This window comes from Argiope bruennichi, chromosome 11 (assembly GCF_947563725.1).
Source record: "Argiope bruennichi chromosome 11, qqArgBrue1.1, whole genome shotgun sequence".
Taxonomy (NCBI): domain Eukaryota; kingdom Metazoa; phylum Arthropoda; class Arachnida; order Araneae; family Araneidae; genus Argiope; species Argiope bruennichi.
This window is the reverse complement of record NC_079161.1, coordinates 56,570,263-56,642,351: the sequence shown is the minus strand read 5'-3', so window position 1 is coordinate 56,642,351 and position 72,089 is coordinate 56,570,263. Positions and strand designations below refer to the sequence as shown.

The 72,089-nt window shown below is 32.3% G+C and overlaps 1 protein-coding gene and 1 long non-coding RNA gene across 2 annotated transcripts; one reads left to right on the top strand and one right to left on the bottom strand.

Moving 5' to 3' along the window:
* Positions 1 to 49,754: 49,754 nt before the first annotated feature.
* LOC129957673 (uncharacterized) lies at positions 49,755 to 51,282 on the bottom strand. Its single transcript, XR_008782806.1, has 3 exons — positions 51,125 to 51,282; positions 50,086 to 50,142; positions 49,755 to 49,981 (listed from the first exon to the last, which is right to left on the bottom strand). It is a non-coding gene; the product is annotated as an uncharacterized LOC129957673 (long non-coding RNA).
* Positions 51,283 to 54,211: 2,929 nt separating this feature from the next.
* Positions 54,212 to 55,960, top strand: LOC129956565 (uncharacterized). The gene has a single exon (XM_056068493.1). It carries the CDS (start codon positions 54,212 to 54,214, stop codon positions 55,958 to 55,960), a length of 1,749 nt encoding a protein of 582 aa, XP_055924468.1.
* The last annotated feature ends 16,129 nt before the right edge of the window (positions 55,961 to 72,089 follow it).

Sequence of the window (72,089 nt, the reverse complement as noted above, 5' to 3'; positions counted from 1 at the left end):
TATTTATCAAGGCACCTTGTGTGATGTCGAGCTGTCAAGTCATGCTAATCCATTGATTATCCAGCTTAGTGTCATGAAATATCAATAACACAGAAGAGCTTCTATTAATCTGAAGAATAATGAATATAAATATGAACATATTTTATTTTACTGAATTAGTTATATCTGGAATTTAAAATGGAAATTAATATTTTGAATTTTTAATTTAATTTGCATATATACATATGCAATGGTTAATTTGATTAGTCGATAATCATTTATAATAATCGCTGATGTGATGTATCGATTAATCGATTTTGCCGGTTATTGTAAATAAAAGCTAATTAATTCCTTTAATTCTAACATATTAATCTTTATTCTGGAGCATGAGAATCTTCAAAGATCTTATATAGAATAAAAAATATCTTCTAATATGTTAATTGCCTTTTTTTACGCCTATGATTCGGTCCATATATCTCATTAAATTACTTTTCCTTGCTCTCTCTTACTGGTAATCCGTGTCAGGACAATTAAATTTAGGTGTGAATCGCATATGAGTCACTCTCCACAAAGATTATTTATAAAAAAATATTAACCTCTATATGAGTTCTTACAAAATTTTATTCATTTTCCTTCTGAGATTTGATCCATATATCTCATTAAATTACTTTTCCTTACTCTCTCTTACTGGTAACACGCGTCAGGACAATTAAATATTAGGTATGAATCACATATGTTTCACTCTCCACAAAGATTTATAAGAAATATTAACCTCTATATGAATTCTTACAAGATTTTATTTATTTTCCTTCTGAGATTTGATCCATATATCACATTAAATTACTTTTCCTTACTCTCTTACTGGTAACCCATGTCAGGACAATTAAATTTAGGTATGAATCACATATGAGTCATTCTCCACAAAGATTATTAATAAAAATATTAAGCCCTATATGAATTCTTACAAAATTTTATCGACACATTTCATTATGCTTAATGCAAGGTATTTTTATAATTATTTTCTATACTGCGTGTACGAAAAAGTGAACATGGAATTTTCGAAATTAAGGAGGTTCGAAAACATGGACATTCGCCAAAATTTCGTGATAGAATATTTTTTTTCACAAATAAAATAACTAATTATAAACTAACGATAACAAAGAATACAATAACTTATTGTATATTTTGAGACAGTAGAAAAAGAAAGACCTTATCATAAAAGCGAAAAGTGATGATTTATTTTGATGACTGTAGAGCAATAAGAATTAATGGTTGAATGAAGAAACCAGCATTTCCAGAGCAATTATTAACATTAAAAGCACTAATGCATAACTAATATTTCAAATTCTCAACAAACAAAATTATCATTTGAGGAGTTATGAAAAGCTGAATTTTCCCCAGAATGCAAAAGAAAGGTTACAAAAGTTAATCAGCTGTTTCTTCGGTTTTATTGCATTGCTCGATAGCAAGTTTTGAAATTGGAAGTTTTGCTTGTGTTGAGTCCTGGTCAGGGGAATTTTCAAGAGGGAAATAAAATTTTTTAGGTCGGTTGCGCGAAGAACGACACAGCTCATAAATTTCTGCAGTTGGTACCAACGTTTGATATACTAGCTTTTCTCCACGATTCTCAAATACTGGAGAGGGAGAATCTCTTCTGCACATGTTATAAACATTCAAATATTTATCTTCCACAATTAGTTTGTAAGAATCATTTGAAGTATTAGTTGGCGTCCTCTGAGTATCGTTTTGCTCAGTTGGTGATAAACCATTGTCTGAAATGCTACTAGCGATATAAGGGGTTTCTTTTTCACCTTCATTTTCTAAAAATTCCCGATCATTACTAGAATGTACACTATCACATTCGCAGATTCGAGTTAAATTCACGGCGAATCCTTCTGCAATATTTTGCTCATCTTGTTCGTTTACAGACAAGTTGTGAAATACAGGTTCTGGGCTTGAATGGCTTCTGACAAGAGTTTTTGGTTTGGATCCTTGACTGCATTCCCCGGAAAATAACCTTCCAAGATCGGCTTTTTGATAACTATGATCTGTTTCTGTATATACAGTTTCATACATCAAGCTTTCATTATACAGGATTTTATTAATGTCTTTATCATCATTATCAGGTTGATTTGATATTTCAGATACTAAACGTTCTATTTCTTCTTCTATATTAGAAATTTCATGATTAACCAAATTAGAACTTTCTTCTTTACCTAAAAGACTACAGGACTTTTCATATTCTTCCAATTTGTCTTCCATTTCTTCAGCTTGCCTAATCTTGGAAACTGCGAGTTTTTTAGTCGAATATTCAAAGCTATAGTGCTTTTCTCAAGCAAAATTCAGTATGAAAACATGAAAGTCTGTAATTGTTTTGACTGGGTTGCCATTCCAGAATGGAAAAATAGAATCTCCATTTCATAAATGATCAGTCACTAATGAAGTAAAATGGTTCCAAGATATACATACCATTTGAATTGCTTTGTCCAGAAGATCAAATTCCACAAGTTTCGAATGTGATTAAATATAATGCTAGAACTACAGGATAATTATTTTTATTTTCTGATCATCCACAAGATTTTACCATCCGGTTTTATATGTATTGTTTCTGCTCGTTAATTTTTTCGTTATATAAATGTTTAAAACGTAGATACTGTAAAATGAATGACCTTTGGTACACATTCTTAAAAGTATCCGAGAACATAAATTGGGCCGAATGATTGTCCAGAACAAATGCTTTTTGATTGCATTGGCTAATATTTTGCTTGTTTGGTGAACCACAATTTTTGACGAATTACCACTCTTTGTATCCAAAACTATCTGCAAAGTTCTTAGATCCTATATGTAATTCAGGGAGAAAGACGAGTAAAGTAAGTCAGATCAAGTTAAAACAATACCTCTTCGAAAGTTTCCCTGATATTTTAGCTATTTCTATGATGATCACTCTTATAAGGGACATGAATGCTATCCATGTGAAGATTTCTATAACTGGCATTTGCCACTGGATAATGAAGACGACAAAGCACCATCAATTGTAACAGCAAATCTAGAAAAGCAGGAGACACCAAAGAAAATAATTCAATATGTCACGGATCATAAAAGTTTAACGAAGAAATATCAACTGGAAAATGTTGATAATAAAGCAAGTGTAACTGTCAGCCAGGAAAAAGTGACGACTCCTGTGAAAATTATTCGAAATATCATGGATCATAAAAGTTTAACAAAGAAACATCAATTGGAAAATGTTGATAATATAGCAAGTGCAACAGTCAGCCAGGAAAAAGTGGTGACTCCTGTGAAAATAATTCGAAATGTCATGGTTCAGGAAAGTTTCACGAAGAAACATTTTACACTGGAAAATGTTGATAATAAAGCAAGTGTAACTTCCAGCCAGGGAAAAGTAATGACTGCTGTGAAAATGATTGGAAATGTCACGGATCATGAAATTTTGACGAAGAAACATTTGTCTCCTGATAATGCCCAGGTTGAAGCATCAAAAGTTATCTCCCAAAACCAAAGAAAACAGTCTTGTCCAAGTAAAAGTATTCAAAAGACCACTCACCATGAGAATTTTCCATTGGATAACGTGATATCAACAAAATTTGGGGCTCGCACTCCTGTTCGACACCACACTGTGATTGTCAGTCCTAAGCAAGTAGGCAGAACAAGTTTAAATTTGACTGAAAACACCTATAAAGCTGATAAAAAATATATCAGTACTACTTCTGAAAGATATAAAATGGCAAGCAATTCTGATGATGAAAAGCAAAACTTCCTAACACCGAATAAAACAATTGCGATCACTTCTGATTTCACAATGAATACCAAAGAGAGCATATATATTGGAAAAGAAATCCAATATACTGTTGTTGATAATGATGCTGGAAGGAAAATAAGTCCTAAAGAAAGACGCGATAACCAAAAAGCCCTAAGAAGTGATGAATTCGTAAAAATTCCCCATCCAAAAGTTGGTGAAAAAAATGTCAGCCCTGCTAAAGCAGCCAAAATGTCTAGTAATCCATATGAAATGGATAAAACCATTGTCAGTTCAGCTGAAAGTAACAAAATGAATATCACTCCAGATCAATTGAATAGAAGCATTAAAGTAAGTGTAGAAAAAAGAAAATCCCCGAGTCCAAGGAGAGATACCATGTTGTTCAGATCTATGCCAAGAGCTATACAATCAACTGGAGAAATAGGAATAGGAATAGAAATTGACATCCCCTTTCCATCAAGAGAAAAGTTTAGCCCTACAACTTCTCCAATCTCATCAACGGTCTACAAAAGTGACAAAACTATAACAGCTAGCATTGACAAAAATGAATCGCCCAAAGAGATGCATTTTTCTGTAGATGTATCAAAAGCTGGGAGCTCTCGAGATTCGAGCCCTTCAACAATTATTAGTTCTCCTATGATTGTAGCAAGAAAGAACAGCCCAAATACTGACATTGCAATCCCCCTTGGAAAAGATCAACTGCCCTATAGATCCCCGAAGGGAAGCCCCTCAACAAGCCCATTGACTTTAACTTCCCCAAGAGCTAATAATGTATATCCAAATACAATGGTATATTATTTCATGCAAATGAATACTATAATCTCATTAAGGGATGTATATATGCGCAAAATTTTCAATTCCTTGTTAGCCTTCCAGAAGGATTTAGAATTTTTACTTTCTTATTTGGAAAATATAGATCATGTTCTACAGAACATTCCTGTAGTGAATAAAGATTACGTCACTGAAGAATTCAAAGAAAATATTGCTGGACTAATAACAATGGATTTAAAACTTTTAAACAAATTCTCTTCTTGGAAAATAGAAGTTGATTTAGATATTCTGTACTGGACTAAATGCTTCCAACAAATCCTCAGAATCAAATCACGAAATGAACCCCTCATATCTAATGGTAAACCTTTAACAACGTTCGAGTGTCTTCGAGTATATGAAGATGAGTTGAGAACAAAGTGGCAGCGGATGGATCAAATGATTGTCGCTGCCGATTCGAGAAGGGCGTTATTTTTGACTACAGCTCATGATCTGGTGAAACTAGTAAACCTCTTCATTAACTGCCTTGTCACGGTAGGCATACTAAAACTTTCTTCAGAATCTTTATTGTAAATCAATGAGGGCACTTATCATATTGGACTTAAAGTGGTTCCAAAATGGATTTGACATTTTGAGTTGGAATAAATATTTCTAACCAATTCACAGAACAAAAACCATAAAAAAATAACTTGCATCTAATTATAAATCTTTAATACCGAGATTTTCTGTTATCACATTAAGCATAATATGGAAGAAGGTATAATATGGCGATAATTATAAAATTTAAAAGGTTGTTAGTTTGGGCATTTGTCTATTGAAGTCTTTTAAAATATTTATTAACTAAACAAATACTTTAATGAAATCCATTAATTTAAATAATATAATCCTAAAACAATTATGATTTTATTTTGATATAAATGGCACTGCATTATTTTGCCCTTTGTTCTCGAGACGATTCAATTTACGGTAATCAATTTATTTATTTATTCATGTTTTAAATTAATGACAAAGACAAAGCTAAATTTATCTGCATATGAGTTTTATTGCTATTAAATTTGATAATTTATTTTTAAAATAAAGACTTCATAAGTTACTTTCATATGTCTTTAATGAATAACATCGGTGTAAATATTGACTGAATTCTTAGTCACAAATTGTTAATATTTGTTATAAAATTTCCAATATCACAAATTGTTAATATTTATCATAACATTTTCAATATCTTTTGTCACCAATTGTTAATATTTGTCTTAAAGTTATCAATAGCCTTTGTAGCGATTTTGTTAATTGTTCTTTGTTATACTGTAAATAAAACTGAACATATTTTTAAAGACACAAGTGTAATTTGAATTTCTTCAGCTAAAATGACTTTGGAAGCTGAGTTGATAGAACAAGGTCATTGTTATGGAGGAAGTTTTAAATAATTTAACAAAAGAATATTTTAGAGGATAAGAGGAGGATCTGGAGAGGATAAGACCGTAGGATCCCGTAACCTAGTTTATAAGATTTATCCGCTCTTTTAAGTGCTTTGTAGTTTTTCTATATTTGATAAATACTTACCTTAGGATTTTTAAAAATAATTACTATATTGAAGAGTTGTTTAAATTCGGCGAATATAATTTTCATATCTAAAATCAAAACGCTAAGTTCTCTACAGTATTTTGAATATGTTATACAATCCAAAATATTTTTTAAATTTAGCTTCGAATCTGCCCTTTCATGAAGAGGAAATTTCACCTACTGCAATATGACATCGAATTTTGTATTTCCTAAAGCACAGAGCTATTTAAAACGGCCGCTAAACAATGGTACGAACTCCAACTTTTGAAGCTTGATAGTTTATATAACCTTGGGTGATGGTACTTTTACCTATGAGCTTCTACAATCATGCATCGAATATTTGCGTTGGAATATGTTCAGATGGTTGTCTGACCTTTACACTAAATTAAAGAGAAATTCGAAAATTCGTAGTAAGCCGTTCGTTTGTGTAAGAGCAAAGCTATGTGGCATGAGTCAATATTCGTCTTTAATCATGTAAACTTTTTGTCTCATTTTGTGAATTTACAAATTGAAGCAAGGAATAAATTCTACCACTGGAATTGCTAACAGCTGAACCTTCTTCCGCTATAAGAGGGCTGCCGTGGCTTGGTGGTAAGGTCTTGGTTCGTGTGAGCCGTAGGGCTTCAGGGTCGAGACCCGATTCCACCGAAGAACCGTCGTGTAAGGGGGCCTGCTGCACGCTAAATCCGTTGGGGCCAAATGTCCTTCCGCTGGTGTGGTGTGGAGAGGGGGTGCCAGCTCAGGTGTCGTCCCAAAATAGCCCTAGTTTTGCTTTACAACGGGAAGTTAATATAACTAAATTAAACGAAAACTAATCAGTTGGATAAGCAAAGGAAAATAAGATGACAGGAAAAGAAGAGGAAAAAAGAAAGAAATGACAAACCAACTATGGAAACTCCACACAGATTCACATCGGTGTTATGTCCTGCAAAGCTAGCTATATTTAAGGTTTTGGCGAAGTAATAACTAAATGGAGTGAACACGAATACAACAATGGATCCCATAACAATGGATTGAACTTACAGGGAAATGAATTTATTAATTGAAAGGGAAAGGAAAAAAAAAACTGATAAATAGTATTGTGAATATCTATACGATATGTATAAACTTATAAACAAACATTGTAGAATCAGAAATCCATAGCATCCATCTGGGTAACGTGGTTTTGATTTCCTTCGTGAGAACGTGGTTCGTTGGTTCTGTGGGGTATTACACTTATGAGGGAATAATTTCGGCTGACTTTGACGAGTGGCATTTTGGTCTTAGCTATTGTGTGGCCTTGAAGAGGTCTTGATATTTCTGAATATGATTTTTCATAGCTTGGATCTTGCCGCGTGAAAGGGTATTCGCGGCAACTCTCCTGTACCATTCTTCCTCGAAATTTGTTTCTGGCTTTCTCATGTGTCATGAGAGAATCAGCAAGCAGTCGGTGGCAAAGTAAATTGTCCTATCCTATTCCCCCCACAGGTACAGAAAGGAGAGTTGGCCAGATGGAATCTGTGTAGGTATATCGGGAATAGGCCGTGTCCAGTGAAGATCAAGGCATCCGCTCTGTTCCAGTTGGCCGCGTGAGGAAAAACGGTATTATGTTGAATGCGAACCGACCAGTTTCGCTTTCTTCCCATTCTTTTTGCCATTCCAGTGGTATTGGACCGAGGACTTCAAAGTTTTAAATATTATAAATCAAGAAGAAGCGAATTCGTGTTATTTCTTCTTTTACATCTACTATAAAATTAAAATAATTTATGAAAGCAAGTACTAATCTCTTTATGCACAATTATTAGTCTAATTTTGTAACTTTTTAATCAATATGAAAGCCCCTAACTCTTATATGTCACCAAATGTTGCCTACCTTTCACTGTCTTGTAATTTCGAAAGAAACATCAAAAACACTATTTCATTTTAATTCTCTAAAACAGGTATTTTAGACATATTATTAAATATCTTAAATAATTAGTTTTTGACATATTAGTTTTTAATGTTTTTACTCAATTTATTCTAAAATTAATTTTTAAACTTATATATTTCAGTATAAATTCAAATAGTTAATTTTGTTTAGAGTACTTCGCGCTTGTCAAGAAAATTGAATTGTTCAATATTTGACTTAAAATTGTTCAAAATTCAAAGAAGTACACACGCAAAAAAATAAGTATTTAATTAAAACAAAAAAAATATTAGACTAAGTGTTGTGAAATTTCGCGAAACGATTCGTAATATAACCAGTTGATTACAAATTAATTTCTCATATTCGATAGCTAAATTTAAATTAAATACAAAAGCATGTCCCTCCAAATAGAAACATGAATATTCTGCATCAGTTTATTGAATAGAGACCTTCAAAATAGTTAATTTTTAATTATCAACCTGCCAGTTTGAAATTCCACAAGCATTAATAGCATAAATGGTAGTCCATAAAATTTGATTGCAATGTAATTGTTCCTTTTTGAGTTACGTGTAAAATTATATATTTAGTATCTTTTAAAAGCCTTAGTGATAAATATTCCAGAGGCTCTAAAATTTTCCGAAATTAAGTTTTTCTGTTAATTACATTAATCATTTTCAATTAAAATTTTGAGTTCAATTTTGTGTTTAAGCCCTTGACATACGAATTTACATAACTTTCTAATTAGATTGCATATTCTATTTAGGAAATTTATTATTGCTTTAATTCCTATGATAATATAAGGGCATTTGATATTTTGAAAGCTTTGTAAGTAGTTTTTCAAAATTAAAAAAAAAAAAAAAAAAAAAAAAAAAAAAAAAAAACTTTGAAATCTGCAATTAAGTGAAAGTACCAACTAAAAATTCGGTAATTCGATGCTCGTGTTAGACATGTTATTGTATGCGAATGTATTAAGAAGGGAAGTTCGAAATGAACACATATATTAAGCAAAACTATTAGTTTGAATTTGTTTCATTTAGTCATGTTAACGTCCCTTTTTAATGCAACGCTAGGGCTATTTCGGGACGGACCTCGTAATTTTGAACCGCGGTCAAAGGAAGAGGACAACGCCTGAGCTGCACCCCACCCCCTCTCTAAGTTTCTACACCACATCAGCGGGAGTATATTTTTCTCCGAAGGATTTGGCATGCACCAGATCCGCTTACACGACGGGTCTTCGGTGGAATCGGGTCTCGAACCTTTCGGTTCTGAAGGCAAGATCTCACCACCAGGTCACCCATTAATTTGAGGGGGAATATTCAAATTAATTTCAAAATAACTTTTATATGTATGAAAAAAAATATCTTCTAAAAGTTTTATATATAAGGGCATACTATTTCAGGAGAAAGAATGGAACACTTTGAGCGTCTAAAAGATTTTGAAGTTTAAAAATCTCCATTTTTTTTCCCCCTTGTTTTGAGATTTCTTTTTTTGTTCAGTATCTTTAATAAATAAATGCCTATAAATTTGAATTTAGAGAATAAATTATTTTATTTATGTATTTAAACTATTTACTTACATTTAAAGCATAATAAACAATTGTGCCGAGTAATCCAAAATATATATAAATTCAAATATGAAAGAAAAAATTGAAGTTTATCAATTTAACTATAAATCACAAAAATCTTTAAAAAATTTAAAAAATAAATTAATATGAATTTATTTCAAATTTAAATTCTTATATTAAAAATATTTTTTTAAATATTGAAACTTTGAAAAAAATGGCTTTTAGTTGTTACGAAGTGGGCGTAGTACCTTTTTTTTCTTCAAATTTTAAATGTCCATAGCTTCTCCAACAATTATTAAAAAAAATAAAAACTTTGTTATAGACATCCTCTAATGTCTGAAATAAAATTTTGTAAAAGTCGACATTTCATCCAAAATCTGGGAAACCTTTTATTTCTATTCAGTTCAAAAACTATTAATTTATGTTTATAAGTATATCCACTGTCAAAAATTCCTTAATATTCCAAAAATTTGATTAAAGTTAATGAATTAGTCTTTATTTAAAAATAATTTTTCCGACTATTATATCAAAATAATTTAGTTCTACAGACTTGAACCCACTTAATTTAGATGAAGTAATGGTTAGCGTAAAGTTTGAAGGCTGTAGCAAGATCATTTTTATTGTTAGATTAGCAGAAAAAGTCATCCATATTCTTGAGGTATAAATTAAAGTTTTACAAATGTATACAAAACTGAAAAATTTATCAAATGAGAAGGCAACGCTAGAAATTGTGAAAACAAGAAATACTGATTTTAAATACTTTATGAAGATGGTTAAAGTTCAAATATATTTAAATATTTATCAAAAATTGAAATATATTGAAATTTCTCACCTTTTTCCTTCAAATTCAAGTAACATTGTTTTTAAAAAGACATTTTAATCATTATGTTAACTTTCATACTGATTAAAACATATCTAATTAAAAGGCTGCTCAAGGAATTTAATTATTTTCCTTTTAATTTAAAATCTCACGACCTTCATTGCTAAAATTATTGAATTTTGTAATCAATTTCTCAAATTCATTACTGCAAAACATGTCAGCAAATGTTTGATAATTAAATTTAGAAATTATTAAAATATATTGTCATCGAGACCACACAACAATAAAATACTTCAAAATTCAAGGACGTCAAAAAATAGAAATTTATAAATGATTTTTTCGTTCACCTTCACAATTATGAAACAAACCATTGAAAGGGATTTATATCTCTAAAATCAAATTTTATTTGCAATATTTATAAATACATAAAGCATAATTCGATTCTTTATATAGAAATAAAAATGTTAAAATTAATTTTACTATAAAAAATATGAAGGTTTCTTACTGCACATATATAAAAATACGAAAGTGTTTAAAACTACAGACTTTTGTACATAGATATATCAAAGCATTGTAATACATACTTTGTCATTATTTAAAAATACAGTATATAAAAAAATTATTAAATTATAAAAGATCTTTCAAATGGAAAATTCAAGTATTGCATATAATGACTGTACTGCAAACGATAACATTTAATTTGAAGTCATAAAACATAAATTATCAAACTTATTTTTCTTGAACACCCTCAGAGGCGGAGATTAAGCTAGGTTTTAATATTTCAACCATGACAAGATATTTAACGTAATCCTCTGCTACTTTCGCGTAATCTGCTGACATTTCCAATAAAGATGATCTCAATCCGTTTTTGAGAAGTATCCTACTGTCCATCTGCTCCCATATTTTTCTCAAATCCGATTCATATCTCCGAAGTAATTCAACACTTTTCTCCGAATCGTTTTCTTTAGAAATGAGTGGTTCGTTTTTTGATGTCAGTTTTCGAATTTTTTTTAAACCATTAGACCAAAATGGAATGTCCGAATTTATAGCCTTCAACAATAAGCGCAATTTGTCAGTAAGTCTCTTAACGTTTTTAACTAGACCATCTGTCAAACTTTTAAGATTCTCAGTGAAATACTCCTTGTCTTCAATAGGCGTATTATTCACCATTAGGGAAGCTGTTTTGGCATAGTAATATAAAAATAATAGGTCTCCCTGAAATGCTTTCAAAGATTCATAAATTTGGACCATGTATTTATGTCTGTATTTCTGAACCAATGTAAACCTTACTTTCAGGTATTCCAATACATTAGGATGAGTTGATATAATATCGGGGTCATCAGATCCCAATATTTTTTCTGTATCCTTGCCTGGACTGTAGATTCTTCTTGATCTCCGTGTTGAACGATTAGAAATATTTTCCTTCAAAGGACTGATATTGTCTTTGGATCTTTCCAGGGAAGTATCAGCTTTTAATCTATCTTCAACAGCTTTCCTCACATTTTCGACTAGTGAAGGATCATCGTCTAAATCTTCTATTTCAGTTTCAGTTCTTTCAAGATTTTCATTCGACTTACTGGACATATCAATTTCTATTTCATCTTTTTCCATAACTGGTATTGTTTTCATAAGCAATCGAATTTTTTCTGGCAATTTGTTTTGATCTGGAGAATGAGTCATCACTTCACAACCTTCGCTTTGACTGTCATCCATTTTATGACTCTTAATAGGGGATATATCCATTTTGTTATCTTCAACAGAATGGATAAGCGTTTCGTTTTGTTTGGCAGGAGTATCAATATCTGCAGTATCATTTTCTGTCAGTTTGGGTATTTTGGCAAGAGTGGATTCCTCTGTTCCATCCTTAAGTGGGGTTACAGGTCTTTGGAATTCTACGTTTTGGATGACTTCGGTGGTATCCGAGTCCCCAGACATTTTAATTTTTGCACTTGAACTAGTCGATTCTTGGGTATCATCCATTTCCATTGTCTTAATAGAGCCTTCACTTTCCAGATTTTCGGTTTGTTTGCCAGGAATATCAGTATCGGCAGTATCAGTCAGTTTGGGTCTTTTGGCAAGACTGGATTCCTCTGTTCCATCCTTAACTGTGGGAGCAGGCCTTTTTAAATCTACATTTTGGATGACTTCTGTGGTATCTGGATTCTCAGAAAGTTTAGCTTTTGCATTAGGACTGGTCGATTCCTGGACATTATCTTTTTCCATTACCTTTATAGAGCCTTCACTTTCCAGGTTTGCAAACTTTGCTGAATCATCAAATGGCAATTTTTTCCTTTTCAAACTTGAAACATTTGCTTGCTTTCTTCGTGGACTGGAAGATTCCGAGCTAGAATTACTATCACTTTCAATCGCTTCAAAGAGGGATTCGTTATGTCGTGTCATCAAATATAAAATCTGCCTCGGTGACTCTGGATAAGATTCTTTAGCATATTTCTTAAATACATCAATGATTTGGTCGTTAACTGCTACCATTTGTCTTGAAGTTCGAGCGACGTAAAACATAGGATGGTTTTTATCAAATTTAGGAAAGTAATATCTTCTAGTTCCCATAATTTCAATGAATTTACGAATTGATTAAAAGGACAGACCCAGGATGATATTATTAAGTACTAAGACAAAATATTTACGAATCCTGCAATGCTATGCAAATAGACAGACTGAAATGATATTCAACATTTACATTCTTGTTTAGATAAGAATACATATATCGATTAAGATTAATCGGTATAATCGTTTAATCATTATGCACTTGATAGCAATGAAATATTTATAATATCTAATTATCCAATATATGTATTTATAATATCTAATTATCTAATATATGTATTTATAATATCTAATTATCTAATATAGATATTTATAATATCTAATTATCTAATATAGATATTTATAATATCTAATTATATAATGTAGGTATTTATAATATCTAATTATATAATGTAGGTATTTATAATATCTAATTATCTAATGTAGGTATTTATAATACCTAATTATCTAATGTAGGTATTTATAATATCTAATTAGCTAATATAGGTATTTATAATGTTTAATTATCTAATATAGGTATAAAATCTCAAATATAATTTAACATTAGGGCACTGACCGAGACCAATATTGAATAAAGGTTTCAAAAATATCGAATGTGAATTGTTTTTTTAATTAATTTCATGAAATTAATCATATTCTAAAAACATACTTTAAGTAATTTAATTTGTAACAGTACTAATGAGCAATAATATTTCAATTAAGAATGCTTTTTTTAATCAATATTCGGTTTTACTAAATATCAAATAATTCTTATAATGATTTCTAACCTGAAATCTATTCCTATCGAATATTTTTATAAAAACAAACATTTTCAAAAGAACAAAATTGTTCCAAATTTAATTTATTATTGACGACAAAACTAAAATAATACTTGGAGCTAGTATTTTTAAGATTTTTATCAAAGGATGCAACAATCGAATTAAAGAATTCTAAATTCCAATCTGTAGCAGATCTTTTTATACTCTTAAATGGATCCATTGAATGAACTCCAGGACAATCTCATATCCATCATACGTTCACTGCGTGATTCATGCCTGATATTTTAACCATCTATCTAATTAGATTACCCGTTCTTATCTATCTCTTAATTATAATAGTGAAGAAATAATCTAATTAGATAAATGGTCCAAACATCGTGCACTAATCACGGCAGTAAAAGTATAAATATATGGGATTGTCCTGAAATATATATTTAGGACAATGGATCCATCTGGAACTATCGAAAGATCTGTTACAAGTTTGAATTAAGAATCCTTAAATTCAATTTTAGCATCCTTTAATAAGTATTAAGAATACTAGCTGAAACTATTATTTTATTCTATCTAATTAGATTATGCCTTCTCACTTTATCTTAATTATAGAAGAGAAGTAGCTATCTAATTAGATAGATGATTCTGTACAGTTAGATAATAGCTGTGACCCATGGGTGAATCATGCAACAGACAATGTTTTAATACTTCTTTAATTCGTTCAAATGATGTCCCATTTCTGAAGTTATATTAGAGATATTTTGGTATGGTAATTTTGAATCACATTTGGATGGTTAGGAGGAAAAATTGTCAATTTATATTATTTTCTAAATTTCGGTTTTTTTAAACTATAAACAACATGGTAACATAAAAGGATGTTAGATTAGGAAATGATGTTTTTGTGACATTTATGATTTAATGCAATTTTATCCTCTAATATTAAAACCAATGAAAAGGAATTTAAAGTGAATAAAAATTCTTAATCTACAGTATCGAGAACTGAGAAAGATATTATGAAATTAAATTTCATTTCTGAAATAGATTTTACACATAATGGAAATTCTTTTCCAAAGTACCGATAGACTTTAGCACCGTAATTATATACCGTCAATAATTATACATCTTATATATCTTCAAACGAGCATCAAATTATCGATATTTCAACTTATAAGATGAAATTAAATTATTCAAAGATTTTATAATTCGATATAAAAATGCAAATAATTCACATAAACCTTAAATATATTATACATTCTTAATTAAATTTAGAGCAGCAGTGAGCAGGTGATAAGGTCTCAGTTTAGGAAGCGGAGAGGTTTAATGCTCGACCCGACTCCACCAAAACACCATCGTTTAAGCGTGTCTGGTACACATCAAATCATCATCCAAACATCCTCCCACTGGAGTGTTGTGAAAGTTAGTAAAGTTGATGCCACTTCAGGTGTCGTCCTCGCCATCTGACAGTGGCTCCAAAATAACCCTAATATTACTTTAACTTGTTATTTACCATCAATTTTACAAATTTATTTTTGAACCATTAGCTAAGTTTTGGTTCAGAATAAAACCAGGAAGTGGAAAAAACTTTTTTAATTAATTAAAATAATTTAATTAATTAAATTAATAATAAAAGATTTTCAATGATATTTTTAGTTGATATCTACTGCTTTCTATTGGAAATATGTTCTTCATGTTCGTTCAAATACTGTTAAAAAAATACTCATATTGTGAAGATATTGTGAAACGGTAAAGTATCGTCTATAAGTAAAGCGGGACGTTAATATAATTGAATTGAACTTAATTGAATCCATAAGATAATACATTTCAGAAATGATAGGTATTATCTAATTAGACTATGAAGCAAGTAAAATAATTAGAGTTTAAAGGATTGCTAGGCATTCCAATGAAAAAAAAATCGAATAAGTAGAGCCCGATTTAGCCTAATTGGGACATGGGCAAAAACTTCCCCTTCCTCTGCTTCAGTACTTTAGTAATGAAGAACCGTGCATAAAACTTGTTTATAGTATTTTTCGTTAATTAATTCAAAATGCTATTTAAACTTAAAACTAAAACCACTCTTAGTCTTAACTCTTATTATTACCCATAATTAAGTAAGCACATTCCATATTGCAACGCATATAAAATGACTCTTTTTGATGTTCTGAGAAACCTTAAAAATAGACAAAAGTATAGAATAACATTAATTCATTAGTCTGGAAGCTTTGGCCTATTTAAGTGAGCGCAATTTTAATCCCTTTCAGGGAAGGGATTAAAATCACTCTGCTTTAAACCTCGTTCTCGATGAACTCGATGAAGGACAAGAATGCAAGTTTGTCGCAATAGATCTTGTTCAACGATTTGATCATGCAGTTCGGAAAAAATACTTAATCAAATCGGCTTCGAAAGAACTACTGAGAATTTCATCCTCAGGTTCGAAAGAACTATTTGAGGATGCTGTCATCCCAGGTAACGAGCTGATCGACTAGAATGTAAAAATCTCGATTTTGAAAGCTGAATTTGACTCTAGGAATCCTATAACATATTTTTTTTTCTTTAACCACTTAATTGTTTTATTTACTTTACTATCTAATAAGATGACACCTTCTATTTTGAGAATAATTTCTTATTTTGATTCAAATGGAAAACCATTGAATACTTGACTTACCTATGTATTCGAAGTAATTTTAATATTGAATTACAATCTTTTTATTTTTAGCTTACAATTATCAAAAATCAATAATTCGTTGCACGTATGGCACTCGGGCAAAACAGTTAAGCGGTTAAAAAGTATCCAAACAAGCACAATGCTGATGAGGAGCTATGTAGGAACGTTAAGGCTTATCTCACATCGTTTGTGATAACATTATTTAAAGAAAGGATCATTAACCTGGCTCGCAGATATGGCAAATGTTTGATTAAAATAATGCTCCTAAAACTAAAAACAAGCATTTACCTCCCTAAATATTTCATCTAAAGTATACTTCTAAATACTATTACATTATAATTATGAAGTTTCCGGAGCATTTCTGCAATATAGATGCCGATGTTTAAATCCAAAGCGGCATTTTAAATAACATCGCATCTTTTCGAGGCTTTTATTCATGTAATATTTATTGATGAACAACTTTTGTAAATTGATGGACATGATGTCACCAGAGAGTAACTTAAGCCAGTTAGACCCAGTTGTCCATTTTGCCACAGTATCTTAAGATATAAATCTAAGACACGCAAAGGCATTTGCTGAATTAGATGACAAATCATCATGAAGGTGAATTTAAATAGATACAATTCTGAGGGTTTTTTTCTAGTAAAGAGTTGCATTGGGCATAAGCAATATCACCAATATGCAAGCTTTTACTGAATACCAATAAGCTGCTGAGAATAATATTCCTCTACAAGGTTTGTGCTGTAGAATGCAAAATATATGCTTGGTGAGACTGATCTTTATGCATTCACATTCGTTTTGCCTTCCATCTTTCAGATTCTGTTTGGTAGCAGTGGTTTAAATTTGTAAAAACTTTGATACACTAGAAACTAGAATTTATTAATGTAGAACTCATTATCCACAATCGATATATCTACTATATTCTCTTGGATGAAAGATGAAATGAAATATGTATCGCTAAATGTTCATATCGATTAATCTTAATCGTTTTAAGCACACTCAGCAGAATAAAATGTAAAGCAGCATTCACACGAGGCTAATTACTGCGCGCAGTCGAACACCACGCATACTTCAAGAAGATCACATGATTCCAATTGGGCAATAGCAAATAGTTGTCTTCATGAGCCAATCATTTGCCATTGCGGTCACGTGATCTTCCTGAGGTAGGCTTGGCCTACCCCAGGAAGTTCGCCTCGTGTGAACACTGTTTTAAACTCATTACATATCCGTGTATCCCTTCAACTGACATTTAAAAAACACACCTTATTTTAGGCTTTAGGATTCTAAAATAATATTAATCAGCCAGTTGGTATCAATTATCTGCTTCAGTTGTTTTCTATATTCAAATAAATCATGAGGAAAGGTAGATACTATATTGCGAATTTTCCTGCGTGTACTGTAAGAAATCATCTAGCAACTTTGACGAGAAGTGTTTTAAAAAGGACTGAATGTATATTTGAGATGTTTAAGATATATGCTGGTGACTCTTACGGGCATTCCCCTAGGAAGATTATGCTGAATCTGACTCAAGATAACGAAGCTGTCTTTGTCTCTAGAACTTCTAGTGAGAGTCCAAGAAAACAATTGCCATTCGTTGATACGTTGAAAGAAGCTTCCGAACCTCCAAATGCAGAAACTAAAACTAGCTCTGATAGTCAAGAATCGGTAAAATATTGTGAAAAAGTCGGAAGGCTTAATCATTCAGTTGAAGGTGACTCAAAGGTTATTGCTACAACTGATGAACTTGTAATGGAACTTTCTTTAAAAGAGTATGAAGCGAAATTGAAGTCAAAGGAAAATATAAAAGACTTGATGAGAGAAAATCTAGTGCAGATTAAATCGGTGTCAATAATTAGACAATCAGGAGAGATAGGAGTAGAAATTAACATTGACTTGTTTCGTGAGCACGATACGAACTTATTGAAAGGAGTTGAACAAGATTCTGGTTCCACTAGAAAAACCAACAGCCCAGGCAGAGCTGAAAGAAAAAATAATTTACCATCTAGTAGTGCTTCGAAACCACCTGGCAAACCTTCCACTGTCTGCGAATCATCGCAAACCGTTGATTACTCGGATCCTACGTTCCTGGAATTTTTTGCAGATGAATTATTGAATATCCTGTCCTTTAGAAAAATATACATGAATCAAATTTATAATTGTTTCAAAAAGTTCAAAAAAGATGTAAACGACTTTTCTAACTCTGTGTTGGACTTGATTTTCATTGTAGAGAAGCTTTCTCTGATAAAAGAAAAGTACTTTACTGAAGATTTTAAAAAACTACGCAGTAATCTAATAAATGAAGCTAAGAAGATGCAGCTGAAGGCTGAGTCATTAATGATGGATGTGGATAACGACATTGCTATTTGGGAAAAGTGTATACAACAAATTGAAAAACTTAAACAAGATTGTGAACTACTTCTTTTCTCAAAATGTGAGTCAGTTCTAAATTTGAATGAGTTGAAACGATTAGAATCGAACAAAAAAGAAATATGTGCTAAGGCAGATGCTACGGTGATTCTGAAAGATGGTAGGCGAGAAATTTTATTAGAAACGTCATCCGATTTTGAATGTTTAATAAAAAATTTCGTCAAATTTCTAATAATTACGGAAATGTTGAAGCCTTCTCTGATGGTAATATCTGAAGGTATGGAAGAAATATAGCTCCCATTACTTCGTGAAGATCAAATAAAACGCATTAAGTACAATCACTTTTTGCCTAATTTCTTAACTTTTTAAAAAATGCTGATGAAGACGGGATAAATTATATCCAATGATGCATTTGATACTTCTGTATTTTTATAAGCGTAGCATTTGTAAACGAATATTATATATAGTATATATTTTTGCTGTATATTAATTGCATCATTTTTAAATGCATTTTGCCTTCAGCTCTTATTCGATCTAATATTTTCATCAATAAAATGTGTTATTTTTAAATACTCTTTTTATTCGTCTTTTCTAAAAGCTAAGTTTTCCAGCAAAAAATAATTACTTATAACGTTTGCTGATATATTTCGTACCAGTATCTAATAAGGTGCCTATTTCTTTGCGATCTCTTAATTGTAGTAGATAAGAAAATCTTATTAGATGTTGGGTATTAACTCTGAACTGGGGAGGTACGGTATCTCAGACCGCTAAGGATGGACTTTGAATCACCCCTATTTTATTTTTAGCTCAACCGAATGGATTGATCCTGTAGTTTCTTTCGTGACATTCGCTACACGTGCACTTTTTCAACCGGTTTTAGCATTTACTTTTATAAACATTGCAGCTATTTCTTTGCTTGGCGTCTTTGAGACCGCACCTCCCTTTTAGTGTCCCACCATTATACAAGTCTTGGCAGATGGAACTAAAACTTGGTCCTCGAAATATCATCCAACCTGCGGATCCCCTTATGAAGCAGAGCTCCAGAGACTTTAAATAAAGCAGAACATGATTTTAGTCATGAGGATAATTGTATAGAATTCTTTCGATGAAAATTCGCATTAGACTGATTCTGATACTTAAGTTCAAATTTATTTTATTTTTCTACTGATAATGTCTACTGATCTTTAGTTTTAAACCCAGCATTACAGATATGTTCTATACGAACATTTTCACAACCCATTTTCCAACATTTCATTCTTGCCGAGTTACATTGCATTCGAACTTTAGTTTCTTCATATGTGCGCGAGTTTCTTACCTTTAAATAAGAAATGTTTCAAGGGTTTGATTTAGAATGTAATTACTTGCATTCAACACACTTTTATAAAAATGAAATTCAGAATTTCTCCTTAGTCTTTTGTTTACACTTTAAACCTATTATAAACTCCAAAAATTTCTCTATAAACTCTCAAAATTCCAAGTCTACTTTATTTATTTAATCCCCCCTCCCCTATTACTCGAAAATATAGGCACTTCTTCAATCAAAGATCTGATAAATTGCCTTTTAATTTTTCAGTTTAGAACTTTTCCTTTTCAGAATGATTTGAAACTTGCTTGCATCAAAGCATGTATTCATTAAAAAATATATATATATATATATACATATATATATATTCAACGTATTTTTTATCAGATTATGAAGGAAATATGAATATTTAGAAGTAACCTCACCTCAAACCTATATTAGATTTTCGTATAATAATTGAACAGCTTTCCATAGAGATAATTTCGTTTAGATCTGAACAATGAATTGAAGGAGCAGCATCTGATGAATACACGGTGTGATTCATTATATGACAGCGATGGGCTTCTAGAATTTCTATGACTGTTCTTAACAACGTGACTGAAAAATCTTATGTTCGAGAACAACTTCATCATATCTTCTGAATACGCTCTCCCATACTTGTTATTGTTTCAATACTTCATTCAAATTTATTAACTGTTGCTTATAATGCTCATCGTTTACTGTATGCCATTTTTCCAATCCGCAGTAAACGTTACTCTCACCAATGTCACATTCTGGCACTGATGAATCTCGTTCTACAGATATCGAAGCTTTTATTTGCACAAAATTATCGTAATGAATATATTGTTTCTCTCTCCATAGCTGAATACAGGGATTATTCCTTATATGACAGCGATGGGCTTTTAATACTGCCATGACTATTCTTAATAATGTGATTGAAAAATCTTATGTTCGAGAACAGCTTTATCATATGTTCTGAAAACGCTCTCCCATACTTGTTATTGTTTCAATACTTCATTCAAATATTAATAACTGTTACTCATAATGCTCATCGTTTACTGTGTGCCATTTTCTCAATCCACAGTAAACTTTACTCTCACCAATGCTATGTTCTGGCACTGATGAATTCAGAACGTAGCATCAGATGCTACGTTCTGGAGGCATCGAAGCTTTTATTTGCACAAGATTTTCGTAATGAATATATTTTTTTCCTCTCCCAAGCTATATATATATATTTCTTTTTATCTTTAATGTAGTATTACAAATACTGCTTTTATGAAGTTCCATTCTTCTTCCAATTTATAAAAGATCCTATTTTCTTGAAGCTGCAGGTCACCGTGGTACCCTAATAATAATGTATTGGCTTTGGATCAGAGAATTCCAGGTTCGAACACCGATTTCACAAAAGAGTCGTCGTATAGCCGGATTTGGTGTACATTAATTCAGACTAGCTCAAATGTACTCTTATTGATGTGATACGGAAGCCTGGAGAAGGGGCAACAATTTAGATGCCTCTCTTGTAATCTGATCATGGTTCAAAATCAGGAGATTTTTTCCAAAGTAGCCGAAGTTTTTCTTTAAAAATGCGACTTTAATAGAGCTAAACTATTTCTTTGGGGTAGCATTTAATCAATCTTGATTGCAATCTGCAAAAAGTTTCATCTAATAATTGCACCAATTATTCATGGTACGATTTTAATGGATTTTCTGTGCTCTTTTTTAAGAGCATTTAAGAAATCATTGTTTCAAACCTCCAAAACAGTTTTTCGTAAACTGTAATCAATGAAGCAATTTCAAAATTTCATTCTAACAGCAGCTGGAGTTTTTTATCTGTAACATAATGAAATACAATTTCCCACAGATTCTATTATTGTTGACAACAATTAAAATAATTTTAATTGATAAAAATAGTATTTTTTTATATTTTAGATAGTGGTTACATTTATGTTATTAAACTTCTCAAATATATTTATAATCCCGAAATTTAATAGTATTCTAGAGTAGTTTAAAAAGAGCGAAGTCATAACTATACAGCTTATGACATTTTTCAAATGCTATTTGTAGGTAGAGATGCATAATCCACGATTTTTTGAATAACAAATAATATTGCTATTGTTATTTTTAAATATACGTTCTAAATATCTGTTATTTTAATCATATTATTAATTAAAAATTATAACTTAATATTAAATATCAAATTTATTAATTGTTATTAATACTTAATTTACTAATTTAAGTAACGTGTGATTGAATTAATTTATCTGTTTCAGCTTAATTCTTAAATTTTATTTTTTTCTCAAAACTATTTATTTAATTTATTTATTAGAGTGAACCATTTTCTGGAAAAGATGAGTTAAAAATATATGTCATTTCTTTCAAATGTTTACTTTAGTCCTATCTTCTACCAATAGATGGCGCCAGCGGTAAACAGAATACATGTAATCAAAGTCAATCATGTCACGAGCAATTAAAAATGATCTGTATGGAATAGTGTATCATCAAATACGAATATCGGTCACAACCGTAAAGTGGAGCGGTGAATTCGCACTTTCCAGTGAAGCGTCGCACTTTCCGGTGAAATCACCGCTCCGATAAATTTCAGTGATATGCAATTCAATGATACGATACGATAATTCCAAAAACCGGTCCGTTAACTTTTCAATCGAATCACAGATTTCTTTCGAGAGCTTCCATTGGACAGATCGTATCGATTGTTACTTTCCAGTGAAATCGCCGCTCCGGCAAATTTCAGTGATATCCTATCGATTGTTACTTTCTATCGTGATCCAAAACCTGTAATTGAAATATCACCAGTAAGAATGCCTGAAGGATTTGAATCACACCCCTCTTTGAAAAGTATTGATCACTTGTATTTGTGAATTTTTGATATTGGTTACGTAATAACCGCTCTTAAAATATTCGCCATCCCTATTTGTAGGAATGATTCAAATATTTTAGCTCTAGTGCGACCTAATCTCAACAAATGAATGCATAAAACAGAACTGAATAGAGGGTATAATTGTTGACAGCTGAAAAAAATTGAAAATAAAGGAACAAAATGCTTTTAGCGATTAATCTTAACTGATTGAGACACTTCTACTATATTAAAAAGCTCACAGGCTTTAAAACAGACATTTGGCGTGCTTTGAAGAACTGTTTACATTCTTAGTTGGATTATAAGCTATCTTTCTTTATCCTCTGCTTTGTTGCTGCATACAAAGAAAAGTATGAGTGAGACTAGGTATTATTTTCCTAATGTTATTGAAGATAATTCACTCGCTATTCTAGCAGTCACAGCAAAAGACGTGCTGCGTAAAAACGATAACATTATTAGCATATTTCAGACGAACAATGAGTTACTATACGGGCAGTCTCCCAGACGGGTATTAGTCCTTATGAGACAAAATAACAAATCTGTATTTTCATCAAGCCCAATTAGCGAAAGTAGCTCATCCGTTACGATACCAAGCCAAGAGCCATCGACTCCAGTGACAAGAAATCCAGATGCATCGGATTTGCCAAGGAGATGTTTACCATTTGACGATAAAAAGAAAAAAGTATCTAATATGGGAAGTTTGGAGCCCATTACTCCGGTTAGACATCAGTCTGTGATAGTCAGCTGTAAGAAGAAAGATGCGCCAATCGACGAAACTGCTGAAGTTGGTGAACATTTCGCAAGTCCTGTTGGTTCTACAGACAGTCCTGGCCCAAGTCGGCAAGAATCTCCGACCTCAGTAAAAATGACTGAAAACTTGAGTATGGATGAAAAAGTATTGGAAAGTCCTACAAAAATAGGTGGTAGCCCTGATACAGGTAATAAGGAATCGCCTCGATCTCCTGAAATAACTACAATCACTCCTAGCCTTACAGTGCCTGAACAGGACACTAATCCTATTATAGTAGAAGATGAAGGTGATTTGAATGTCAGTGCCAAAGAATTTCCTAGACCTGTAGAAATAATAAAAATAACACCGAATCTTGAAGTGGATGAAAAAGAGCCCGAAAGCCTTGTTAAAGATCAAAGTTTCACTGACCTTGCTACTGATACTATCGATCCCGGAGAAAAGATTGAAGCATCCATTTCTCCTGATTCGATTAACAAAGATTTCGTTAATCCGACTGAAGAAACAGTCAAGATTCCTGAACCAGATGAAGGTGGAACTCCCAGTCCAGTCAAAAGGTCCAAAATTGGCAAGATTTCTGATACAGATATTCAAGAATTTACCAGTCCTGCTGAAATCATCAGTTCTCCAGAATGTAGCGAAATAGCCGTTAGTCCTCTAAAGGATGATAAAACGATTATCAGTCCAAAAGAAGTTACTGCAGTAATCGCAAGTGAAACGAGAAAAAGGAAATCCCCGTCCCCCAAACAGATTAATACGACACTTTTTAGATCAATACCAAGAATTATACAAGCGTCTGGAGAGTCAGAAATTGATATTTTAGTTTCTTGTGATACAGAAGAAACTACTAATCCCACAACTTCTGGAAATCCCTCAACAGACCCCAAAAGTGATAAAAAAGAAATGAATTTGGCCGAAGATGACAATGAAGTTGCAGGTACAGATGATTCAGTAACTGAGACACTTCCAAAATCCATCGAAAGTTATTTAAGCAGTCCAGAAAACCCAATTTCCGTTAGTTCTTCTGGTAATTCATCTGAAATAAAAAGGCCAGGCAGTGACAATGCATTATTTCTTGGACAATGTTCGTCAGATACACCCTCGACTTCAACAACATCAACAAAGGAATTATTGTCTGAATCCGAGTCCAGTTTAAAAGAAGCTGAACCTGACCCTACTTGGCTGGATTATACGGTACGGAAATTCCAAACGCTTTTACTTTTGAGAAATCAAATCATGCAAAAGATTTTTAATGCCCTATTAATCTTTCAGAATAACTTAAGGTTTTTAAAGTCTTATGTCAATAATATAAGTCTTGTAGTACAGCAGATTGGCTTGCCAGAAAATGCATATGCATGTAAGGAACTGAAAGAAATTGTAAATGATGCATTAGCCACAGCTTCAAAACTCACGAAAAAATTAATTCCGTGGTCAGTGGATGTAGACCTAGAAGTTAATACTTGGTATAATTGTTTCCAACAAATCCAACGATTAGAATCAAAGTATGGGCCAGTTTTGTCTACAGAAGGTAAGCCTCGGGTATCTATTGAAGATTTGAAAGTTTATGAACGAGAGATGAAGGCAATATGGAAACAAATGGATGATATGATAATGATGGGAGATTGTAGGAGATCTTTATTTTTGAATACTGCACATGATTTTGAAATGTTGATAAAATTGTTCGTTAACTGTCTAATTTTTGTTGGTATATTACAACCTCGATAAAATCTTTTTTTCATCCTTCAGATTCATTAGAATATTTTTTAAAATTTTTATAATGACTAAAGGATGATAAACTAGATGTACATTATTAGTACTCAAGTATAAAATACCATTGTTAGTATTACCAAATTTTTCTTTTGTAAATGTTAAATTTATTTTTATATTGAAAAGACGAAGGCTGATTTCAGTATGCCAGATGGTGCTTTGTCACTTAATTATAAAATTTAAGTGCAAAAATCCTAATTTTTTTTTCCTGATAAGGCACAAATAAATTGTATTTTAATTCTATATTCTTGTTAATAGAATTTTTAATGAATTTCCATGATTATTTTTAATGCAAATTTTATGTACTAGATTGTAAATAAATCTTTTAATATTTTCATAGGAATGTTGTTTTTCTGTAATTACAACTTATGTTGGTGCTTGATTTTTTTTTTTTTTTTAAATCAAAAATCAATTGCACAGAGCCATATTTGAGGGGTTTTTACTGTATTCTCAAGTAAGACTTTTTAACAGTTTGTCATGCAACAAATGTGCACTATTTCTTCATGTATCTTCCTTTTATTTCATTGATACCTACAGATATTTTAAATTATACTTTTTAAATAAATTTAATCTAAAAAAAACTGAACTTTTTTTTTGTATAATCTTTGCAAATTGATAAATTCACCATGTTTTCAGATTTATTGCTTAGAATTTGTATGTGTGCCTAGAATTCAACTTTAAAACTTTTCCTTATGCCTTTAAAATATTGCGGAAAATTTTATTCTACCAAAAGTAATAAAATTCCAGCATGAGAGAGAAACAGGTGGTATGGCCCTATTCATTCAAATCATCATATATAAATAATATATATATTTATACAAATATATTTAGTAATATAATATTATTGATATAATATAAATGCATCATTTGATAATATATTTATTTAAATAAATTTGATAATATAAATATATTTCATGCTTATCACAATTAAGTTTTAAAATATTCCAATTAATCCTAGTATTAAAAATAAACACAACAAAATAAAAACCACGATCACAATCAGCATCTTAAGTAAATTGTAGACTATTCAAACCAGAAACGGAACAGGTAATCCACGAATTTTATCGAGTAAATCCAAGTTAAGTAAAATGTCATTAATGTAGAATCCTACAAAACGGCTTTCCTTTAAAGAAAATAGAATAATTAAGATAAAATTTAACATTGTTTTCATATTGTCCTTGACTTAATTTGTGCGATACAAAATTTTATAAACATTGCCTGATATCAAAAGTAATAATCTGTAGGACAAACCGTTAAACTCGTAGATACAAAATTTGAGTTGAAGTTATTTCTTGGATAGTGACTGATAATTTAGGAAGAGTTCTTTAAAATTTTAATGAAATTTTTGATTAAAAATTTAGCGTTTTTTCAAAATCGCTTCAGGGGAAAATTATCACGCAAAAACCGTTAGTGCATTATTCTAAAACTTGTTTAAAAATTCTTCACAATTATTTCTTTTGCCATACATTTTTTTTTTCAAAAACTACTTAAAAAATTTTAATTAGTGTAATGAAATTTTGAATTCATTTCATTATTTCATCTTTGCTTACCGCCTTTTTTTTATTTGCAATTTTGAACGCTTCAAGCAGTAATAATAATAAATGCTTCAACTGCACAATTATTTAAAGCTAGAAATTCGGATTCCGCGTTCGTAATAAGCTCTCAAACAATGATTCTTCTAGTAATTTAGTGATAATTCTTTTTACACACAAAATTCCACTTCTGATGCTGTCTAGCTATGCAGATAAATCTAGGCTCTTAAATTATAATGGTATGATGCCTTGAACTTCACATTCGAAGTTTAAAGATCCATATACAATAGTTTGTTTTGCTTTTGGGCTTATATTTAAGACATTTTTAGAACCGCGGTGGCCTGGTGGTAAGGTCTCGGTTCGTGAGCCGTACGGTTTCAGGTTCGAGACCCGATTTCACATAGTAATCGCCGAACCGAACCATTGGGTCTGTTGCACGTTAAATTCATCAGGGCCAAATTTTCCTCCAGCTGGGGTGGTGTGGAGAGATGGGGGGGGTGTCAGCTCAGGTGTCGTCCTCGTAATCTGACCGCGGTTCAAAATGACGAGGTCCTTTCCAAAATAGCCCTAGTATTGCTTTACAATGGGGACGTCAATATAATTAAACTTCAGAAATTTTCAGACGAATTCCAAATTTCTTGGCAGCCACAAAGAGGATATGGAATAGTGGATATTGCTGCAAAATCAGCAAACGAATCCTATAAACAAACCATTCCTTATGTTGATGCAGTTCTTCCGTTCGTAAATGGCCTTTCCGAAACTAGCAAAACCAGTGGAACTTTGAGACCGAAAACAAACTACATACTGGCAAACCTTTTATTGAACTTTGGTGTTTCTCCTTAAATCGCCGATGCGATGTTATTCTGACACGCTTACGTATTGGGCATTCTTGAATAACGCTTAAATATATACTTTTTAAGCAACCACCACTAATTCGTAAAGACTGTGGTGATAATTTAACTATCCGACATATTTTGATTGAATGTTAGTCCCTGGACACATTACGTATTAAATATTTTAACTTGGTTGTTCCTTGTCTTCCGCTTTTAATTAGACATAAACCACATTTTAACATTTTCCTTTATTTAAAGGAAAAGGGTTTTATCAAAGAAATTTGAAATGTTGATCCTTTCTTATCGTTAATTTGTAGTTGTCTTTTTAATATCAGATTATAAACATTTTATACATAGTTTTAGGACGTAGCGTTAAAGTTTTCATCTAGTTGAGGGGCATTTTATTCAGAAAATGGATCTTGCACTAGAATAATACTCACTCACTCAAAGAGGATATGATTCATTGCAATTACTCATTTTGATTTACCTTTACTTCTATATAAAATAAATTTAAAAACATATGAATAAATGACCACATTTTAAACTTTCCTGAGTTCAAATCACGCAGTTCTGTAAAATGTACGTACGTCTGTGCGTCTGTCTATGACAAAGATTACTCAAAAACGATTTGAGCCAGCTTTGAAATTTGGTACACGGTATTTACAACAAATTTGCAGATTTCTATCAAATTTTCAGTAAAATCTGTTCAGAGGAAGACGTCTGTCTGTCCTGCTGATGGAATATAAGTAAAGACGATAATTAGAAAATGAAGAGAGCGAGATAGATAAAATTCGGTACACAGTCTTAACATCTATAGTGCAGACAACTGCCAAAATTTGAGCCAAATGCAAATAAAGTTGACTGTCCTTCGGTCTGTAATTTCAGAAGCGCATGTAAATGAGATAAATCAAAAACGTAAACACTTAAATATATCAAATTTGATATGGCATTTTGTGACTAAAACTGCATTTTTTTTTATAAAAAATTTTTTTTTCAGTCGGTTGCGGAAAAGGAGTGTAAAGCACAAATTAGATTTTCGGTTATTATTAACGCAGGCAAAGGATTAATCGCCAAGAAAATGCTAAATTCAAGCCAAAAGTATTTAATATTTCGTAAGTAATGCAAAGTATCATATAAAGCGTACTATGGCATGAGAAGTTTGTAAGAGATTATGCGAGAAAATTTGGAAGAGACCACTCCGGCTTGTTTTAAGATTGACTTACGCTATTGTAATTTTAACCATATTACAAAAAAATGTCAAACCTTACTGCGATTTCCGACAGAAATAAATGCCTAGTGCTTCATGAGTTTCACTTATTGATAATAATTGGTTTTAAAGTTGGAAAAATACTTAATGATTTGCAAGCGTTGGAAATTTTACATTTTCTTTTGCTAGTGAAAATCGCAACTTTTGCCCATAATATACTGCATTCATACAAAAAAAAAAATCGCGCACCAAAAATTACTTTCTAATAAAACGAATAAATGCTCAATATGTTTTTATACATCTAAGATTACCGAATGTAAAATGTACCGGGGCATAATATCATGATGTAAAAGTACATACTAATGTAAAATGGATTAGTCTGTTTGATTCCAATAACATGATCTTAGAAACATCATTGGGCTGACTTGAAAACAATTTAATAGAAGTGAATCATGATTAAATGAAAACACATACATGAACCGATATCTGTATCCTCAGGACTATGCATACTTAACCCGAGATAGCAAACCGCCCACCTACTGGTGGATTTTCACTCAATCCGGTGATCTTCCATTGCTCGAGCCAGGACTTAACCACTAAACCACCGCATTCCCAAACAATAGTTGCAGAAATAAGACATAAATTATCCTAGAATTTCAGAGTTATTATGTCGAGATTATTTATATGCTGACAGTTCGCATCGCTGTTAAATTTTCTTTCTTTAAAGAGTCAAATTTAATGATATATGATTTGTGGGACTGTACATAGTTGAAGTAATGGATAATTATTCATGAGATGAAAGGTTCATAAATGTTGTATCAGAAAAAAGGTAAAACAAGATGTTTAAAAAAGAGCTTTTTTCTTTGAAAATAATGATGAAACACTTTGAAAAAATATTTTGGAGAACACTCAATCAGCAGGCGGCAGTAGAAAATGAAACAACGACGTTTATTTACACGAAGACACACAGGACAACACAAAGACGACAACTATATACAGCACACAATTATCTTCAGCCGAGACGTGCAGACAACAGACTCTAATGCAGACCGTAGCGCACAACTTAATTCAGCACTCACTTGACTCCGTCGCTGCTCCGCTAATCTCTGGAAGGCCAGTTCTTGCTGTCGATTCCGACTACTCTGCCTTAGCAGCTGCGGCCGCTTCCTTTTATAGGTCTCAGGAGGCGGGGCTAGACGCCTCTCAACCAATCATTAACGTTCGAGGCGTATTTCTGTTCCTACTGGACGGATCAGGAAAATTCTCGATGTTTCGGGTATAATCTATTTTGGCGCCAAAGTCGTCGCCAAGTTGCCAAATGGTCGCCAAGTTTGTCGCCAAGCTCTGGGACTTTCCGACGCGACGCACGGACTCAATATAGATGACTGTAAAACATTCTTTACGATGGTGGAACCAACTATGCTGGGAAGCAGCTTTACAGATTCGTAACAATATCAATATTATACAAATATAAATTAATTTTAGTCTCGAAGATGAAAGGAATTTAAAAATTAATATATTTTTCGAAGGCTGATTTGGTAGTTTTAATGATAGATTTGTTGAGTAAACTAACTGTTAAAAACTGTAAGTTGACTATTACGAAATGCACCTTAAAATTACGATCATATGATCAGGATGACCAGAGCGAAGTGTTTCTCTGTCCAGATATCCATGTCACAGCAGAAGACCAAATCACAACGAATATGCAGAAAACATGCGCCCATGATGCATCTTTGTTGGCGTCAGGTTTTGGATTTCAAACTTTCTTTTCTCAAAACCTATCACCATGATGCTATATTGTGGTTTGATGATGATGCTATATTGATGATGGTGATAGTTTTATCCGAAACCAACCACCATGATGCTGTATTGACGATGATGATGTCGCGTCCGTGCTACCATGGAAAGGGACTGCAGTAGCCTCTGAGGGTAAAGACCCTGAGCCCCAGAGGGCAAAAATCTAACTTCCAGCTCATATGAATACAACACTTACACACTTGCTTGCACAACCCCATTTTACGAGCGGGGGAGAGACTGTTTCACACACCTCACAAATAGAACACAGGGTAAAGAACAACCATGCCCGAACCAGACTCAAACCTGGGACCGCAAATCACAGCGAAGAAAGCGCTACCTCTAGGCCAGGACGCCTGGGGTTCAGTTGATTGAAAATACACATTGGATTTTTTGGCGCTTGTGCATCAAAGGCATATCAGCAATTAATAAACTAAAAAATTGGCAAAGATTGAAAAATTAAGCCAACAGGAATTCTTGAGATTTCAGACTCTCGAATAAAACCTTTATCACATTCAGCTGGCAAAAAATTACGAACCCTGAATAAGGTTGCGAATTTCTAGCATTGTATTTTTTGCTATAGTTACGAAATACAAGTATTCAACGTGAATATAACATTCTTCTGAGTCTATCAAGCGAACACAAATTTTATGCATCTTTTTTCTAATCGACTGTGAACAAAATTTAACATGGGTATAAGTTTGTTTAAAGTGATAGTATTCCGAATTTCAATGATTTATTTCATATTATTTTTTTTTAATTCTCTTTTCAGGCGCCAACCTTGTGCAGCAAATTTTATTTATATATCTTTTTAACGTTTGAAGATATCGATCATGCTTGTATTTGAACAGTCAGACCGATAGACTTTCACTGAATGAATTTCATTAAGAATTTGACATATATCTAAAAATCTGGCCTGATGTCCGTATAGCAAATTTCATTTGTCTAGTTTTAAATGATTTGCAGTTATCTTGTTCACAGACAGACATAATGTCAAAAATGTGTTTTATTTGTCTAGTTTTAAATGTTTTGCAGTTATCTTGTTCACAGACAGACATGATGTCAAAAATGTGTTTTATTTGTCTAGTTTTCAATGTTTTGCAGTTATCTTGTTCACAGACAGACATGATGTCAAAAATTTATTTTATTTGTCTAGTTTTCAATGTTTTGCAGTTATCTTGTTCACAGACAGACATAATGTCAAAAATTTGTTTTTCGAGCTCAAGCAGGTCGGTAATGTGGCGATATATGAAAATCGTGACGAGCTTCTATATAGGAACACGGATTCGTTATATGTTTCAGCTCAAACTCGAGACATATTTTCAGACATGAAAAAAAAAAAAACTCCAATGACTTCTATTTTAGCAATTATCCTTTTGATCATTTTTATATGATGATTCAAACAAAGGTAGACTAGGATATTTTAAAAATGAACCAATCGAACCCATTAAAGAATTTGTAGGATTAAAGTGCAAAATGTATGCGTATTTTTTTGTTACGAGTTTTAAAAAAACAGCTAAAGGAATAAAAATTTAAATTTGAGAAATTTCCCTCTAGAAAAACATATAGATGTAAAAAAATGAATAAATAAAATGCTTATTATAATTAATCGGATGAATAAAGACAAAAGGAATTATATATTCATATAGTGTTAAATCCATTAACATACAATGAAAGAGGTATCGAAGACTTGCTCAGTTACCAAAGAAATTTTATTATTTGATGTCTACGGATCTTTTATAAAGCAGTCATTTAGCCCCACCTCTATGAAGTTTTTTTCTTTATGAAATGCATAGTGAAAATGATATTATTCTTTAAATTAAATCGTTTTAAAAAATAAACAAACTTATTATTTAACTTTTATAAAATGAACAGTACTTCCTTCACTATAAAGTGAAATATTATTTCTGAAATATAAACTAATTTACATATTAATCAAAACATCTTGTATAGTAAATGTATTCATACGCCAGAATTTCTTTTTAAAAAATATTTTCTCGCGTTGAATTTTTTAATATCAATTTTAATCGCACAACTGCAATTATTAATATATAATTATTACAAGAGCTTTATAATTAACAATTCATTGCTTTTTTTGACTAATTTAAAAATTTTGATAAAAGGTTTTACTTTTTGTGTCGCTGGGATTGAATGTGCAGAGGTTTTTAGAAAGTATATAATCAAAGAACTTCGTTTTGACTTCACAGTTTACGGTGGTTCTCAACTTTAGGGATATATCAAAAATAAATTCAGCACCATAGCTTGGCTAACATGAGCACCCAGGATAAGGATCCACGTGGAAAGAAAGACACTCCTTCGGAATCAAACGAATCCCATTCCGACAGTGAAGTAGAAAAAGCTGAAGAAAATCTTGATCACCTGAAGTTACAAGAGCGTTCATCAAAGGAGGAAGATTCTGATGAATCGAGGTCATCATTTCCTTCAAATCAAGAACGGACTATAGTCAGTGAAGAAGGTCCACAGACTGTACCAATTGCTAAATCATGGAAACTTAAAGAATCCCACGAACCATTTTCTGACGTCCAGTCGGATCCAGGGCCACAAGCTAGTTGCGGCTTTGATCTTCAGAAAGAGAAGAACGTTGAGTCAAAAGGATTCAGTGAGAGTACGGAATCGGTAACTGCTGAGAGCACTCCATCTTATGTGTCTCCTCCACCAACAGAATCGCTCTTGGATCCCCCTCCGATCCCACCCAGGAGAGAGGGATTACTCCAGAACATGCCTCCTCCGATACCACCCAAGAGATATGATTTAATTCGGAAACTTTGGCATCAAAGCAGTTCAAAAAGTGAAGGTACACCTACATTAGAGGGTATTGCCAGTATTGTCTCTGAAGAAGCGACCTGCTCCGGTGGATCGGGAAACTTCCAGGAGGGCCAGCCATCTAACGTTGTACCTTACTTAGTGAGAGACTTGGTGAGAGATATATCTGAAGCTTCAGATTCAAACATAAGCGATATTCCAGATGAGTACCAAGAAACGTCTTCTGAAATTCCTGTTACTCCTCATACTAGTTCACTCTCATCAACTTCGACAACGTCCTCGACCTCTTCCATAGGATCCATTGAACAGCATAGTGTACCACTGCTCCGAAAGGTGGCGGATGAATGGGGAGTTGGTCCTTCACTTGGAGTCGTATCGGCTAAACAATTTGGATTCGCAGAAGGAAAACAATCGGGGTTGGCTGGAGATGAACATCCTGCATCCGAACCTTTGGAAGCACTTTTATTTCGTAGACAACAAGACTTGGATGAGTCAACACTATGTGCTCCTCTACCAAAAGAAAGTCGAGAAGTGCGCGACCTTGAAGAGGCAGAAAATGCAGCAATCGCATTGAAGAAAGACGAGGAAAGAATTGAATTTTCCGATTCAGGAGCCGGTTCTCCGTCTAAACGAAGAGAAACTTCCAAACATGAGGTTGTCCCAAGCGCTGAGGGGGAACGAATTATCAGAAAAACAAATGATCCCTTGCAATCCAGCCACGAACTAACTTGTAGAGCATCTTCAGAAACGAAAGATTCGAAAGTGTCTCCTAAACCGCAGACGAGCAGGAAATCCTGGCAGAAACCCGGTCTTCTTCGTAGCATGCAGCTCCCTCCGGTGAAGTCGATGGACATTGATTTAGTCGAAGAAGTTGATCCGATTTCCCCTCGTAGGGCTCCAAGTCCTGAATTAATGGAAACGGGAGGGAATGATGAGTCTCCTAAAAAGATGAAGATAACTGCCGACGAAACTGGGTTGTCCGAATTGAATCCCGTGGTGAAATCTGGCGATCAATCGAATATATCGGAGGCTGAAGGGGCTTCAAAAGGCGAAGAACCGACTCTCGAACGGAAGGCTAGGAAAAGTAAGCGGCCAGATACAAAACTGACAAGTTCACCGCCTTCAGATGAACTTCAGGACTCCTCACCAAAAAAACCGGAAACGTATAGGCCACCGAAAAAAGCAAAGTCAGATAGTGAGTCCAAAAAAACACGCAGAACTAGGCACGATAGCAGCAATATACCAGAAAGTGTTGGTCCCGGTTACCTGCATGAAAGCCAACCTAGTACATCTGATGGCTCATCTGATGAAATGGAAACTGGTCTGTAATTTCTCGTTATAGTATATACACTGCATTGAATGGAACCACTGAAAAGATTAACCAGTATCTCTTCCTCTAGTTTTCGAAGAAATCTTTAGTAGAGATATTTGTGTTCATTTTTATTGAGATTCTTTCTCGAGATTCTTATCTGATTGTTACAGTATTTACTGAAGTAAATGTGAAAATGATCTTTCTAATGTTTTTAAATTTTTAATTCGTGTTAATTTTTACTATGGACAATTTCATGCTATGGACATAAACTCTTTTTACTGGAAAAAGAAACTTGATAGTAATATTTTAGAATCTTGATCATTGCAATGTATGTTTTGTTAACGGTCGATGGTGAACTGAAATGCGAACATTTATGTATCTTGAGTAGGGAACTTTTATCTGAATTTCAAACTTTTATATTAGATGTTTATATATGGTCTTGTAATATTGCAAATAAAGTGATTTTGTTAACATGTCTTTTACTCTTTCTCAACTATTAAGATTCCATCTTAATTTTAAAATTCTAAATTCAATACAAAAATGATGTCCAGTTATTGAAATGACTATTTTATCTAGAATTATTTTTCAGTTCATCCCTTCTTAAAGGTTTAGCTATACTAAAGTACATAGTTATATTTTGAAAATCGAAGCTATACCAGGGCTTTTAATTAGATGCATTTATACATATTTGAAAATTCTCAAAGTAACTGCCGTAATTTAGCTAATTATCTTTAAAAATGCTCTTGAAGTAGTTAATGGAAATTATTTAACGTATTGGGGAGAGTTGCGTCTCCATGTAATTTCCTCTTTATCATAATTAAGCTTCCAATAATCTCTCTGCTCGGTTCTTTCATCCAAGTATATGAAGATAAAACTATTACAGTTAAAAAAAAATTATAGTGGAAGGGAATTAAGATTTTCCTTTTAGTTTTTGTAGTTAAAAGCAACGGAAGTTTTTGATGTTCTCTTGTATTCATTGCAGTTAGCGTAATAAAGTATGCAATAATGTGATAAAGACCCAAAATTGTTTTTCTAGTTACCCATCTAAATTCAATTGCAATCTACCCCTTGATCTTAACACTTTACCGACCGGCCGTCGATTAATCGACGTTTTGTTCTCAGCGCTTACCAACCGGCCGTCGATTAATCGACGTTTTGTTCTCAGCGCTTACCAACCGGCCGTCGATTAATCGACGTTTTGTTCTCAGCGCTTACCAACCGGTCGTCGATTATTCGACGTTTGCTCCCCAGCGCGGTGAAATGGCATAGTATGTTCGAACCGCTACCGGTCGGTAAAGTGTTAAGATGCACTTTTGAATTCAGTCCATTTCCTATAGAATGTTTAAATTTGCAACAATGTTCATTCCCGGTTTTCGTGCTTTGTGCAGACACGCACTAGCCTAATAGGTTCTGGGTTTGGTTTGGTTTGTATTTTTCTGGCACAAGAGCCATCCTTGGCTAAACTGCGCCATTCATGTGGTAAAAAAAAGGTTAATCTTATTAAAATTTAAATATGTGAATGGTTATACAAAAACAATAAAATAGTTAAAATATACTGGAAACAGTAGCAAATGATATGTATTTACAATGAAAAGAATTAAATGGTTCAAACACTTGAGATTTAAATGTATGGTAAAAATTTAATAGCATTTAAAAATGCTTGGATGGTGGTTCTCTCCCAATAAATCGGTGAGAATTAACTATAATGAGTGAAAAAACTGGTTACGATGAATATTAAAAGTAGGGCATTCGATTAAAATGTGATGAACTGTAAAATCTGTGCGATATGTGGAACACATAGGTGCTCTGTCGCCGAATAGTAGGTGCTTGTGGGTGAACCGAAATAGGTTCTGGGAGTGGGGCACGTGTCTAATGAGCATTTTGTTTCAAGTATTTATACATAATATAAAATAAAGTCTCTTGAAAGCGTCTGTACGTTTGAAAGAGAAAAATTGGAGAAATACTTAACTTATATTGGAGATATTTGTACCATTTTATAGGGCATTTATTGGGGAACGTTTTAGTATATCGAAGTAGTATAAAAATAAATTTTATAATGCCAATTTTAATTATTTTCCTACTACAATTCGTGTATACATAAAGCAGCAGTATCTGTGCTTTGCATTATTCGCGCATGTGTGAAAACCTGAAACTGAGCATGCACAAATAGCAAGAGCTTTGGTACACATATGCGATACATTTCTTAGTTTAGGTCTTATTTTAATCAGCGATTCAAAACTCCATGCCCTCAAAAAAAGAAATCCAAGCTTGTCCAGAGCGCATTAAATGATAAAATGCTTGTTTGTTGTGCGATAATGAAAATGTAGAAGAAAGAAATCGATTAGCGAATGTCAGAGATAGAATGTCCCCACTTGGAGAAGGAGAGTCTTCTGTTGAGCGAAGTAACCGTCTGTCTTTAAATCGCACTGCAATTGAAATTTTTGTTTTGTAGTTATTTTTGATGATTTCTAAATATATTTTTGTTTGATGTTGCGTGATGTGCCCATGTCATATCGGGTGGAGGCTAGAGTTAAGTTGAAAGTTAATATTTCCTCGTGGATGTTATGGCACGGGCAACGCTGTGCGGGTATTACAAGTTAACTATAAGCTAAAATGGCTTACTGCCAACACCTGAAATAGAGACAAACTCTTATTACTCCGGGTGTAACCGAGCTCGTATTTATTATTTTTGTGGATTTGGTTAAGTTCATTTAATTTATGCTTTAAATTCCAATTTTTCTCACTTTTGTTTAATAATCTAACTAATGGAGGGTAGATTAGCAATGATTTTTTTTTCTTCCAAGTTAATTTTGTGTGCCATGGGCAAAACACTAATTGAAAGAAATCTCTTAATACTGGATATCTAAATATTTAAGTATGTATATTTTATTTTCTATTGGTAAGGGACTCTAAATGTTTTCAAACGTTTCTCCTTTAAAACTTGCATTGTAAATAAAAGAAATGTTTTTAGTTAAAAGTATAAGATTGGTGGGTGTTTTTTTTTAAATTTATTTTGAGGAATGAACCTCTTGTATCATTTTAAATTGTGACTGTACATTCTCTCATACATATCCATTTTCTCACGTGTACAAAATTTTTGTTCATATCGCTTAAGAATTCTTGGGGTAAATGAGTCCATTTTCCAAGGTCTTGGATGCTCATACTTCGCGATCTCATCTGTAGAAATTGTAGCGTGCTAATGCATTTATCATCGATTTGATAAATAATCTCAAAAATAATCGAAATGATTTACAAATGCAACATATACGTGGGATTTTAAATTTCAGAAAAATTAAACTGCCTCTAATTTATATATTATCATATGAAAGTCCTTCAGTTTTGATACATCTGCAAATGTATGTCGTCATAAGACTCTTGCCTTAGGATGGATAAAAAATTCTCAGAGCACAAAATGAAACTTCATAACATCGTTGTTCTTATAATAAATAATAAATCGTATGAAAGTTTGTAATTTTTCCCCTACTTTTTTCCTCGTAATTATCTCTAATCGCATCTAAGATTATTTAGCCACTGTCTAGGAAATAAGAAATATAAAAAGGTATTGAAGAAAAAGTATCATCATCCATTTTTGGATTTGTATAGTAGCCATTCTCCCGTAAGAAGGAACGTTAATTGCCCCTTTCCTTGTTTCGAAGAAAAATGTTAATATTTTGAAATATTCAATTTTGTCAAAAAAAAAAAAAAAAAAAAAAAAAAAAAACCCTTAGTGGAGATAAAAAATTCTGAAAGTATTACTCTATAATTTCGAATGATTTCTATTTAATGGTTATTCTGAAAAAGGGTTAACATTTCAGTTAAATTTTTTTTGACTCAATTATTATGACTTGCGATTTCTTCTATCTTGAAGAAAGACCATAAAGAAATCAATTGAAATTGTGAAACAACCTTTTAAAATAGTTTTTTTTTTGTTTGCTCCAAAATTTCAGTTAATAGAAAAGTACTTGCAAATATTTTTGGACGATCTGCTTTTTTTTTATAAAGCTAAATTGTCTGAAAAATGATATAGATAGCAATATAAAATTTTTGCTGAATATTTTCTCCGGCACAATATTTTAGAACAGCATATTTTGGGAATTTGAAAAAATCATGCATGTACGTATATGTGTGTCATAATCTGTTCTAAATTCTAATTTTATTCTCATGTTATTGAGCTATTTTAATGTGGTTTTGGTGGCTCATTTTGTAAGTAACATTATTTCTCTTTATATTTTTACTCTGTGTTAATGATATCTAATTTCAACTCAAAATACGTTCCTCCAACCAACTTTTCCTAACCCCTATTCCTTTTCTTTAATTAGAATAAAAGTCTCTAGGTGGCATGCTTTAGATAACCATTTCAAAAAGTTAAAATAATAAAAATTTTATTTAATTTTATAATATTTCAAAATTTTTCATATCAAACTAAAATCTAGTAACCTGAGAACATTTATGCTTACGTATATTAAGCAGACTAACGTTGATATGTTTTAATGCAAAATCCAATACTACGAGACAGATACAAAACCATTACTTTAGAATTTGCATTCAACTGCTAATGAGGTACCTTTTAATTCTGAAACGAAAGCTATGCTTAAATTAGGTTTAAATGAGGTTATCCACACAAAAAATCTTTCCCACTGTAAAATCTGGAGACGGATTCACTTAATAGAATGTGTAGGAGCAGAAGTGTAGATCGTATCTTCTGCAGAATAATTTCTTGAATCCACAAATTTCTAATCCCATCAAGCCAATTTGATTCATTCTAACTGATTGATTAATGATCTGCTTAGAATAAGTGATATTATTGAACGGAATTAGAATAAGTGATATTATTATTGAACGGAACTTTGCAAATTTGAACCGTCTTCAAATAATCAGGTTGATACTCCACGTCCATACTCCATTTTTTTACCTCCAATAACCATGCAACTCAGATAGTATTGTGATTCAACTTTCCAAATTTGAACCTTCTTCTTGTTGTTTCTTATGGCACTTGCCACGGACAAGCCCGCTGTTCGAAGACAATGGATTTAAGCCTGAGGGGGAGCGTCTGCTGTTTTTATAGTAGCGCCAACTAGGGCCAAGAGTACGACTTAGCTACTCACGCATCACTCATTCGCTTGCACAACCCCTTTTTACAGGAAGACACATTCACACATCTCACAGAACAACGGAAGAACAACCATGCCCAAACCGGGACGCCCAGATCATGGGGAAGACGTGCTACCCCTATGCCAGGACGCCGGCTGAACCTTCTTTAAATTATTAGGTTGGTACCCAACAACCAGACTCCATATTCTTTGTTTACCTTCTACGACGTTAAATCACAGATTTATGGCATATCTTTGAAGAAATTCGATGTCGAGCCCCTTTTCTTCGTTATTTTTTAAACAAAAACTTTCCAACTGTGGTTCATTCAATTAATAGGAGGACAGCTTTAATATTCTGGCGCTTTTAAGCTCTCTATATATTTAATAATATCAACATTCGAAACTAATGTCATAAAATACAATCCCTGAGTCATATTGGACAGTTAAATATTAAAATTAATTTTAAATTCCATGGAGTCTTGTGATATTTCTTTAAAAATAAAATTTGGAGAGTGATTGTGGCCAAATTTCACCATTAAGTTCAATATCATTTATTAATACCAAATATGATCGGCGTCCTGGCATAGGGGTAACGCGTCTTCCTCGTGATCTGGGCGTCCTGGATTCGAGTCCCGGTTTGGGCATGGTTGTTCTTCCATTGTTCTATGTGTCAATGTGCCCTCCTGTAAAAAGGGGTTGTGCAAGCGAATGAGTGATGCGTGAGTAGCAAAGTTATACTCTTGGCACTAGTTGGCGCTATTAAAACAAACAAGAGACGTCCCCTCCGGCTTAAAATCTCTGTCTTCGTAACAGCAGGCTTGTCCATGGCAAGTACCTTAAGAAACAACAACAACTATACCAAATATTCGTTTCACAAAAAATAATTTGTATTGGATTTGGCAGGTGGAATTTAGAGATATTAACTCCGATTTCATCGCCAGTTATCAAATTAAATAAATAAATAGAATAAAAGTAGCAATATTTAATAACCTTTACCATGCAGTATAAGTAGAATATTTTATTTTTGGAGTTGTCATCGTGCCATTAATCTGTTTCGCCTTGAACATTAAATCAATGCCTAGTTTGAAAGAAAAAGGGGAAAACATCTCAACTTATTTAATATAAAGGTAATTCTTCACATTTACTTTTTGTCTTGTTGGACAATTTTAGAAGTGATTTTAAAATTTAAACAATGAGTTCTAATATAATGGATGAAGATATCGTTCCCCAGCCATTCAAAAGAAGCAATTCCGATTATATGGAAACCTGTGAAGAGGAAGTAAATGATGTGCTTCCGAGATTACAAAGATTAAGCATTAAGGATGATGAGACTATGTATTTGCCATCTGACAGTGGGGACATACTTTGCTTATCTCCGGATACCATTATTAGTCCAATAAATACCGTTGAAGAAAATTTGATTGCAGATTCAAATGAGAAAGCCTGCCCTGTGTTTGTTAATAATGTATCAAGTAATCTTTCAGTAGATGAAGCTACTGTAGTGGCGACAGATAACAGAAAGTCCCTGCATGGAACTGTAAGAACGCAGCAAAATTTTTCTACAGATATGGTGGTTGATATTCGATCTCAAGACGTCCTTCAAAAGACTTTAGCTGATGATGAGATAAAAAGATATCTAGTACATCGAAAAAAGAGGCAAGCATTATATGAAACGAAAGAAGATGCAGAAGTGGGTGTTTTGGGAGAAAAACCGATGGATCTATCTCTAAAGCATAATATGAAATACCTCAATGAAGCTGGCCACAGTATTATAATACTAGAGAATAAAGTTGCCCCTGAAGAAATGAAGCATGGAGATCCTGAGACTGGTGAGGTATCGGAAACTTTAAGTAATATCTCTCTAGAAAATTCAGATTTGGAGCAACATGCTGGTGAAACAGCAAGTGATATAACTTTTAATTTTGATTCATCAAAGTTATCATATTTTGCTGATGAGTCATCTGATGATCAATCGAATCGAAGCAGTGGCATTATGATGGATTCTCCACCATGTTCTCACAATGCGGGTGCAATGAGTGCAGCTGCAGGAAAATGTTCCAGAAAGATTGCAGTTTTCGTTCCTCCAATTGCAGGAATGAGTGAGATTAGACAGCGCCGCTTTGGCATCTTCCAGCCACAATCTGCTAATACTGATGCAACAGTAGCTCCAAAAGCAAATTCTTCTTCCGATGAAGATTCTGTAACACCACGTTTTATTAGGAGAGTTAGCCCGATGAATTCGAAACTGGGACGTAGAAAAACTGTAAAAACATCTCCTATATCAAGAACTCTAAATCCATCGGTTCTCAAAAATGATGAAGAAAAGCGGCCGAGTCCGTGTAAGCGGAAAAAAATATCATCTGAGAATTTGGATGAGACTGCAGGAAAATTTCGTAAAAGGTCCATCAGTGAGCATAATGCAGAAACTGGGGAAAAAACTCGTTTGGCAATTCGTTCGAGATCTCTAAGTCCACGTTTAAAAAATGGACAACATGCTTTGCGTAATAGACAACTCAGCGAAGTTTCAATAATTCCCCAATCTAGGAAAAGAACAAGTTCCGAATCTCTAAATGTTGATTGTGTTAAATATCGCAAACCTTCAATCTCATCTGATTGATGTTTAAAACAAGATATATTGCCTTGACAACAATCCTACTTCTTAAAAAAAAAATTATCTTATTGTCAGCTCGGCATCCAAGAATTTTAATAAATCCAAGAATATAGAAACCCAAATTTGAAATTAATGAACATTGTATGAGATAATTTACATTCTTGTATTATATTTAGAAGCATTGAATGGATTATCATACCCTGTTTATCGAATGCTTGCTAATTACAAGAAATGTTTCTTAAAATAGCCCTTTTTTTATTTTGTATTTGTAATCAAAGCAATTTAACATTTATTTTTCTATTTTTCATTTTTATCGAAATCCCAGGCGGTTGAATTGAGTTTGCTTTTAGATGATGCAAGATTTTAGATGCCCATATCTTTAAAAAACATTTCTCCCTTTTATAGCAATGGGAAATTTTTATCCTTTTATTTATCTACTTTTAATATTTGAATAATTCCAATGTCACCTTCACTGTATAGGCTATTATTAAATATGTAATAAATACATTGATTTTGTTTACTTGTGTTATTAAGCTGAAATGTGCGTTTTAATATATGAATGAATTTAATATGTAAAGCAATATAAATGCTCTCGGATGTGGCATGACGCTTTTTTTTAAAATTCTTTCTAGATAGCGAAAAATGTTTTCAGTTCATCAATTAATGCAACTGGGAATCAAATTAACCAACTTTCCATATTCTAGGTTAAATATGAATTTCCATACGTATTTAAAAGTTAATATACAAAACTGAACCAGCTCCAATTTTTTAGGCAAACTATTACTTAGATTGCAATAATTAACCCTTTGCACTAGGATAGTGACTCTCACTCACCATTCAAGACTGTGCATCATTTTTATGTTTTATTTAAATAATTTTGATTGTTAAAAATACCTGCAGAGTATTAAGAACATGCAAATTAATTAAACGTGAGAATATAACTAAAAGCAATTGTATATATTTATTTTTCGGAGCAATAAACAAGTCTTTGTATTAGGTGAATAATTATGCACTGAATCACTTTCCCGAGTGCAAAGGGAATAATAATGAATAAAACGAATAATGAATAAAATGATAATGAATAAATAATAAATGATGATAAATAATGATAAATAATAAAGAATAAAATGAAGTAAAGAAACTTTTCCCATTTTTTTTTTTTTTCTTTTTATATGCAGCTATGTTTGTAAGACATGTTTTTGATATGGTTCCTGATTGTTTATTTCACCCCTTTATATTTTCATTTTTAAAAAAATGTTTCACGATGGGGTCATACTGTAGTTTTGGTTATGGGGATAAAAGAATAAGACATTGATTGCCGTGTCACTCATATGTGAGTGACAACAAAAAATTCTTGCTCAGTGTAGAATTTGTTACAAGAAAACTACCTCAAGTTTTAGTTTATGTCTAATCGCTTTAGCCAGTTTTTCAGCATATGAATCACCTGTGATTCACACGTATCTAATTAGATATTATCTTCTCCACTTCATTCAGAGATAGCAAAGTAAGCATCTTATTAGATAATTGTCGGAATAAGAGGCATGATTCATGGCAACGAACATGTTAAAGGCAAAAAGTCCTCATGTAAGAACCCCTCATACTTCAAATGTAATCCCTCAAGTTTTGTGCAAAAGTCACAAAGTAATCCTCGTCATTATGATCAGTTCATCTCAAAAGAGTATTTATATAGTTTCAAAACAAATCGTTAATCTAATTTAATGTAGTGAATTTTGCTCCTTTTGAATTTTCATTAGAATACTACTGAATTTCCACCTTCCTAATAAATTTGTTCCAAAATGTATTGGTTTTAAATTTTCTGATTAGTACTTTTGTCATCTGAAGGGTCGGATGAAATTGGATTTAGATATTTCCTGGTGCAAGATAATTTACCAGGACATGCTGGGTCCAAAAACAATTTACTTATGAAGTTTATGTATTACTTCCATAAAATTCATTTTAAAAGCTGATAAAACAGTAAGTAAAAGTATAATAATAAATTCAAATTTCATTAAAAATTCTTAATTTTTTCATAAACAGAAATAAATTTGAATGAGGTATCTCTCTCATAGGAGAGACTAATTAAAATAAGACGAGTTAATCAAGTTGATGGGTCTCTGCGAAAATCAGAACACTCAATTAAAATGCAATGTTAGTTTCTGGGTCTCTCCTTCCGTGCCATATTTTTGTGTGTCGTGTTTCATTAAAAAATGGCGTCAAAATTATATGGTCATCTGATAAAGAGTTGGTTGATCAAGAGTGACCTTGACTGATTGACCTTGTTCAAGAGAAGCCGGCTCTTTGGAAACCTTTGGATGCCCACTATTGCAAGAAAACGTTATATGAAGCCATAAGAAGTGAAATGATTAGAAGCTGGCCCGAAGATGAGTTCTTAATATCAGGTAGGTGATGTATTTTATGTTTCACTGTATGATGTAGTGATCAAAAAACGTTTTATGTGAATACATTTTATGAGTGAACTTTTTAAGCCTGAAGAGGGGATTTAATCAATTTAAAATTCTTTTAAATATGTACAAAAAAAACTTATAAAAAAATTTTATATATAAGTCAAACATATTATAAGCATGTCATATATTTTGCTGAATTATTTTATCTTGCATTTCTTTTAATCCCAGCTAAAATATTTGAAAAATACGAAACAACCCCATTTAAGGGTTAACATGCAGACATTTTTTACAAATATAGTCACACACACACACACACACACACACACACACACACACACACACACACACACACACACACACACACACACACACACACACACACACACACACACACACACACACACACACACACACACACACACACACACACACACACAGTCTTAGAATTAAATACTTTTTAATTTATTCCAGAAGTATTTCGTAAGAAATTCTTAAGGCTGAGGTTGAGGTTGTATTTGAAGAGAGAACAGAGGAAATATAAGTTATCTTCAGTCTCTGCAGGTCTTGATATTGTACTAAAATAGGTGCATTATTAAAGAAGGCTGCTCCTGAAGGATACTATTTTTCTAGCCTCTTCGGTGAGTCCTTCAAGACCAAAGCAGGTTGCTTGGAACTAATGGTATATTTCGCGAAAATTTTTAGTTCTTATATCATGCTTTTATTATTTATTTAATGAATAACTTATATACTATATATGCATATTTAATTATAATTAGGCTTAATCATGGCCTTTAATTTTTGAAATTGAATGACAAAAAAGTTGGCCAAGAAAGTAAATTGAAATAAAATGTATAACTGAATAACACTTAATGTAACTGAATTTTATTAAATACTGGGTTGGTTCACGGTTATCAAGCGTTTCTTTGACGCTCTGTATTTTAATAAAAATTTATAATATATATATTTTCTAAATTTATGAATGAAAATATTTTCTAAGTTATAAAAATGCTCGTCGATAACCATGCACATACTCTTCATATTCTGCTGTAATACTTCAAGAAAGAATGGAAAGCAGCGGAATCATTTCACGATCTCAACGAGCTAACACTGAATGCACAATTAGTGCAAGTCGATGTAGGGAATGGTTTCTTCGTTTCAAATTTGGCGGCAGTTGCTTGGAAGATAAGCAAGGAAGAGGTCAACCATGGGATTTCGAGGACAAGGCCTTTTTGGTAGTCGTGGAAGGAAATAAAAGCTTGACAACTCGAATGTTGGCCGACCACTTCAATGTGGACCATTCAAACCATCGTTCAGTTATTGAAATAGATGGTGACTACGCTCGGATTAATCAATTAAAAATGTTACTGTTGAATTTTTATGTTTCCTTTTTTCATAATAAATAGTGTTCAAAAACGCCTGATAATTATTCACCAGCTCATTATATCATTAATGACCATATTATCATTAATTTACTGTATATAAATAGATCGATTAATATTAGAGAAGGGTCCAACATCTTATCAGTTGAAGAAGTTGGGTGGTATCTTTATTTTTAGCATGCGCATTTTTATGCCTATTTAAATACATTCATTGATTAATATTTTATTAAAATATTTCATGAAAATGTAATTAATTTTAGATATCTGCGGAGGAAATTGATGAAAGCTTGTTGTCGGAGTCTTTGGACAATTTTGTTCCAGCGTCTACGGCAAGCACTCAATGCAACAAAAGATTTGCTACACCAGAAATTGTAAATCAAGGTCCTCCTCCCAAAAGGCGGCGACAGGCAAATGTGGTGGAGGACATTAAAAATGGTATCAGAAGAGCTGAGAAAAAGAAGCGAAGCTTTGGAATCTGTTCCCCATGTTGTGGGACAACTTGCTGTCACCACTTTAAAAAAAATTGTCAACACCGTATGAGGAACAATTTACGAGAAGGATTTTTTGAACTAATAATGGAATTAGGCGAGATTCAACAGGATCTGTTTTCATTAATACATTTTTTAAAATAATATAAAAAATATATATATTAATTTTGATGTAAATTATTTTCTTTGTGTGAAATATATTTAATCATACTGAATCTTTAATTTATTAAAATAATGGTATAATATTTTGATAATAGTAATTTCTTAAATATTTCATAAACAGTATCTCTATAATTTAAAGATTTTTAACTTCTATGTTAATGTTTTCTAAGTTTGAAATAGTTATCATATAATACATTTGAGGGAATCGTAAAATATGAGTGGTTCTGCTGCTGTTTGATCTTTTGACTGTAAATAATTATTAGTCTACTGTTCGTTTCAGTATTCTGAGACGACCACTTTTCAACGATTCTACCTTATTAAGGGAAGAGACGCGGAAAGATGAGAGCACTTCCGGAATTCTTCGTCATTCTTTGATCTTGATTTTCGCCCTATTAAATACTTTTTACTTCAATTTTTTTTCATGTGTATATGCATATCGTGTCATTTCTGACCGTATTATTTTAATTCAGCCTACGAGTAATCCGAGTTTATTTTACTGTTAAATGTAAGCATCCCCACCTTTCCTGTCAACCCTATTTTGAAGAAAAAATCTCATCCTAACGCATGTGCAAAAGTGCAGCGGATTTTGGTATGCGTTGTGAAACAATAGTTTTTACTTTTTCTATTTAAACTTAATTGCACGCACAATTACAAAATCGATTTTTTTTCAATATGTTTTTGGTTTAAATTTAATACTGATAGTATTTGATAAATAGCTACATATTAATCTTATCCTAACACAGATGCAGTATATATATATATATATATATATATATACACACACACACAGACAAAGAGTTGTAATAATAAAATTTCTTTTATTGAAGCAACAAATAATCTCATTAAAAACTTAACTATTAATAAATTTCTCAGAAACTATTGCAATATAGAAGTTTTAATAAGATTGGCATCATACTAATCTTTTGGCACAACTAAAAATAGACTTTCTGTTATATGTCAACTAATTCAATAGATGGCGCTGAGAACCTCCAATTATTTATTACTTTAAATGACGAAGCGTTTTTATGCAGTAAGGACGCGGGAAACGTGATAAGCCTTTTTTGTAGAGATTTTACCTGCTACTGGTATGTTTTTTCGGGTCATGAGGGGGCAATATTACTGGACAAAAGTCAGATCCCTCACAGAAAACCCTTTTTCAATCCCTGCCTGAAAGTGACCCTTGAGAAAGTCATCATGCCGGATTCTTAATTTCTTCCTTTTTTTCTATATTTAATCTTTTTGCTAATATTAACTTGGTATTTTTACTAATTTCTATATATATATATATATAGAATTGCTTGTAATTATTACCGCAAAAATTAACAATTAATCTCAAGCCTAATAACAAAACTGTTTTTAAAAATAGCTTTATTCCAATTAATTCAATACCTTTTTAGCTGAAACCAAATGTGTGAATTGAATTCATTGCACTAGTTTCATAATTTATCTGCAAATTCGAAGATAGTTATTTATCGAAATTATACAGCACAGTCCCGATTATCCCGCAAAATGTAGCGGAAGGGCAGTTCGGATGGACCAAAGTTTTACGAACAACTCATTTTCTTTGTTCACCAATACCAGAAGACAAAGTTTTCATACCAAAACTCACTATTATAATACGTATTTCCTCACTTATTGACTACTAAGCTCTCTATTTAACTCAAGCTATGTAGAGTGTGAACGCGGTCGCGGTTTGATAAACCATGGAAGTAGTATCCAGTAAAGTGTCGAGATAAAATAGAAGGCCCTGGACTGGTAGCTTATATATATATACTATACTGTCCGTTTCAAGAATTTATTAGAGAAAAAATAAGTTAAAGGGTATAAACTATTCACATTTTAACATAAATTCTATAATGCCTAACTTAAATACAAGAAACAACATAAACAAAACTTTAGCGTAAATCGTAGGTCTGTCTCTTAAGGAAATGGTCTCAAACATATTTTAACTGATAAATAATTATATAGATATGATAAGATAAAACTAACGCTGCTCTTTTCTAGTCACAACTTTTGCACCCGTCAAGTAGAAGGATCGTAGCAGACGCTCGCTTCCAATGCCTTATCAATGTTGCCGATGCAACGCCTCGCCTCGCCTTATTCATTTAATTAAGATAAAAGGAAACTAGGCCGGATAGTATGGATAATAGCGAACCGGATACTCGGGAATGCACTGTATAAGTAATTTTTCAATTCAAACTGCCATGGGCTTTTGCATACATTGAAAACTAATGGGATCACAAAAAACAATTTATCTCAGATTTAATAATAAAAACAAAACTATTACTAAAAATTGATATAGAAAATAAAAACAGCAATAAAAATAGTTTTATTATTTCACAGTATAAAAAATTTTAATAAATGCCAGTTCAATAATACAATAAATATTTACAGTAGAAAACAATCCAATCAACCCTATTTGAAATGAGAAAGACTTCAAAAGAATAATTATATCATACATACATAGTTAAAAAATTAATGTAAAAGGCACATGCCTTTCTGCCATTTTACTGCACCAACTCCCATAAAATATATACGAAACATTTTCTGTACATTTTTAGCTATTTGCCCAGAATTGCTTCTTCTCTTTGACAATGGGACAGACGCTTCAGATGCTCAACACCTTCAATCACTCCTTTGAATTTGTTTATTTTCAATTAATTCATTATCAATATTACATGTGGTAGATAGGTATTAGAATTATTGGAGATTAAAAAGTTGCGTAGAGCACAACAAGACAATACTATTTTTGTATAATGTTTTTAAAAAAATATAATACTAAAGTCCCCTTTATAATTGTAGAAGAGTGAGCTAGAGTTTGGGGAGGGAGAGAGAAATTGTTATATGTTTTCCATCCAGAGCACCAATGCACTGAAGAAATTGCCACATAGTATAGAATTGAACGTTCCAGCTTCATTCATCTTGGTTATTGGTACTTGCACATAAGTGTGGATTAGTACTCTTACAAGTCAAGTGCATTCACCCATTTAATAATGCCTAAGGAAATACAAAAACAGAATTTCAAATACATATTTTATGCAATAAAAAATAATGTAGGGAAATACAAAAAAAAAAAAAAAAAAAAAAAAAAAACCACATACCTGATCTAGTGTTTCAGTCAATTCGAAACTGAAAAGTTAGGGAGCATTGTATTTTACCTATAAAATAAAGAAGCATAAAAATCATTCAGTTCATTTGTAAAATATTACATGCACCATATAAATCAAATTTGTGGTTTATAATTTATTTATCCAATATTAAAAGACATTCTCAACTTTAATAATTACAATAATGACATTTAAAATTTTGAAAATTATTTGCAAGCATTTTAAAAAAATAAAAAATGCAATTTTTGTAATGTTAAACAAGGATGGTGATAAAAAAATACTATGTGTTTTTGAGAAAAAAAGGTAACCTCTTGGAGTGATAACTCTTCTCATATCAGTATCTCTTCCAAAAATATATGGAAATACCAATGACAGAAAAAGCTTAAAAGATGCTGCATTCATTCTGAGCCATCTGATATAACTTTCATCATCCTAAATTGAAAAATGCCCAATTCTCAATTTCATCCTAAATTTTTAAAAAATGAAAGATGCTATTTTAGTTATGTTATACAAAAATGAAAAGGAAAAAAAAAAAAACGTGAGTTTTTCGAAAAAATAAATAAATAAAACTGCATCATGAGAAATAAAGTAAAGAAATCAAATATTTATTATGTAAATATTAAAATACGTTTTATTTTTTTAATGTAAAGAGTATGGTTTATAAGTTTAAAAAAATATCGCTCTCAATCTTTTTTTTCTCTCACGAAGTTATAATTCTTCACATATTATTATTTCTTCCAGAAATATTTGGAGATACCAAGGGTGAAAGAAACTCAAATAATAGTACGTTCATTCTGAGAAGTCTTCTATAACTTTCAGAATCCTAAACTGAAAAACGGTTTATTCACAATTTCATCCTAATTTGAAAAATAAAAAATGCTATTGTAGTTACGTTATACAAAGAGGACGAAAAAAAAAACATGTGTTAAAAAAATAACTGGATCATGAGAAATAAAGATAAGAAAGCATATTTATTATTTAAACATTAATGTGTTTATAATATAGAATTTGGTTTAAAGGGGAAAACTCTCACCAGGTTCCAGGTATCTCCAGGGTCACAGATAGTTTTTCCTCTCAAGTTAAAGCTATTCTCATATTAGTATCTACCACAATTTTATGAAAATACCTAGGTTGGAAGAAACTGGAATGATGCTGCGTTCATTCTGAGCCATTTTCTATAAACACCAGCATTCTAAAATGAAAAATGTATTTCTGATTTTTAAAACTAATATACATTTAGACAATTTTCCATACACAGATTTATTAAATGCAACATTATTCATTCTTAATAATTGAATGGTATTGAACATTCAAATTCTGTTCATTTATACAAAAGATGCTAATAGTTAATTATAAAAAGGCTTTAAAAGCAAATAAGCGAATCCAGCATGCATATCTTAGGAATTGCAACTAAATTGGTTTTGAAAATTACTTATTAAGGTCAGTCTTTTTCCTAAGAGAAGATAATCATATAAATTCATTTTATAGTTGCATCCTTCCTTAAAATTATGAAACAATTTATAGAAAAAATGCCAGCCAATTTTTTGCTCACTTCTAAAGCAAATTCTCTCATTAAATTTTCATAGCAATCTTTTTGTCTGAGCCCAATAGCCATTTCCGCGACCGCCATTTTCTTTGGAATTACTCTTTTTCTTTCAACATTGTTCCAAGAATGATGCAGAATAACTCTGTTTCAGTAAAATCCATTTGAAAGAGTAATTTATGGAACGTAGTAACAGGAATCCCACGAATAATAAAATGAGCAAACTGTAGATATTCACTAAGTAAAAGCAGCGAATAAAGAGCGATAAATAAATTATAAAGTACAACTGCTTTTTTAGGTTTGCCAGATAGCAGATGGTTAAGTGACATCACTTGATACGCTTTTGGTCGTTTGTCCATGAAAGGGCAGATGGTATTGGCTTGTATGATAATGCTTTAAAAGACGTAACTTAGCAATCAATGCATTGGCTTAAATGAACGAAATTATCTTTTTATTGTACGAGCGAATTACTTTACGAGTACTTTCCTTTACGAGCGAATATAAATTTCAGGCATGTTTCTCCTAATCGATTTGTAACTAAAAATTAACTCGGAGCTTTGTTTATTTTCATATAAAGACAATCAGAATTTCATTGAAAAATTTCATAAATCATTTCAAGAATCCTCTGTTCAAATGCTAAGCCTGAGTAGCAAATTTTATTTATATACCTTTTAACGTCTGAAGATATCGAGCACACTTTTATCAACAGTCAGACAAATAAACATAATCTGAATAAATTTCATTCAGAATTCAACAAATATCTACATATCTGGCCGAAAATCCATATAACAAATTTCATCCGTCTAGCTTGATATGTTTTGAAGTTTTCGTGTTCACACTCACACATAATGCCAAATATGTGTTTCTCAAACTCGAGGAGAAATGAAATGTGGCGATTCGTCAAAATACAGAATCCCAATTTGTTGACAATTATACTATATTATACTTCGCATGTTACAAAAAAAAAAAAAGTTTATTATTAGATCATTTTCTCAGCAGGATTACATTTGAGGTGATTAGCATATCATTTTTAGTGTGCGCGCATTGTAATTTATTAAATCGATGTTTAATCAACCTTATTTAATTATTAAATCAACGTTTAGTAACAGCACTAGAGATTTGGGCTTCTTATAAAATAAACACTCAAGATAAATGTTTGATATTAGACATTTCTAACCACAAAATGTTTGGCTAAAACCATGTATGACAGGAACAAGGCTAGTCTGACAGAGTGTACATTTACGAAATAACAGTTTCTAAAATTGCGACTCATTGGTCATGCTACAAGTCGTAGTGGTTCAGTATACAAAACTGAAGTATTAGACCATGTCTACGCTACTACTGTTTGCTCCAGGATTCTGAGTTTTACACTTTTAGACACTTGTACTTCGCTTAGGGATGGTATGCAGAAAGATGGGTGGATATTACTTTTCTTAATTCCGCAAATGATCCTAGTTCATCTTATAGTTAAATGTAAAAATATCCTTTCATTTTTCCTTTCACCCCTTTTTTGACCGAATAAACGAATCCTAGCACGCGTACAAAATCGCGGAGAGTTTCTGAATCCAAGGTTGAATAGTACCGGATGACAGTAACACAAACAAAAGTGAAATGTTTATTCGGAAATTTCGAAATTCTGTAGAATTTAATGCAAGCAAAGATCACATAAAAAAAGAATAATTTTTTGCTATCAAGGTATGATGAGATTGCATATTTATAATATGATGATTGGTAAGCATAGGATCAAATGATGATAGAGGTTCGAAATTATTTGGGTTCAGTGAACAAATATATTTATATTAAATTCTGAATTCGGAACAAACATTGGGATTCATGTAGCCTGCAATAATTAGTTAAGCTTAAAGATGTAAATAAATAAATAAATAAAATAATTACCTATAATTATTTGGTTCAATAAAAATAAAAGTATTTATACATATATTGTTAAATCCATTAGCACACATTGAATCCATTAACACTATAAAAAAGTTCTCAAAGACTTACTCAGTTATCAAAGAAATTTTATTATTTGATAACTAAGGATCTTTCCTAAGAAACAGAATTCCAAGGCAGTCGTTTAGCACAACCACCATGAAATTTTTAAATTTTTAATTCATATTGAAAATGATAGTATATTTCAAATGAAATAGTTTTTTTAAAAAAAATAAGGATATTATTTTATTTTAATCAAACAAATAGTATTTTCTTCATTACGAAACCAAATATTACTTCTGAAATATAAATAATTTGCCTATTGATAAGAAAATTTATGTATAGAATATGTATTCATACGCCAGAATTTCTTTTTTTAAATCTTTCTCACATTGAATTTTTTAATATCAATATCGAACAATTGCAATTGTTATTATATTATAATTAAATGAGCTTTCTAATAACAATTCCTTGCTTTTATTTGCTAATTTAAAAATACATATAAAAAGGTTTACTTTTTGCATCGCTGGCATTGTATGTGAGGAGGTTTATAGACAGAATAAAATAAAAGAACTGCATTTTGACTTCGCAGTTTAGGGTGGTTCTTGATTTCAGTAATACTTCAGGCATTATATCTTGGCTAGAATGAGTTCCGGAGATAAGATTCCGCTATTAAATCAATCTTCTTCGGAATCAAGCGAGTCCCATTCCGAAAGTGGAGTGGAAAAAGCTGAAGAAAATCTTGAACATCTGCAGTTACAGGAGCGCTTAGTAAAGGGAAATTGGTATGTTGAATCGAGTTCCTCAGACTCCTCGATTCAAGAAAGGAATACAGAAAGTACAGATGTTCCAATGACTGTCCCAATTGAAGAATCCCGTCCACCGTTTGCTGACGTCAAATCGGATCCAGCGCCAAAAAGAGTCCGTGCTTTAGATCTCCAAAGAGAAGCTGCTGAAGCGCAACGAGCCGGTGAAAATACAGAAACTACAGACAGCACTCCGCCTTTTATCCAGTCTCCGCCAACGTCGGAATCCTCGGAGAAGTTGGTGCCTCCACCAATACCGCCAAGGAAACATTATGCAATCCAGAAACTTCTTCATAGTCAAGCCAGTTCCAATAATTCTGCTGCAAGTGACAGGCAGACTACATTATATGGTGTTCCCAGTATTGTCTCTGAAGTAGCGAGCTATTCCGGAGAAGAAATTCCATATGATGAATCGGCGAACTACCAGGAAGACCAGACATCTAACGATGCACCTGAATTGGGAAGGCAATTGTCTGAAGCTTCAGATTCGAACATAAGCGATATTCCAGATGAGTACCAAGCACCGCCTCCTCCAACTCCGATCTCTTCTAGAGAATACGGTGAGCCTACTGTAGCACAGTTGCAAAGGGAAGAGGACATAAAAGTCGGTACATCACTTGGAATTGTATCATCTAAACAAGACGAACTCGAAGATGTACACCCCAAAAGTGAACTTTCTGAAGGGCGCTTATTTAGCAAAGAAAAAGATGTCGATAAATTGACAAAATGTGAACAAAGGCCCAAGGGAAATGAGCAAGAATTGAGCGAACTTGAAGATATGCCAAATGTATCAATCGGACTACAAACAGACGAGGAAAGAATTCAATTTTCCGAATTTGGAGCGGGTTCTCCGTCTGATCGAAGAGGTCCCTCAAAATACGAGGCTGGACAAAGCAGTGGGGGAAAACGAGACATTAGCAGGTTGAACCCAGAAACAAAGTTGGATGTAGAGGAAAAAGTGGGAAGCAAAACAAATGATCCCGTGCAATCCGGCGACGAACTTCATCATAGAGAATTATCAGAAATGAAAGGTTCGAATGTGTCTCCCAAACTGAAGACGGACAAGAAACATTGGCAGAAAGCCGGTGGTCTTCTTGGTATGCAACTGACTGCCGTGACATCGAAGGACTCTGCTGTAGCAGAAGAAGCTGATCCGATTTCACCCTGTGAGGCTCAAATTCCCGAACCAATGGAAACGGGAGGAAATGACGACTCTCCTGAAAAGATGTCAACAACAGCCGACGAAAGTGTTGCTGCTGACACTGGGTTACCGGAATCAAATCCTACATTAAAATCGCGCGATCGGGTCAATATATCCGAAACTGAAGGAGTATCAAAGGAAGAACAGACTTCCAAAAAAGGGGTGTTCCAACGAAAGGCTAAGAAGTACAAGCTTCCAGATGCAAAGACTAGTTCTCCTCCTTCAGATGAAACTCGGGGCTCTTCCCCAAAGAAAGCGAGGCCTGATCTAGAGTTAAAAAGAACACACAGAACTAGGCATGATAGCAGCAATAAACCAGGGTATGTTAATCTCGGTTACGTGCATGAAAAGTCTAGCACTTCTGATGAAGAGGAAACTGATCAGTAATTTCTCGTTATAGTGTATACGCTGCAATGAAGGAACCACTGAAAAGATTAACCGATATCTCTTCTAGTTTTCGAAGAAATCTTTAGAAGAGATATTTGCGTTCATTTTTTATTGAGATTCTTATCTGATTGTTACAGTATTTACTGAAGTAAATGTGAGAATGATGTAATTTTTTAAATTTTTAATTCTACCTTAATGCTTGCTATGGACAATTTTATGCTATGAACGTAAACTACCTTTACTGGAAAAAGAAGCTTGATGTTAATATTTTAGAATCTTGATCATTGCAATGTTTTTGTTAATCGTCGATGGTGAACTGAGATGCGAACATTTATGTATCTTGAGTATTGAACTTTTATCTGAATTTCTGACTTGGCTATTGGATGTTATATTTTTTATATAAACTTGTTATATTGCAAATAAAGTTGTTTTTAAATTGTTAACAAGTCCTTTACTTTTTCAACTGGATTAAGATTTCGTCTGTATTAAATTCAGAATTTTAAAATGAGAAGTAATGTCAAATTATTAATGATTGCTTAGCCTAGAATTATTTTTCAGTTCATCCCTTCTAAAAGATTCATCTACGCAAAAGTATATCGGTAGGTTATGAAGATCGAAGCTATGTGTAAACTTTAATTAAAACTTGAACATCTAATTAAAGTTTACTATGTGTAAACTTTAACTAGATGTCCTCGTATATATTTACGAATTATCTCTAATTCGCGTTAACAACTTATTCATTAAAGACACCATTTGAATGATTTTTACATTGAAATTGGAATTTGAACAAACGTAGTTAAAGTAAAAGTTGATTAGTTTTAAGAATGCGCTTGAAGTAGTTAATGGAAGTTATTTAATGTATTTGGAAAGTTGTCTCCACGAAACTATCACTTTATTATCATAATTAAGTTCCAATCTCTAAGCAAGTTTCATCGAAGTATATGAAGATAAATGTACTAGAATTTTTAAAAAAAATTAGGATAGATATAGCAGATACGAATTAAGATTTTTTTTTTTTTTCTTTTGCAGTTGAGAGTAAAGGAAGAATCTTGTTGTTTTTATGTTCTCTTGTATTTATTGCCATTAGTAGAGGAAAGTGTGCAATAATGGGATGACGGCGCAAAATTATTTTTGCAGTTGGATTTAGATGGGTAATTATATCTACCCCTTGATCTTAAAATGTACCTTTTGGATTCAGTCCACCAGGGCCTATCGAGAAACTTCAAATTTGAAACATTGCGCAAATTTAAATGCTGACCTGCTTTAATTCTATGTGCAGACAAGAACTAGGCCCAATAGATCCTGGGAGTGGGGTCACGTATCTAATTAGTGCTTTATTTCGGGTATTAAGTATAAGTTAAAGGTGTTGAAATCAACACCTGACATGAAATATTGACTTAGAAATATAAACTCTCTTTTTACACCGAACGCGACAGAGTTTGTATATTTTGATTTGGTGGATTTCGACAAGTTCATCCAATTTATGCGTAAGTTCCAATTTTTTTTCTTTCATTTATTAATCTAACTAATAGAGGGTAAATTACGAAGGTAGGATGAAAAGATTCCGGCCTGACCTAGAGGTGGCGCTCCTAGAATTACTTTGACTAAAGCACTTCAAAGGACCAGCTTTGTTTAGTACTTCTTGCATATTTTAGATTTTTTTTGGTTGTTTTTGTACGGTGCTGTTTTAGAACAGTCTTTCGTTTTTAGCCGAGTGATAAAATATTTTATAAAAGGCTCATTTCCAATGGATAGTAAAACTGAGCCAGATGCTGCACTGGACGAATCTGCTTCTACATTCACAATTATTAAAACATGGTTTGGTTTGGTTTGAGGTTTTATGGCACAAGAACCAATATGTAGGTTATACTGCACCAAACAAGATTATTTCTAATTCAAAGTTTAATAAAAACAGTTTCGATAAAAGTGATATAAAGAACATTGGTAAAATGATGATAAATTACAAAAAGTCAAAACGAGGCCATAATGGTAAGTTCAAATTAAGGAATAAAAACCTATAGATTTTAAAAAGACAAAGGTTCTCATGTGGATCCCTAGCAAGCAACAAGGGCAAAGTCACTGTTGTTGTTTTGAAGTAAAATAAGAGTTGAGCATTAAAATAAGGGCATTCAACAAGGATATGATAAACTGTTATTCCACAGTTACAATGTGGGCATGTTGGCAATTGATCGTTTAATAACAGATCTCTATGTGTGAATCTAGTGTGACCGATTCTCAGACGAGTTAAAACTGTGTCATGTTTTCGATAATTCAAAGAAGGCCAGTTTTCTATGATAGGCTTGCAAGTATGAAGTTTCTTTAGAGTTTCCGAATCCCACTGAATTTGCCAATTTTTGTAAAGACAGATTTTTGCCTGTTTCTTCAAATTGCATGCAGGTATGGGTGTTTCTAAAAAACGAGTTGCGGATTTGGCCCTCTTATCAGCCTGCTCATTCCCACAAATTCCCACATGGGATGGTATCCAACAGAATAGGACTGTAAAGCCACGAGAGATAATCTTATAAAATAGGTCTAAAATCTTTAAAATATTTGGATGAGCATGATTTTGGAGTGATTTTAAAGATTGTAAAACACTTAAGGAATCAATGTAAATAATATAGCTTCCACTGCGTCTATTTAAAATTTCTAATAAAGCATGCAAAACTGCAGTGGTCTCAGCAGTAAAAATGGAACAACATGAAGGAAGTTGAAAACATGACTTTTTATCTGGAAAAATCACAGCAAATGAGGCATGGGTGGATGTCTTAGATCCGTCAGTGTAAACAGGAACGAAAGACTGATAATGAGACCTGTGTTCAAGGAATAATTTTTGATAAACAATATCTGTTGTGTCCGATTTGTTAAAGTTTTCAAAAGGATTAAGAAAATAAAAGGTATGGATTCTCCATGGGGGGATAATGTTAAATGGTTGGGGTGATAATTCTAGATGGTTCATATTGAGTTCTGATAAAATAATGCGTACCCTGGTTAAAAATATAGGTTCAAAGTTCTTTCTAGCTTCTTGCAAACGAAGGAGAAAAGGTCGAAGTTTAAAATCGTAATATGGATGGCAAGGATGAGACTGAATTCTAAAATAATAATGTAAAGAAAGCATTTGTCTTCTAAGGTGCAAATCTGGTTCGTAACACTCAACATATAAGCTTTTAACTGGAGAGGTGAGGAAAGCTCCAGAACATATTCTAAGAGCTGCATGGTGAACAGGGTCAATTCTTTTCAGTATGCTTTTCCTAGCTGAGCCATAAATTTCGAATCCATAATCTATTTCCGAAGAAAAAAAAAACATGGGTTGGAGACTTTAAACGTGGTCATACAAGAATTCTGGAGGCGGAGCGTTCTGGAAGACCAAAATCAGCCACTACAGATGAAATAGTTAGAAAAGTTCGCAAAAATATTATGAATGATCGCCGATTGAAATGAAATTGACAGAAGTTGCTAAGTCTGTTGGTATATCTAAAAATTAAACATATCATATTTTAATCAATATTTTGAGTGTTGGAAAGTTATCAGCAAAATGGATGCACTTTGCTGACATTTGATCAAAAACTGCAGCTCATGACGATATCGGAGCTGTACAATTCAAACCCAACTGATTTTCTGCGGCGTTTCCTTACTGTGGATGAGACATGAATCTATTACTATACTCAAAAAGCCAAACAACTATTAAAACAGTGGACAGCGAAGGACGAATCAACACCAAAACAAGCAAAAAGTGAGCCAACAGCTGGAAAAGTTGACAACAGTTTTTTGGGATTTTAAGGGAATTATATAATCGGATTATTTAGAAAAAGGCCTTACCACCAATGCTAAATATTATGCTAAATTTTAGGATAAATTGCACTCCAAAATCCAAGAAAAAAGACCAGGTTTGGCCAAGAAGAAAGTCGTATTTCACTAGGACATGACACGTGCAAATGGTTAAAAAATTTCAAAAAAGATTAAAAAAACAAAACATCGTGGTCTTTTTTCCATTAAAGTACAGATGGTATTGGCCTGTATGATAAGGCTTTAAAAGGCGTAACTCAGAAATGCAGTGGCTTGAATGAACGAAATTATCTTTTTATCGTATTTATAGATCTATGTTAGATTTTGGAAAAGAAGAGGGAAAAGTTGGTTCAAAATACATATTGGATTTCTTGATTCTAGTGCATCAACCGCATGCTAGCAATTAATAATATAAAAATTGAAAAGAAGGGAAAATAAAAACCAGTGGGACATCCCAAGACTTCAATGCATATTCTCTAATAAAGCTATCATCCCTCTCATCTGGCCAAAAATTGCGAATAATGTAAAAGGCTCCAAGTTGCTGTATTTACGAAATATAGATCTTTGGGGTGATACTAACGCTTTTACCAAGTCTAACGAGTTAATATAAATTTTACACGTGGCTTTTCTAATAAAATGTAAATAAAAATTAACATGGAACTTTGTTTATTTTCCTGTAATGACAATAGAATTTCATAACTCATTTCAAGAATCCTCTTTTCAGATGCTAAGCTTGAGTAGCAGATTTTATTTATGTACCTTTTAACGCCTGAAGATATCAAGCACAATTGTATTTGAACAGTCAGACAGTTAGGCTTTCCCTGAATGAATTTAATTCAGAATTCCACAAATATCTACAAATCTGGCCTAAAGTCGATACAACAAATTTCATCAGTCTAGCTTGATATGTTTTGAGTTTTCGTGTTCACACTCACACATAATGCCAGATATGTATTTCTCAAACTCGAGGAGAAATGAAATGTGGCGATTCGTCAAAATACAGAGTCCCAATTTGTAGACGATTACAATACGTCATACTTCGTATATTAGAAAAAAAAAGTCCATTATGAGATCACTTCCTCAGGAGGATTACATTTGAGGTGATTAGCATATTGCTTTTAGTGTGTGCACATTGTAATTTATTAAATCAATGTTTTATCAACTTTATTTATTTATTAAATCAACGTTTAATAACAGCACTTCAGATTTGGGAATCTTATAAAATAAACACTGAAAATAAATGCTTGATATTAAATGATTCTAACCACAAAATGTTTGGCTAAAATCATGTATGACACGAACAAGGCTAGCCTGACAGAGTATACATTTATGAAACAATAGTTTCTAAAATTTCGCCTCATTGGCCATGCTACAAGTCTTGGTGGTTCAATATAAAAACTGAAGTATTAGGCAATGTCTACGCTACTACTCTTTGTTCTAGGATTCTGAGTTTTGCACTTTTTGACGCTTGTACTTCGTTTAGGGATGGTATGCAGAAAAGATGAGGGGATATTACTTCTTTTAATTCCACGAATAATCCGAATTCTCCTTAGAGCTAATTGTAAAAATATCCTTTCACTCCTATTTTACTGCAATACACGAGTCCTAACATACGCGAAAAAGCGCAGAAGGCTTCGGAATCCAAGAATGAATAGTACCGGATGACAGTAACACACCAAAGAAAAGCGAAATGTTTCGCAGAAAATTCCGAAATGTGCACAAATTTTAAGCAATAAAGATTACATAAACAGAGAATGCTATTTTACTATCACGGTATAATTAGATTGCAGATATATAATATGTTGATTGGTGAGCAGATGATCGAGGGATGGTAGGGGAGGACCAGAATTATTTGGGTTCTGTGAATAATGCTAAAAGTTGGAATTCTTGTAGCATGCAATTATTAGTTAAGAATAAAAATGTAAAAATAAATAAATAAAATCATTAGTTATAATTATTTTGTTCAATAAAGAATAAATTATTTATATCTCCATATGTTGTTAAATCCATTAGTACACACTGAATCTATTAACACAATGAATGGATGGTTTGTTGTGTTTTGAGGTTTCATGGCCCAAGAACCAATATGAAGGGTATGCTGCAACAAACAAGTTTATTTCTAATTCAAAGTTTAATAAAAGCAGTTTCTATAAAAGTGATACAAAAATCACCATTGATAAAACGACGATAAACAACAAAAGGTTATAATGAAGCCATAATAGTGGGTTCAAATTAAGGAATAAAAACCTTAAATGGATAGATTTAAATGGAAAAAAATAGATAGACTTAAAACAGACAAAAAGTTTCTCATGCAGATCTCTGTCAAGTAACAATGGCAAAGTCACAGCAGTTGTTATGAAGTAAAAATAAGCGCTGAACGTTAACACAATGAAAAAGGCCTCGAAGACTTGCTGAGTTATCAAAGAAATTTTATTATTTGATGTCTAAGGATCTTTCCTAAGAAACAGTATTCCAAGGCAGTCATTGAGTACATCCTCTATGAAAGTTTTACTTTATGAATTCATAATAAAAATGGTATTATTTTATTTTTATGAAACAAATAGAATTTCTTCCATTACGAAGCCAAATATTATTTCTGAACTATTAGCTAATTTGCATATTGATCAAAAATCCTGTATAGAAAATGTACTCATACGCCATCATTTCTTTTTTATAAATCTTTTTCACATTGAATTTTTTAATATTAGTATTGCATAATTTCAGTTATTATTATTTTATAATTAAATGAGCTTCCTAATTAACAATTCATTGCTTTTATTTGCTAATTTAAAAACCTAAATAAAAAAAATTATTTTTTGTATTGCTGGCATTCTATTCGAGGAGGTTTTTATAGTGAATAAAATCAACGAACTGCGTTTCGGTGTTAAAGTTTATGGTGGTTCTCGATTTGAGTAATATTTTGGAAATAATCTGAGGGCACTATATCTTAGCTAGCATGAGTTCCGACGATAAGATTCCACTATTAAAAAAAAAACACTTCTTCGGAATCAAGCGAGTCTCAATCTGATAGTGAAGTGGACAAAGCGGAAGAAAATCTTGAACACCTGAAGTTACAGGAGCGTCTAGTAAAAGAAGATTGTTCCATTGAATCGAGATCGTCAGATTCCTCGATTCAAGAAAGGAATACAGAAAGTACAGATGTTCCAAAGACAGTACCAATTGAAGAATCCCGTCTACCATCTGCTGACGTGAAATCGGATCCAGCACCAAAAACTGTTCGTGCTTTTGATCTTCAAAAAGAAAAGACCGTTGAAGCACAACGAGTCGGTGAAAATACAGAAACTACGGAGAGTACTGCACCTTTTATCCAGTCTCCGGGAAAGTCGGAATCCCACGATATGTCAGGGGCTCCTCTGATACCACCAAGGAAACGTGATATAACCCATAAACTTCTTCTTAGTGAAGGCAGTCCCAGTAATTCTTCTGCAAGTGACAGGCAGAATACATTATCGGGTATTGCCAGTATTGTATCTGAAGTAGCGAGCTATTCCGGAGAAGAAATTCCATATGATGAATCGGCGAACTTCCAGGAAGGCCAACCATCTAATGATGCACCTGGCTCAGAAAGGCTATTATCTGAAGCTTCAGATTCGAACATAAGCGATATTCCAGATGAGTACCAAGAACCGCCTCCTCTAACTCCGACAGATTCGACCTCTTACCGAGAATACGGTGACCAGCCTACTGTAGCACTATTTCAAGGGGAAGAGGATGACATAAGAGTCGGTACGTCACTTGGAATAGTTTCATCTAAAGAATCCGAACTCGAATATTTACACACTACAAGTGAACTTTCGGAAGCACACTTATTTAGTAGAGAACAAGACATCGATAAAATGACAAGATGTGAACGTGAGCCCAAGGGAAATGAGCAAGAATTGCGCGAACTTGAAGAGATGCAAACTGCAGCAATCGGACTACAAACAGAAGAGGAAAGAATTAAATTGTCCGATTTTGGAGCGAGTTCTCCGTCTGATCGGAGATGCCCATCAAAATACGAGGCAGGAAAAAGCAGTGGGGGAAAACTTCATTGTACAGAATTATCGGAAATGAAAGGTTCGAATGTGTCTCCCAAATTGCAGACGGACAAGAAAGCCGGTTCAAAGGAAGAAGAACCGACTTTCAAAAACGAGGTGCTCCAACGAAAGGCTAGGAAATGTAAGCGTCCAGATGCAAAATTGACTAATTCTCCCCCTTCAGATGAAATTCAGGGCTCTTCAACAAAGAAAGCGAGACCTGACCTAGAGTTAAAAAGAACACGCAGAACTAGGCATGATCGCAACATTACTGAAGGAAGTGTTGGTCCCGATTGCCTACATGAAAGCGACTCTAGCCCCTCTGATGGATCGCCTGATGAAGAGGAAACTTCATTGTAGGTTAGTTATAATAGATGCGTTATAATGAAGGGAATCGCCGGGAAGATCGACGAAAATGCAACTTGCTGTAGTTTTGGAAGAAATCTTTAGTTGAGGTATTTGTGTTGCCTTTTATTGCGATTCTCTTCTCTAGATTATTATGTGATTGTTAATGTATTTACTTGAGTAAATCTAATAATCTTATGTTTTTAAATTTTTAATCATCGTGACGTTTACTACGGACAATTTCATATGAATGTAAATTGTTTTTATTGGGAAAAAGAACCTTAGAGGTAAAATTTTAGAATCTTCATCATTGCAATGTATGTTTTTAATAATGGTCGATATTAAACTTATTCATCTCGTATGAGAATTTTTATCTAAATTTGAAACCTGATATTGGATGTTTATTCTGTAAATATGAACTTGTAATATTGCAAATAAAGTCGTTTTTTTTAACTATTAATATGTCGTTCATTCCTTTCACCTGCGATATTATTTCATTTAAATAAAATGGCACTTTCACCTAGAATTTTCGTTTCAACCATTTTTTTTCTGAATTCTTTATTCTAAAATGGCCTTGGTAGCTTTATAAATATCAAAGCTATGTCTAATATCTTAATTAGATGCATTCATATATAAATATATGTGAATACGTGTGTGTGAATTATTAGATAATAGTCGTATATTCAATAATAGTCACTGCAATAATTTTAAACTGAAATTTGAGTCTGATAAAATGTGCTAACATATAGAAATTTAACTCCAATAACTGTTTACTTGAAGTAGTTAATAGGAATTATTTAATTTATTGAGAAAACTTCAGTTTCCTGCAGGAAATTTATAATTCTCTAGCAAAATTGTTAACCTTCCAATATTCTCGCCACTCGGGTTTTTAAAGCAAGTTTCATCCGAAAATTTGAAGGTACAGCGAGTGCACTAGTTTCAAATAAAAAAATTTAGAATAGACTTTGTTTTCAGTTTTGCGGCTAAAAGCCAAAGGAAGATTCTTGTGTTGTGTTGATGTCCTCTTGTGTTCCTCGCAATTAGCACGAAAAAATGTGGAATAATGTGGCGACTGCACAAAAAGATTCTTGCAATATTTTGGACTTAGATTTATATAGGTAAACACCACTTGATCTTGAGATGCAATTTTGAATTCGATCTACAACTGAATATCGAGGTTATATTTGCAACACTTTGCAAATTTAAACACTGCCGTGCTTTCGTACTACAGACACGCACCAAGCCTAATGGGTCTCAGGAAAAGGCAATATCTAATGAGAGCTTTATTTCGTCTACTAACTGTAAGCTGAAATGGCTTACAGTCAACACCTGAACAGTTGACGTAGAAAAAATAGAAAACTCATTTTACTCCGGCAAAGACCAACTTTGTATATGTTCATTGTGTGTACCTGATTAAGTTCATCTAATTTAGATATTCAATTCTAACTTTTTCCCTTAGATTAATAATCAAACTAATGGAGGTACTGTTAAATTAGCGATGGTTTTTCTTTTCTTCCAAAGAAAGTCCCAATACCCATTCGCCATCCAAGAAAACCTTGAATACTATAGGAAGACACAAATTCAAAGAAATTTGGCAATATCCGATTTCTAAATAGTTAAGTATATATGCTTTCTATTGGTAAGAGGTTCTGAATAATAAAGAACTTTTTGCAATATTTTCGGAAATCGTTTTTTTCTTCAAAGCCTTGTATAGAGGTAAAAGTATGAGACTGATAGCTTTTTATTTGGAGGGATATATGAAGAAAAAATTTTAAAGTTTTGTTTTATTATATATTTTGGGGAATAAATTAAAATGCGTGTTACTTTCAAAAGGATCGAAGACCGAATATTCATAAGAAGAAAAAAAAAATCCTCTGAGAATACTTGTTTTGGTTTTATATTCAAATGGGTGTATTATCAACATTTCAATTCTTCACTGGTAATCTCATCAAGAAGTAGTCTGAATACTTTCTTTACAAAAAAAAATAGTCCCTAGTTTTCTTAAGTACAGTAAAAAGAATTTGAATTCCTTTGAAATACAATATTTCATTTCTTTAAATAATAATAAAAAAAATATTTGGTATAATCATGGTATGGAGCCTATAATGATTGAACTCTGAACGCAGTGTAGCTGCTTCAGTTTTGGCCTTATAATAAGAAAATCAGGAAAAAGAAATTCCACAATGAATGATCGATTAAGCATATGAAATCATTTGTTTCGAGCTAGCTTTCTTCTCCTTACCCATACCTCAAAGGCTTTTTTTATATTCAAATATGTTACTGTTCATACATAAGTAAAAAAGACTGGGCTTAAAAACGTGATTATTTGCTCTTCAAATTTAAAGTATGTTATGTTAAACATTGCTTCTGTTTTCAAAGATTTTTTAATGCTTCTAAAAATATGTAAACTAAGTTCATAGATCTCATTTATTAATCAATTTAATTATTTATTTTAAGTACTACGTATGAGAACCTTTCAATGTATAACGAGGATTTTAAATACCGATTTCGAACTAACTTTCTGCGCTTTTGGAATCTTCCCAGACCACAACATGTTCATAGGTTTTTCTTATATTCGAATACTTTCGTATTATGTATTGTTCATACGTATATCAACAAAGTAGAACTTGAAAATGTAATTTCTTTATTCTTCGAATTTTGCGTGGGCTATATTAAAAAACACCTTTGTTTCAAAAGTTTTTTTTTTGTTTTGTTTTTCTCAAAGTATGCGCACAAAATTCATCATCTTATTTACTAATACATTTATTTATTTTAAAGATTATGTATAAGAATCTTCCACCACCTTATAAAGATTTTAAATATGATTTCGAATTAGCTTTCTTCGCCTTTTCCAGACCTGAACGTGTCCAAAGGCTTTTCTTATTTTCCAATATTTTCTGGTTACTGTTCATACGTAAATGAACAAAACGAGGCTTGAAAATGTGACTTTCTTTGCTGCTCAAGTTCTGGGTTTGTTATATTAAAAAGCGCTTTTATTCTCAAAAAAAAATTTTAATGGTTCTGAAAATATGCTTATAAAATTCATAAATCTCATTTATTAATTCATTTATTTATTTTAAAGATTATGCATGAGAATCTATCACCTCCTAACAAGGATTTTAAATACGATTTCGAACTAGCTTTCTGCACTTTCCTCGGAACTGAATATGTTCCAAGGCTTTTATTACATTCGAATATGTTTGTGTTACTGTTCATACATAAGTGCATCAGACAGAGCTTCGAACTGTAACTCTTTTGGTCTTCAAATACTTTGTATGTTATGTAAAGAATTGCTTTTGTTTTAAAAGATTTTTTTTTTTCATGTTTCTGAAAATATGTATGCAAAAGTCATAGATCTTTATTTATTAATTCATTTATTTATATTAAAGATTATGTATGAGTATTTTCCACTTCCGAACGAGAATTTTAAGTACGATTTCCAACTAGTTTTGTTCCCCTTCCCCAGATCTCAACATGTTGAAAAGATTTCCCTATATTCGAATATTTCCAAGTTTTTGTTCATACGTAAGTGAACAAGAAGAAATTTGAAAATGTAACTTTCATTCTTTTCAACTTTTCAACACAAAATTCATAGATCGTATTTATCAAATCATTTATTTATTTTAAAGATTGTGTATGAGTATTTTCCACCTCCTAAGGAAAATTTTAAACACGATTTGGAACAAGCTTCGTTCTCCTTTCCCAGATCTCAACAAGTTGAAAAGCTTCTTTTATATTCGAATATGTTCGTGTTGTTGTTCATATAAAGTAAAGACGGGGCTTGAATGTGCGGCATTTTTGCTCATCAAATTATGAGCATGATATTTTAAAAAATTCTTTTGTTTTCAAGATTTATGTTTCTGAAAGTATGTACACAAAATTCACAGTTTTATTTACTAATACATCTATTTATTTTAAAGATTATATATGAAAATCTTCCATCTAACAAGAATTTTAAATACGAATTTTCAAACTATATAACTGAAATTCACTGCTATTCGAATTTAAATAAATTTATACAAAAATTGTACATTTATGATCATCAAAATCGATTATGCGAGCTTTCAAAGATGTCAAAAACTAACTGCTCGAAAAATATTTATTCTTGAAAAACTGAACCAATCATTACGCTTTATTTTCCGAGACTAGAAAATATTTCTGAACAGGATATAGATGAAGAAACACCATCTAGCCACACTCATCAATTCCTAGCTCATCCCAGCACATCTCAGGATGAGGAATTCTCATCAGGGAATGGTGCTAATCAAGGTGGGCCACGAAGAGGGAAAAAGAGAAAAGCAGAGAAATCAGCTAACATCGAAAAACGGATGGACCAGGCTTTTCACTTTTTGAAGAAAGTTGCTGCAAAGCCAAAAGCATTCAAAGATGGTTTTTTTTTTTTTTTTTTTTTTTTGAGTTCCGGTGCTCTCAACTTAGAGCTTTAGATTCTGACACGAGAAAAACGGCAATTCATCAAATAAATAACTTGATGCTTAATTTGAAGAAAAAGAAGAAGCACCAGCAACAGCCAAAAATATTTTCTATTACTAAATTTTTACCGGCGCAGACTAGTGCATCACAAAATGAAAAAAAAAAAAAATCAGTTTAAAAAGATAAAAATAAAATAATTTATTTTAAAAATTTGCTTCCATGTTTTTAAAAAATATTTCATACAGAAAATATCATACAAATTTTTCCGAATTTCAATTTATTAAAGGCTTATAAATATTGTATTTTTTGTATATATATTATCATTAATATCAATTTATTTTAAAGATTATATATGAGAATCTTCCATCTAACAAAAATTATAAATACGAAAACTATGTCACCACAATTTACTGCTGCTCGAATTTAAATAAATGTAAAAAAATTGTGCATTTATGAGCATTAAAATCGATGAAGAGAGATTTCAAAGATGTGAAAAACTAACTGCTCGACAAAATTTCTATTCTTTAAAAACTGAACCAATCATTTTCGACTTGCACAGTGATCATAATATGCACACTTTTTTTGTAAAAAAAAAAAAAAAAAAATTAAAGCTGCAATGAACATTAAGATAAACATGTTGTATTCGGAAAGTAACTCTGCCCTGATGGATTTGATTTGTGCTTATATTCGGATTCGAATCCTAGTGACTATACACCTGTTATCCACAAGCATACCAACTGGAGTTTTCATGCCCATGCCTTAGCTGTGAGCAGCATATCATGGCAGTAACTGCAATATGTATATGTACATATATAAAAGCTAATATTGTCAATATTCTTTCAATAACCCATTTCCTCATGTCTACATGAAATAAAAGCATATGTTTTTAAAGTCCTGTTCCTTTTGTCTATTATATCATCCTCCAGATTAAAAAACAGCACGCCAAAAACTTTGGAGACCTATTAATAATATTTACGCAGGAAAAAAAAAGACATTCACGAGAATGCTCCAGAGAAGTGATTAGAATTCTCTAACGTTTTAATTGCAATTGGTTATACTGTGATTTTTCTTAAATCATTTTCTCATGGAAAAGAATAAGTATTTTATTTATTCAATTGGACGCAATTACTTTTATACAAAATCGTTTTGCTCCAATAATTGTAGTAATTAATTTAAACAAAAATAAATGAGTATGCAACAAGAATTATATAATCTAATTTATAGATATTATGTTTATGAGTGAGTGAAATGATTTAAAAAATTCCTTTAAATTTCATTGAAATTCAAAATTTATTTTTATTAATTCAATCTCTCCATTCAAACCCCTTGTATACTCCATCTCACGATTGTTGGCATTCGTCTTCGGACGAGTCCACTTCAAAATCGGTTGAAAAGAAGTGCCAGCTTCGTTATAATCATGCATTGGCGAAAGCGAGAATCATCATTGTTTGTTTACAATTGTCTGAGTGGGCTTGCGTTTATACGAAATAATTCATATTTGTTGCTTTTCTGACTTTTTAGATTTATATTCATCTAAACATCAGTGTCATAATGCCTGAGAATACCATCACCTTCAAAGAAAGGAAAAGATTCATGAAAGTTTACAGATATTTTGAAAATGAAGAATTTTCGGAAGAAAGTACTTGAGTATTTTACTGACTGCTTTCTTTGAACACTATAATAGTATTTTTCCATGTGCCATCGATATACAGAATAAAATATCACGTTCGAATATCGCTTCAAATATTGCCGACCTAAAAGAAAATCCAGGAGGAGGGGTATCACACCTTAGCGATAATTAGCTCCCCCACTAATGCGGCTATCCCACGACCTGCCACCTCACGCATTTGGTCATAAATCTGACATCAGACACACTGGGGGACGACACTTCCCCGTCGACCGTGGTACGTGGGGAGCTTCCTGCAAAATGCCGGTAAAAATGGACAAACGTCAAAGAGCCGGAAAATCTGTTTGGGCTACGAGGGGTGGAGTTCAAAGAAACTGAGGGTCAGTTTGAGCAGCCATCCGAAGCAGTTGCGTCCATTGATTTTCTAGCGGTTCATTACAATGGAGTGGAGCAATGAAACTGTAATTGAATTTTTGGATCTATATGAATCAGAATCCATATTATGGAATCCACACCATCAAAGTTACAAAGATCGGACCCAGGTACGTGATGCCTGGAGGCGAATTCAGAGCAGCATAAGCATTGAATGCTCTTTAAATTTATTAAAAAAAAAAAAGAAGAAAATTTAATGTCAACTTTCAGAAAGCTTAAGATGAAAAAAAGAGACAGTGTTAGAACAGGTTCTGCAACTGATGAAATTTACAAGCCGGAATGGTTTGCGTACCAACAAATGCAATCGTTTCTTCATTCCGTGTATACGCCAAGGTGTACCAAAATATTTGAAGTAAGAAATTCATTGTCTTTTCTTAGTAACTTATTTCAGTTTATATATATATATATATATATATATATATATATATATATTTGAAGTGATTTTTCTTTAATATTTGTTTAGTAATTTAAATCTAATTTAATTATAAAGGTAATTAATAATTATCTCAATTAAGAAATTTTAAATTTAAATTAAGATTAGAAAGTAGCTACTATTTACATGAACCTATGTAATGAGTCGAGCGATTAAGATTAGAGAAAAAATTATGTGACAGCTAAATTAGTATAACAGAAAATATGGCATTTTCCTTCACTATTAGTATAAATTTTTCAATTAATTATTCAAAATTTTCTAACAGTTTTAGCATACTTTAATGTCTAAGAAAATAAATTGTATATTAACCCTTTCAGAGACAGTCATTAAAATTTTTCACAAATTTCTTATGTTAATTGCTTTAACTATGAATATTTTAAGTTAATAAAGATTTTTTATTAAGTTTTTAGGTAATTTGAAATATTAAAAATGCAATCACTCATCAATTCCTAGCTCATCCGAGCACATCTCAGGATGAGGAATTCTCATCAGGGAATGATGCTATTCAAGATGGGCCACGAAGAGGGAAAAAGAGAAAAGCAGAGAAATCAGCTAACATCGAAAAATGGATGGACCAGGCATTTCAGTTTTTGAAGGAAGTTGCTGCAAAGCCAAAAGCCATCAAAGATGATTTTTTTTTTTTTTTTTTTTTTTTTTTTGAGTTGCGGTGCTGTCAACTTAGAGCCTTAGATTCTGACACGAGAAAAACGGCAATTCACCAAATAAATAACTTGATGTTTAATTTGAAGAAAAAGAAGCAGCACCAGCAACAGCCAAAAATATTTTCTATTACTAACTTTTTACCGGCGCAGACTAGTGCATTACGAAATGAAAATCAAAATTTCAGCTTTAATAGATAAAAATAAAATAAGTTATTAAAACAATTGCTTCTGTGTTTTTAAAAAATACTTCATACAGAAAATATCGTAACATTTTTTCAGAATTTCAGTTTATGAAATTCGTATAAATATTGTATTTTTTGTATATATATTATCATTAATATCTATTAATTTTAATGATTATATATGAGAATCTTCCATC

What these genes read in the sequence shown, in the direction of transcription:
- LOC129956565 (XM_056068493.1), top strand. Translation starts at nt 54,212, where the DNA reads ATGAGTTCCGGAGATAAGATTCCGCTATTAAATCAATCTTCTTCGGAA.